This window comes from Euphorbia lathyris, chromosome 2, assembly GCF_963576675.1.
Source record: "Euphorbia lathyris chromosome 2, ddEupLath1.1, whole genome shotgun sequence".
NCBI classification, from domain to species: domain Eukaryota; kingdom Viridiplantae; phylum Streptophyta; class Magnoliopsida; order Malpighiales; family Euphorbiaceae; genus Euphorbia; species Euphorbia lathyris.
Window position 1 is genome coordinate 106,484,698 of NC_088911.1, and position 72,089 is coordinate 106,556,786.

A 72,089-nucleotide genomic window follows, 5' to 3' on the forward strand; every position below is an offset into this window, starting at 1 on the left:
TTTTTCTTTTCTTTTATTCTCTTAGTCACCTTTGCGGACACATCCATTTCTCTTAAGAACGACACGAGGCATAACGTAAAAAAGCTCGTCTTTTATTCGGAAGGGACGGGCTACTTGTGCGAAACTTTTCACGTTACGACAGGGTCATTCAAGACAGAAATGTTCTTCGTTTTCGTTTCGTCATGATCTCGTTTTATCCCAACTTATTTAAAGAATGTGAATAACGGCTACTGTTAATATAGTCTTTTGTATCGAGATGTAACTATCCTTAACACCGAACCGATTCATACTAATACGTGCTTACATCATAACACATTCCCTGAACAGGTGCCTTTGTCGGGACACCGAAAGGGACAAGGCGGGTCGCACATGTTCATTCATATGAGATGACTAAGTCGTCTTTAGTTCAAATTGTTCGATGTTTTAGGGTAATTAGTATGTCGATTCACGAGTATATATTAACACATCGTCTCATTTTCTTTACCTACTTTAGGATTAGACACGTATCGTGGCGGTTTGAAAACACGAATTGATTCATTTATCACATCAAAAATAGTAACGGGTGATCCTATGGAAACTTCTAAGGCTACTATATGCTGACACGGCTGACCGCGGGACCTCACAGGACCGCACAAATTCGCCCCTAACGAATGGATGGGGACCCTTTGGCGCCTTACTGTAAGGGGGAACTTACACTAGCCTCTTTCGAGCGACGAATGGACTCTCGCTAGAGGTTTCGCGGAAATTACCCAAAGGGTTTGCAATAATGCACATGAATGCATACGAAAAGAAGTAAAACGATCCGTCCCCGTTAAGGGCTTAATACACGCCTTCCGGAATCAAATTTCTCGCTTCCCCAGCAGAGTCGCCACTTGTTAGATGAGGTGCCGCGGCCTAATCTCCCGGGCGGACCGGGGGGTGGACAACCTCATGGCGATGTAAGCGGTGATTGGCGCCGAAAGCAACCAATCGTGGAATCAAGCTGCTCGGTAGGATCGGAGCTCGGAGATATGGAAGAGTCGCCACCCACGAATGGGAAAATGAACACCGATCCCTTGCGGGAGACCGGTGTGGGTTCGGAAAACTTAGGTACGAGCCGAGAAGGCTAGCTCCTTTCCGGAGAAAGGCTACTAGGCACCCCGACATCGCCCGGTTATGAACCACCGGCCTCCTACTCAGCATGTTAGGCGATAACGGACTAATCGTATACTTTTTTAAGTTTAAAATTCATTTGAAACCTTTTCTTTCTCTTTTTAGAAACCGTTTTGAGCATATATTATTGAAAAGCCACATTAGTAAAGAATCACCCATTTATATTATACATACACAGAGAAGGGGGAAGAAAGAAGTGGTTTACGACTTTATTTAAATGTCAGGTTGTGTGTTTACTCTATACCAACTTATTTCCCCAAAACGAGTTTATTTACATGGTTCGCACCTTAATCGCCGTTGGAACGATTTAGGTGCATTTTAAAACCCCGTTTGATGAAGTTCACCCGAATCGCCGTTGGAACGACTCGAGTGTTTGAAAACGTTAGGATAAAAACCTTTTAATAGGAAAACATGATTAAACATACAAGTCAATTTAATTTTGTACAAACCCTTTAAGAAAATGATTCAAAAACTCTATTATTCACAAAGAAAACGATTTTAATTACAATGTTCGCTTGATCCGCCTTTGGAACGGATTAAGGTTTTAAAACGTGATGTTTTGGAAAAGATTTGAAATATTAACTAAAATAACTCCATTTATTTACATTAGGAACCTCTAAAAATTCATTAGTTTAAATGATTAAGTTGAAAAACTCTCTTTTTGTGATTTATTTTCCCCTTTTATTTAATGGACTTTTCACCTATTATAATTACAATAATAAACCCACTTAAACCAAGATTCACACTTAAATAAAGCCCATTTGAAACATGAACCCATAAATGGTCCAAAAGAATAAAGAAAGTATTTTAAGCATATATATATACATCCAAATCAAAAGAGAATATGAAAATAAGAGTTAATAAAAAAGAAACTATACATATATGAAAATACTAGGTACAATATATTTATACTTTAAAAGAGGTGAAAATAGTAAATAAACTTCATAAATAAGAAAATAACATTTATCCAAAATAATTTCATTTAATAAAATAACCCGAATGTCACAAAACTACATATATACATAACTATTATAGTTTTAAATATCAAAAATAACATATACTAATACCTATTAATTCTCCCAAAATACCCAAGTAAATAACCTTCAAAATAAAATCTAATATAACTCAAATGAATAAAAAGAATATATATATATACATATACTTATATTTAAAATTGAATACAAAATGATACGCAAACATCCTAAATGATTATATAGACTAAATATCTAAAATAGTTGGAAAAACATATATTACATAACTATACATATATATATATTAAGGATTAGAAGCTTAAAAATTGAGAAAAAGGGACTGAAATGGCATTTTTTACGTTTTGGCAGATTTACCGACGGAAAATCCATCGGTAAACAGCAATTAGTGACAGAAATGGAAAATTACAGCAGCACTCTAATTGTTTCCAGATTTATTCAAAAGCTTTAAATTAAATCTAATTCAATCGCTTTGGATTTCCGAACTACCAAAAATGGATCATAGTCAATAACGGAAGTTCCTAAAACGATGTTTTTTATTTTAAAACATTATTTGGAAATTTCTTCTAAATTAGAAACTTATAATCTCAACGTTTTTCGATACCCGAACTACCTTTTTATCGGATCAGGGTTATATTGGGATATCAAAACGAGGTTTTCTATTTTAAAAAAAAACCGAATTTTATTCAACACGAAACGAAAATTAAATAAATACGCTAATTAAATAAAACGTGATAAAATAAATAACTAATCAAATAAAGAAACATTAACATAAAAAATAAATAGAAGAAGAGAATAAATAAAATAAAATAAAAGAGTCTAGTCCTCGGATAATACCTTAAATTCGGTACCTGACAGTCGAAGCCAATCGATTCCACGAGTCGCGATCTTCCGTTTTTTATATTTTTTAGTAAAAATTTAACTTTAGGAACTTTGGAATTTTTGAGAAAAAAAAATATTTTTCTCAAAAAAATTTCACTTTCTCTCTCTAAAAATGTTTAGAGTGAGAAAGGCTCCCAAGAAAGTCCTCTTTTTCATTAGGATTCGTGCCCCTTTTATAGGAAAACGGGTCTCGGAAGCTTTGGGCGACGCCCGAGCAAAATCGGGCGTCGCCCAAAGCTGTTGGGCGGCCGCCCAAGGCTTGTTGGGCGGCCGCCCAACACTACGTTGGGCTACCGCCCAACATTGTTGGGCGGCCGCCCCACGATTGTTGGGCGATCGCCTAACAATTGTTGGGCGGTCGCCCAACAGCGTTGGGCGAGCGCCCAACCGCCGTTGGGCGTCCGCCCGGCGCGGTTGGGCACTCGCGCCCGCCTACCGTTGGGCTTCCGCCCGACGCGGTCGGGCACTCGCTCAACGGCCGCCGGGGCGCATCCCACGTCGTCGGGCGTGCACGCCCCGCGGCCGCCGAGCTCGCGCTCCGCGTCGTCGGGCTTTCACGCGTCGTGACCGCCAAACGTGTGTTCCGCGCTGCCGGGCGCACCCGCCTCGTGGCTGACGAGCGCACGTCCCGTGCCGCCAAGCTCGTGTCTTGCTCGGACACCGAGCGCATACCATTCATGGTTGGATGCGTGCGTCCGACTGTCGTCGAACGCGCGCCGGTTGCCGCTAAGCACTCGCACCGTGCCGTTAAGCATTCGCGGGCCATCCGATCGACAACAGCGACCGACCGTAACTTATTTATTTTATTTATTTATTATTTTTTCTTTTTTTTTGAAACTTTCAGAATCAATCGCTTCAACCGTCTTGTTTCCAGGTTTTCGTCACAGGTCCTCCGACTCGGTGTCTACACTTGGTCATCCGGGTAAATATATATTTGAAAGAATCCGGAATAACCGTCTAGAAAATAGTAGAAAGCATGACCAGCTATCCTTTAGATCATTTGATTAATGAAAGGTAGAGGAAAATGGTCCTTCCGAGTTGCTTTATTAAGATTCCTATAATCTATACAAACCCTCCAACCGGTGGTGGTTCGTGTAGGTATTAATTCACCTGCGTCATTCCTTACAACTGTTATGCCTCCCTTTTTAGGTACACAATGGATTGGACTAACCCATTCACTATCCGAAATAGGATAAATGATTCCATTGTCTAGAAGTTTAGTAATCTCATTTTTTACTACTTCTTTCATATTCGGATTGAGGCATCTTTGTCTATCCGCTTTAGGCGGCTTATCTTCTTCTAAGTGAATTATGTGCATTATAATGCTCGGATTAATACCTTTTAAGTCTGAAATTTGCCAACCCATACTTCCTATCCTATTTCTAACAACTTCTTTCAATTTCTCTTCTTGAACCTGTGTTAATTTGTTAGAGATAATTATAGGTAGAGAATCGCCTTCGCCTAAGAAAGCGTACCTCAAATGACTTGGTAATTCTTTAAGTTCTAATTTAGGTGGAACTATAATTGAAGGCGAAACTGGTCCATCTTCTCGAATCAAAGGCTCTGGGTCCTTATCTTCTAATTCCTCACTCATTATAGGTTCTATTATTTCTTCTTTTTGAACAATGTCATTTACACATTCTTCAACTAAATCAAGTTTCATACAAGCGAAATCCTCCATAGGATATTTCATTGCTTGGTTCATATCAAACTCGATCTTGTCGTCTCCTATTCTTAAAACTACTTTCCCTTCCGACACATCAACTAGAGCACGTCCCGTGTTCATAAACGGTCTACCAAAAATTAGCGGACAATTAACGTCATATGCAAAATCTAATATCACGAAATTGGTAGGAAAAATAAATTTGTCAACTTTAACTAAAACATCCTCAATTATACCATATGGTCTTTTAGTGGTTTGATCCGCTAATTGCAAAACCATATTGGTACGTTTGATATCTTCTTCTAAGCCTAACTTATTAAAAATTGATAATGGCATCAAGTTTATGCTTGCTCCTAAATCACAAAGACAACTTGGGAATTCAATATCTCCCAATTTACACGGAATGGTAAAACATCCGGGATCTTTGAGTTTAGTGGGCAAATTACTCGACACAATTGAACTGCAATCTTCGGTTAGTGAAATGGATGAAATTCCTTCCCAACTGATTTTCTTTGAAATTAAATCTTTTAGGAATTTACCATAATTGGGAATTTGCGTAATTGCATCCATAAACGTCAAATTAATATGCAAATTTTTAAGTTTGTCTAAAAATGTTAAAAGTTGTTTGTCATAGTCCTTATTTCGTACTTTGTGTGGAAAAGGTGGTTTGGGTACAAAAGTTTTTGTACTCTGGTCAATTGGTGTATCTTTTTGATTTAATGTATCTTCTTTGGATTTTGGTAAATCAGTTCCTGGTAAAGTTGAATTTTTGGGCATTTCCGGACCTAAGTAATTTTTCCCTGAACGAAGAGTGATAGCCTTAACATGCTCTTTCGGATTTTCTTCCGTATGGCTGGGAAGACTTCCCTCTTTGCGGGATGGAATTGATTTAGCGAGTTGTCCAATTTGAACCTCCAAATTATGGATGCTAGATGATTGGTTTTTAATAAGCTGATCGAATTTATTCTCGATCCGTTTAAAACCATCGTCGTGATTACTTATTTTTCCGCTCATAGCATCAATAAATTTGTCGATTTTAGAAGATAAAGTGCTAATCGTATCTCTAGATTGATTTTGATAATTAGTGGTACGATTTTGATTAGCATTAGCATTATTATTATTATCTCTCCAATTAAAGTTAGGATGATTTCTCCATCCAGGATTATATGTATTGGAATAAGGGTTATTAGTTTGGTTTTGTCCTTGGACAAAATTTACCTGTTCAATTTCGCTCATCCCTTCATAATCTACATCCGTTTGGATTTGCTGACCATTAGGATCACACGGTGCCATAAACCTATCAATTTTGTGCGATAAGGCAGAAAATTGGGCTTGAAACATCGCAACTGGATCAAGATTCACTATACCTTTAACCGATGACGTAGTTGAGGATGATGGTTTCGCCATTGGTACGTGTCCATGCTCCGCGGGCCACATACTGCTGTTGATTGCCATTTCCTCCAAAAGTTCTCTTGCTTGGGCCGATGTTTTCTTCATGAATAACCCTCCAGACATAGCATCCAATGAACCTCTAGTTGTAGGATTTAATCCATTATAAAATGTTTGCATTAAAATTTCAGCGGGTAATTTGTTGGTGTGTGCATAAACGTTGAAGTTCTTTAAAACGTTCCCAAGCCTCATAAAGAGTTTCATTATCATTTTGAGAAAAAGTTGTTAACTCTTTAATGACTCTTGCGGTTTTTGCTAAAGGAAATTTTTTTGATAAAAATGCTTGGGCTAATTGCTCCCAAGTCTCAAATGTTGCGGCTGGAATAGAAGTCAACCACTCTTTGGCTCGATCCTTTAAAGTAAAAGGAAAAAGGCGAAGATTGATTGCTTCCGCAGTCACATTCGGTATTTTAAAAGTGTCACAAATTTCTAAGAAATTTGTCAAATGGGTGTTAGGATTTTCGTTAGGTAACCCGTAAAATGTTACGTTATTTTGTAACATATTAAGCAATGCTGGCTTAATCTCAAATTGATTTGCATTTATTTGGGGTCTAACTATGCTGTTTGTTACACCGACTACTCCTGGCCTAGCGTAATCCATAAGCGTAGCCATAATTTCTGGCTCAGTAATTCTAGTTTTTATTGGAGTTTTGTTTTTGTTTTTCTTGTCTTTCTTGTTCTTTTTAAGAGTCTTTTCAATTTCTGGGTCAATAGGGTCTGGTGGCGTGCCCGAACTTCGAGAACTGCGCATGAACTTGAAATTTTGCACGAACCGAAACTACCTTCAAAACAGAATTTGAAAAATAAATATGTTAGTAACTTAAAATAAATAAAATATAAAATTTTGAATACGTATAAATAAACCTAGATTCGAAATAAAATATGAAAAATCTAAATTTTTGTCAAAAATTTTGGCGTTCCCTGGCAACGGCGCCAAAAACTTGTTGAGCGATTTCCGCAAGTGCACGGTATATGCTTGTAGTAATAAAAGATATCGATCCCACAAGGAACGTTTTTTTTAACAAAAACTTATTTTGAATTGGTTAAATATACTTTTAAAATTTATAATATGGAAAATCGTTAAATCGGATTTGGTTTTGAAATTGCTCGAATGAGAATTAGAATAGAAAATAACAAATGTTAGAAAATACTTCTGATTTAGGAATGAATTTACAAAACAAGATTGTTTAGTTCTTTAGAAAAGTAAATAAATGTATTCGTTTGCATTAAGCAAAGAAAACAACTTTAAACTTTGTATAAATTATAACGATGAAATAAATGACGGAACCTCTAATTTTTAGGCTTTGAACTGTAGTCAATCCTCCTACGGTCGGGTTAGATCGCTACCTTAACCAAATTAAAACTCTTTCGAGATAATAATTTGTCTAAGTGTTCAACAAAGTTTCCTTGTAAAGATTTTGAATTAAACTACGTTTTAATGAAAACACCGACAATCCACTTCGGATCCTTTACCAAAGTGCTGCATGAAAATCTATCGAATAGAACAGACTTTATTAGATGAAATATAAATTGATACAAGTTTACAGAGAACAAGGAGCATGAAAACATTCGACGGCGTGCAAGTGAACGGGTTGTCAATCCTTTCCTTGGGTTTCGTTAGAGTTTGTCAGACTCAGGGGCGGATTCTCTACTCAATCTTCTCGCTGAATCTTCGGAATAGAGACTGGTCTATCTACTACCAAAATGTAAACTAATATGAACAAATCTAAACGCTACTGTGTTTGTTATTATTGAATAAACAATGTGTGTACATCATATTGCTTTTTACAGAAATGAAATCTAAATTCTGAATCACTTGACTCAGAATTTATGCATAAATTCTATACTAATCTCTTTCTTCTATATCTTTTCAACCCTCCATCAACTCTTTATTTATAGATGTTGAAGAGTCGTGGTTGAAGTGTCATGTCCGTTGTGAAGGATCGTATCCGTTGTGAAGGGACGTCTTTATCCACCCGAACGAACGCGTTTCTTTGGATTAAACATGTGTTCATTTTACTTGGACGAATTTCTGCACTTACCGAGAATATTTAATTCTCGACCGTGAATGGGGGAGCATTTATTTGGTCTTCGAACGAAGGGAAGGAGCTGCTGAAAAACGCGTGTCGCGACCAAGAATTTGAGATTCTCGGTCGCGGCTTTTGTAAATTCTCTACCGAGAATCTTGTCTCCTCAACCGAGAATGTGACATTTTCTTCTGTTTCTGACTTCGTCTTTGTCCTCGTTTATGTGTAATTGATCTTCGTTGTTTTTACCTCCTTTTGTAGGGTTTTTATTCTGTTTTTAAGCTCTTTTTGTTCCTATTTGGATTTTACCAAATATTTACGTACCTTATAAGAAAGAAACATATTCGAGAGTAAAAGCATTCTAAACAGGTATAAATAGCACAAATTCGTAGCAATACTGATGTAATTATTGATGATATATTAGGTATATTTTGGACTTAACAAAGGTATTATCAAGTTTGGCAATGGAAATTGCATCGGTAATTTATGCTAGAGACTAGGTTTTTAGAGCTTTTTTGGGGGCATTTGAACTTGTTATTATTTGTCATAGATCTTATATTTTAGATGATTGTCGCCACCTCTATTTTCAATTTTCACCCAAATTCTCCCTATGTTAGGATTCCTAAAATAAAAAGATATTAGAAAAAAGTAAATGTGTTTTATTCTGACAATTCTCCATAACTAATATCAACATTACAAAGAAGAAACCAAGGTTGAGACAAAATATAGGAAATTTAGAGAAGAAATACTGCAGAAAATAAAGAGGAAAATTCTGTGTGTGCATTTGCAGTGATTTTTAGATTTTATAACTAATTAGCAAGTATAAAAGAGTAGAAATTTAATCATAACACTTAGATATGGATTTTGTCTCTGTTGTTCTTCTGATTAGTACGTATTGAATTGAAAAAAAAATTTGAAAACTAACCTGTTGAAAATTGCCGTGAGGGAAGAAAAAACGCAGAGAAGAAAACCAGTCCAACGAGCTATTTCTTCAACGTTCTCAGATTTGATTGTATCGTACAATGTTTAGATGGAGGGTATTTAAGAGAGAAAAAATTGAAACGTAGAAGGAGACTAGAAAAGGCAGCGTCGTGCTCCTGATGGAAAAGGCAGCGTTTTCCTAATGAAACAGCAATAGGCAGTTGTATTTGATTCCTAACCAAACACTGAAATATCTCATGTTTAGGAGTGAAACGTAAAAGTTGGTTGAAAATGACTTTTCCAAACACCCACTAAGTCTCTTTTAATATAAATAAACGTTACTAAAATATATAAATAATATAAAACCTCGTATGCAAATAAACAAATTAATAAAATCTACATAGTTTTTAAGGATAAAGACTTAAATATAACCCTAACATTTCAAGTGAAATGAAGATTTAGTCATAACGTATGAAATTGTGCAAAGTTAACTCTAACGTTTTCAAGCAAGATCAATTTTAACATTGCGCTATTGAAAATTTGAAAAGATTAGTTTAAATGTTATTTAATTTTCACGTCATACCCTCCAAACAAGATTGTCAACATTTTTTGTTGGTTCAACAAAAAAAATCTATGATTTTTTTTTCTTTTTTGGTAGAAAAGGAAAAGAAAAACGAATAACAACAAACTACCCAGGAATTAGCCTAGGGAAGCTAACCCCAATCCTATCTTCTAAGAGAAGATGAGAGATGAAACTAGGGGAAACAGGAAGGGTAGTAACGCCTAACGTCCCTTCATGGCCCGCCGCCGCCAAGCGATCAGCAACACGATTCTGCTCTCTAAAAATGTGTCTGAACTCTAAGAACTCAAAGGAGGAGCAAAGCCTTATAATAGCTTTGATGAGGTTGCGATTGTTAAGACCCATAGAATGATTCTCAGAAATCATTTTGATTGCTTCCAAATTATCAGACTCCACAGAGAGCCTCTTAACACCCAGCCTTTTAGCAAGATTGATTCCAGTAAGAATAGCCCAGAGCTCCGCAGAAAAGGAAGAACCCAACCCTAAATTCTGGGAGAACCCAGAAAGCCAGACGCCCCCTACATCTCTAAGCACACCTCCAGCCGCAATCTTACCGTTACTGAGGCAGGAACCATCAGTATTCAGCTTCACAACCCCCTCTCTTGACCTGCTCCATCCCACGAGATGGACATCACAACACTGAGAGGCTCTGGCAAGGGACTCTCCTTTGAAACTATCGATAATAGAGAAAAGTTTTTTCGAGAAGAAATCAGCTAAGTTTGTCATAAAAACAGTTTTATCTCCAAAAATCTCCTCGTTTCTCCATTTCCAAACTTGGTGACAGATAATAGCAAAGAAAATGTCACCATGCTCCATGTATGGAAGCAACTTTCCTCTAACACCATCAGAGAACCAGTCGACCTCAGAATGTGCCATGAAGGAAGAGAAAATATGGTGTGGGAGAATTTTCCTCCAAACCTCTTTACTATTAGAGCAATCTCTAAGAGCATGGCACAAAGTCTCAATATGGCCTCTGCATCTACTGCAAGCTCCAGAATCAGCCAAGTGCCTTCTGTGCCTATCCGAATTAGTAAGAAGCCTGTCCTTAACGCCCAGCCACAGGAAACTCCTAATACGGAAAGGAACTTTAAGGGTCCAAATCGACTTCCACACATCCGAGGGAGGATCAGATCTAAAGAGAGAGAAAGCTTCAAAGGCCGATTTGCAAGAATAAACTCCATTGTTAGTCAGCGCCCAACAGTGCCTATCCAAGTCTTCCTCTTGATTACTCACCTTCACTCCCCGCATTCTAAGGAGAGTCTCAAGGCTAAAGAAAGTATCAAACTTTGACCAGATCCAGTCCCCTTCCGAGTCAACCACATCGGCAATCCTCCAGTTGCGTATATCACTAGGCGGGGGGGAAGAACACACCTCAATTAACGGTTTATCCCCAATCCAGTTATCAAACCAGAAACTAATGGACTTACCATTCCCCACCTCCAGGCCAACTCCCAAGCAGAACTCATCAAACACAGCACTAAGTCCTTTCCAGAGGAAGGAACAATTAGCAACTCTCTCTTTTGGGCCCCCAAAGATTTTGTCTTTCCGATACTTACCACAAAGGAGGCGAACCCAAAGAGAGGAGGGGTTTTGCCACATACGCCAAAGGAGTTTCATTAATAAAACTTTATTATTGTCCTTTACTTTCCTAATACCCAGACCCCCAGAATCTTTAGGCTGGCAAACCTCACTCCAAGGCACAAGATGGATCTTCCTGCCCTCCGCAGCTTCCCCCCATAGGAACCTACGGTTAATCTTGTCAAGATCATTAAGCACAGGATCCGGAAGCTTACAAGCCTGCATGATGTGATTGGGAGCAGCACAATTAACAGATTGAATTAACGTGAGGCGGCCAGCGAGAGACAGAGTCTTGGCTTTCCAAGTGGCACACTTCGAATTAGCTTTATCCAAAGTCTCTTTGAAGGAGCCTTTAGACACACGCTCACTATGGAGGGGAACGCCCAGATACTTCCCAAGAGAATCAGTAAGAGGAATACCTGAGAGATCACTTAATCTCTTACAGACTCTCTGATTCATATTCTTAGAGCACATCATCCTAGATTTCTGGATATTAAGCTTCTGCCCAGAGGCCGAACAAAAACAATCCAGAATATCCATAATGACTCTCAACTGCTCCTCATTACCCTCAAGAAAGATAAGGACATCATCTGCAAAGAATAAGTGAGTCACCTGGGGACAGAAGCTGTTGATCGCCACAGGGTGGAAACTCCCATTATCAATCGCATCCTGAATCAGGTGAGAGAGCCTCTCCATAGCAATAACAAAAAGGAAAGGGCTCATAGGATCCCCCTGACGGATTCCTCTGCCCGGGGAAAATTCCTCCGACATATCCCCATTGACCATAACTTGAAACACAGGAGAAGAAATACATACCTTAATTAAACTTCTCCAGCTGTCCGGGATTCTAGCTCTCTCAAGGCTCTCCATCAAGAAATCCCAATTAATTCGATCATAGGCCTTCTCTAAATCCAGCTTCAGAGCCACAATGTCTTTCCTCCCTTTCCTAATCTTCATCGTGTGGACCATCTCTTGGGCGATCACCACATTATCCATCATTTGTCTACCAGGCACAAAGCTACCCTGATTCTGACAAATGATCGCAGGAAGAATGCCACGGATTCTATTAGCCACAATCTTTGTAACAGTTTTGTAAAGAACATTACAAAGACTGATAGGTCTCATATGCAAAAAGGAAGAAGGCTTATCAATCTTAGGAATCAGAACCAGGACGGTTCTATTAACCAGCTCAATATCCTTCGAACCACTGAACACCCCCAAGACAAAATTATAGATGCCTTCCTTCACTACATCCCAATGCTTATGGTAAAAGCCCGCCGGAAGACCATCAATCCCAGGAGCTTTAGAAGCCCCAATGTTGAAGATAGCTTGGTCAATCTCTTTTCGGGAAATAGGTTGAAAGGCCTCCTGACTACAATCCTCACTGATTAAAGGAAATGTAGCAATAGAGTGAGCCCTCTCCAAAAGAACAGGTTCCTCTTTGAACAGCTCTCTGTAGAAATCCAGGGCTAAGTTCCGAATAACCTCATCTTCATAAACCCAGTCACCATTAGAATCCTTAATGGCCTCAATTCTATTTCTCTGCCTTCTGATCAGGGTAGAGAGATGGAAGTATTTGGTATTACGATCCCCATCTCTAATCCAGGACTTCCGAGACTTCAGGAACCAAAGGAACTCCTCCTGCCTAAGCACAGCCTCCAGCTCCTTCTGAAGGGTTCTGAGGAGGCCCTCAAGGCTATGATCAAACCTCCCCTCCAACCTACGTTGAATGCCCTCCATCCTCTTTAATAACTTGTTCTTCCTTCTGATAATATGCCCAAACACATTCCTATTCCACCCCTGCACCTTATTCCTGAACCCTTCAGCAGCTTGCAGTACATACGAATGAGGTCTCCAACTCTCATGAACGAACTCTTTAAACTTAGGATGGGACTCCCAAGCCAACTGATACCGGAACGGTCTCTTACCCCTAGGATGCTTACCTCTCAAAAGTCTAAACAAAATAGGACAATGATCCGAATGACGGAACGGGAGGTTCAACACAGAGCACTCGGGGAAGGAAGTTAGAGCTAAAACATTAGCGTAAACTTTGTCCAATCGAACAAAAGTATTATTACGCTTCCAAGTGAATTTATGACCAGAAGCCCCCAGATCGGAAAGCCCACATAAATCCATACTATTCTTGTGATGCAGACAGCGATTAACATAATGATTGGATCCCCCTCTCTGATCACTCATAAAGGCGATATCATTGAAGTCACCCGCCACAAACCAGGGCTCCGAAATGCTGACACTCATAGAATAGAGAACCTCCCAGAGCCGTTTTCGATTAGACAAGATAGGGTCAGCATACACAAGGGTAATAAAAAAGGGAGTATTGCCGGAAATACTCACTTTACAATGAATGAACTGCTTATCCATGCTAAGAATATCAAAATGAATCCGATCTGGCCTCCAAAAAAGCCAAATCACCCCAGCCCGGCCAGTTGCCTCCGATCTAACACAGTTCCAGTTCTTAAACTTCTTAACCACCTCATCTGCTTTCTCACCACTAATCTTAGTTTCCAAAAGAGCAAAACAAGATGGATTAAACTGCTTAATAAGATCATTAATATGGATACGGGTAGCCTTGCTAGCCGCACCCCTAACATTCCAAAATAACAAATCCATAGAAAGGAGGACAACTGACCACACCCCTACCCTAAGCTAGGTATTTACTAGGGGCTCCTGAGAGCCTTACCGAGGTACCCCCGGGCCCCCTCTTATCTGGAAACGCCAAAGTGTTAAGGCCACTTTTTTGTTTTCCTTTAAGCTTTTTCATATTAGTTTTGTTAACTCCCATAGATTTCCCAATCCCAGGATCAATACCAGGAACAGGAATACTAACCTCATTTGAATTCTTCATCCTTCTAGCTGCAAGGGTCAGGGTCCCCCCCTGGGCTTCATCCTTAGAGACAAAAAGTGGGTTCACAGATTCAACCACCTTCTCGACTGGATCTACAGACTCTAATCCTGGAATACTCTCATCCATATGATTCTCATCTTGGTCTGACTCTTGAACTTCCTCAATCATCAGGGCCCCAAATCTGGACCCAGGCAAGGCTACTGAAGAAACCCCAGCCTCCTTTCTAGCTTTGAGGACAGGCTTCTCCTTGACATTTGGAATAACAGTAGCTTTAGGAGAAAGGGACTTAGAATTTGTGTTGATATCAGGAGGACGATTGTGAACCACTGCAGGTTGATTCCTACGTCTAGCGGGCCTCTTTGCCACCATCCAGGGACCAAAGTTCCCTTCATACCCCTGGTTCCCTCCAGTAATCTGCACACTACTCTCAACCCTCTCTATAACAACCCTCTCCCTTTTAGGGCAACCCTCCTGAGAATGACCATACATGCCACAATCATAACAGATGTTATGTAAACCTTCATACTCAATAAAGAACACTTTATCCTGAACACAGAACTTAGAAAGTAAAGGTTTAGCCAGATCAACATCTATACATACCCTAGCAAACTTACCCCTAATGGCCCCAATTGTAGTCTTGTCCACATGGTGGACCTTACCAACCAAACCTCCTATTTTACTCAGAAAGTTTTCACTGTAGTACTCAATGGGAAGGCCCGGGAATCTTACCCAAGTCAAGATCCTGTTAACCGAACAGTCGTGAGGATTAAAATTAGGAACCCAAGGCCTTAAGGCCAAAACATGATTGGAAATGATATATGGGCCTCCCTTGATAACCGAATTATAATCCTCAACCCTAGTAAATTTAATGACATAGTAGTCATTTTCCAGGTCAGTAATACTGACTTTACCTTTCCTTGCCCACTGCGCTTGTATTCTTTGGGCAAAATAGTTAAAACTAATTCGCTTACCCAGGACAGTAACAATCAAAGACACCTTCCACTTCTCTCTAAGCTCACGCTTCTCTGCAGCGGAAAGTCTAATGACCGGACAGAGAGGATCCTCCTGGCCATTATCTTCCTCATCAGAATCCGAGAACATATCATCAGAATCTCCCACCATTAAAACTTCCTCTAAAACCGGCTCTTCCTCAGCCACCCCCATGACCGTGTCCTTCCAAGAGTTTTTACCAATCTCGCTCATCTGAACCCTAGGTCTGGGGGAGACCGTCTTCCTATGAGCTACTCCTACAACACCCACCCTTCCCGAATTATTAGAAACATCCAGACCCGAGGCAGCCTGCCTCCCCGTCGTAGCCCCTGCCTGCCCCTCACAGCCCGGAGGAGAGGATCCCGCGCAAGGCACTGCGCCGACAGCCCCAGCCCACTGCCCGACCGAGGAGCCGGCAGCGCCTGGGCAGTGCCCGGCACTATCGGCGCATAGCCCTGCGCCAGGCACCCCCGGCCCCACTTCTCCCCTCGAGATTGGGGGAGCCTTACCCCCGGCATCAGAAAACCCAACCGCCCGTATCTTCCATTGATCCGCACCCAGCCGCGACAACCTTGTCGAATCTGCCGCCTGTGGATCGCAAAGATCCGTCCCCAGCCGCACGGGCGGCGCCCGCGAGAACCCTGCCGACGCACCATCCATGCCCACGAGATCCCTACCGACGCCCCTGGATTCCCCTGCCTCCACCCCGCCAAGCGCCCCGCCCCGATCTACACCAGGTGCACGCTCGCCGCCAACAAAACTTGCCTCACCCTTCTCGCCCCAAACCACCAGGCCACCGCCCCCTTCCTTGCCGCAAATCCCCTCCAGATCCGACCCCCCCTCGCCGGCCACAGCCCCCCTCTCCCTAGATCTATCCCTAACACGCTTTACCATGAACCCTAGCCGAGAGAGAGAGAGAGAGAGAAGATAGATCTAAAAGAGAGAAAAAGATCTAAAAGAGAGAAAAAGATATAAAAGAGAGAAATAGATCTGAGAGAGAGAGGATAGATCTAAAAGAGAGAAAAAAGATCTAAAAGAGATAAATAGATCTGAGAGAGAGAAGATAGATCTCAAAATTCTCCATCTTCATAAAAATTCTTCACCATGACAACAGATCTAAAAAAAAATCTATGATTAATTATATGTAGAAGATTTAGTTTCTAGCATTTTAATAAATTTTTGTAATTTTATTAATAATACATTAAATATTTTAGACACAATTATTCCACCTTTTTGCAACCTAAATTAGTTCAGGGACACTCTAACTAATTTACCCTAATTAAGTCTCTTTTAATATAAATAAACGTTGCTAAAATATATAAATAATATAAAGCCTCGTCTGCAAATAAACAAATTAATAAATCTACATAGTCTTTATTAAATTTAACCCTAACGTTTCAAGTGAAATGTAGATTTAGCCATAACGTATAATTGTCCAAAGTTAACTCTAACGTTTTCGAGCAAGATCAATTTTAACATTGCACTATTGAAAATTTGAAAAGATTAGTTTGACTGTTATTTAATTGTCACATCGGACCTTCCAAATAAGATTGTCAATGTTTTTTGTTGGTTTGACAAAAAAATCTATGATTAAATTATATGTAGAAGATTTAGTTTTTAGCATTTTAATAAAATTTTATAATTTTATTAGTAATACATTAAATATTTTAGACACAATTGATAGTTGAAAGGAACAAAGTGACAGTTAAATGTCAGCCAACCTAGTTTTTTCTAATTTTCTATAACATAGGACTAGAATTGAGAATTGATTTACTTGGAAACATTAGGATTAAATTTACATAATTTCATACATTAATGCTAAATTTTCACTTCCCTTAAATCGTTAGGGTTATTATTAATTTTATTTTATTTTAAAGAACGAAATCATTGTTCCTTTAAATTAAAAAAAATAAGGGTTGTAGTGAGTATATTTTGCCCTTTACCCTTAATAGTTAGGAAGTACATTTATGGGCATTGCATAAATTTGATACAATTTGCTGTTTGGTATAAAACTTTTAAATGAAGACAAGACCCCGGGACCCGACGGGCTGAATCCGGGGTTTTACCAGACTTATTGGGAGATTGTTATGGGAGATTGTTAAGGGGGATGTCATTATCGCCTGCAATACCTTCCTTCATGACCGTCGGGTCCTAGAGTGGCTCGGCAAAACAAACATTGTGCTTATCCCGAAAGTGAATAACCCCACTTCTCCTTCGCACTTCAAGCCCATTTCCTTATGCAACGTCTTCTACAAGATTTTCTCCAAAGCTATTGTGTTAAGGTTGAAATCTATGCTCCATGACATGATCTCCCATTCTCAAAGTGCGTTCATTCCGGGTCGTATGATTGTTGACAACATCATGATCGCCAATGAGATTAATCATTTTCTCCACTGTAAAAGACAGGGTAAAGCTGGGTTTGCGGCTCTAAAAATTGACATTTCTAAAGCTTTCGACAGTTTGTACTGGAGATTTCTCAGGAACACTCTCATTTGGTTAGGATTTGCTGCTGATTGGGTTGAGCTTATTCTCAGTTGTGTTTCGACTGTTAAATTCTCTGTGTGCCAAAATGAGGCGGCAATTGGGCCGATTATTCCTAAGTGAGGCATTCGTAAGGGCGACCCCTTTTCGCCATATCTCTTCGTCTTGTGCGCTGAAGGGAAATCCACTTGTCTTCAAGATTATGAGTAAAGGGGCACAATTAGTGGAATCTCTATTGCCAAAAATGCTCCTCCGATTTCCCACCTTTCCTTCACCGACGACAACCTCCTATTTTTCAAGGCGTCACTAGATCAGGCTTTTTGGATTAGGGATTGTTTGACCCGCTATGAAATGGCCTCCGACCAAGCCATTAATTACGTCAAATCGGCAATGACGTTTAGTAAGAATGTCAACTCCCCTTTGAAAGCTTCCATTTGCTCGATCTTTGGGATGCCCACTTCTAGTGCCAGGGGCAAATATCTCGGGCTTCCCTCATTTGTGGGTCGAAATCGATGTCAAACTTTTAATTTCATTAAGGATACCTTTTGGAAAAAGATCTCGGGTTGGAATAACAAATTTCTTTCCAAAGCTGGTAAGCACATTCTTCTAAAAACGGTTTCCCAGGCTCTCCCCGCGTATGCGATGCAGGTTTTCCTCTTCCCAAAATCTCTTTGCAACGAAATTCAAGTTCAGCTGAATACTTTCTGGTGGGGCAGAGCTGGTTCTAGTTTGCGTGGCATCCATTGGCATTCCTGGGACCGCCTTAGTACTCCAAAAAGCTTTGGGGGGCTGGGATTTAGGCAACTCAGAGATTTTAATCTGAGTCTTCTTGCTAAACAGGCTTGGCTCCTCATGTCCCGCCCCACTTCGCTCGCTGCATTGGTTTTTAAGGCGAGATATTTCCCGAGGTGTGATCTCCTTGAAGTGTCGCTTGGTTCCTCGCAGAGTTTCATTTGGCACAGTCTTTCAGCGGCGTTCTCTATCCTTAAATTGGGTTGTAGGCGTGTTGTCTCTAGGAACTGCTCCCTTAACATTTGGTCTCAACCTTGGATCCTGGATGTCAGCAATCCGTATTTAGTCACTCCAGTTATTGCGGAGATGGAGGCCTTCTCGGTGAGTGATTTGATCCTCGAGTCTGGTTCTAGTTGGAATTTGAGTCCCGGGACCGCTCGCTTATTCTTAAGATTCCACTACCCAGACGCCCCACTAAGGATGGTTGGTTTTGGTTCCTGGATAAAACCAGTCAATACACCGTCAAAAGTGGCTTCCGTATCATCTCCAGCCTCTCACACAATTTTGGTTCGGCTCAGCCTTGGTGGGATTAGACTATGGTCCACTCACGCTCCGAGGAAAATGAAAGATCTTTGATGGCGTGCTATGTCCGACTACTTGCCTTTTAGATCGGCCCTTGTGAATCGTGGTATTGAAATCGACCCTGTTTGCCCCTGCTGTAATTATCACTCTCAAGATTCTCTTGATGCATTGGTGAATTGCCAAGCGGCGGCTCAGGTTTGGTCCATATCCGCAATCGGTTATTCTCCTTCAAATTCGCATGATTTCTTCCACTGGGTGAAAAATTTCCTCATGCGTTCTTCTCGGGCAAACTTGGCTATCATTTTGGTGGTTATCTGGGGTATTTGGTCCAACCATAACTGATGCGCGTTTTACGTATACGTGCATGTGAAGACAAGTGTACCTTAGTCATGTATCAAGTAATAAAGTGAAAGTAGAGTATCGTTCCCACGAGGATGGTGATTATAAGTACTAATCTTTTTGCTTACTATCTATTATCTAAACAATCAAAAGGTAGAGTTTGTTGGACAACCAAGCTAAGACTTAATTAAAAAGTGAGATGAAAATTGTACAAAATTAGATGAGAGAATACTTATAATGAAAGAAACTAAGGCTTCTAGTTTCACTTAACCTCTTTGCTTGGTAATAATACTTAACCCCTTTTAAGTTGTTTTATCCTTTTTAAGATTGCGATTCTTTCTTATTAACTAATAGTTCTCGAGATTGGTTCTAAACTCTCGACTAATTACTTTCCCTTGGTCCGGCTCAAGTAATTAATCAAGAGAAGCATTAAGTTTTATTAATCTAAACCTTTTTAACCTACTTTACCTTGGTTCGGCTAAAGTGATTACTTAAGATTTAAGAAAAACCGCTCGAGTAATTAGTTCTAAACTTTCGATTAATTACTTTCCATTGGTCCGGCTCAAGTAATTAATCCAAAGAAGCATTAAGTTTTCTTAGTTCCAAACCTTCGATTTATTACTTTCTCTTGGTCCGGCTCAAGTAATAAATCTAAGATTTGCAATAAGATTAATGAAAAAAACTTGGAAAACCAATAAGCCACACTAAATGGTCATTAGGTCCAACTTATGAATTTCGATTCATCAATTTAATCACGGTCAATACAAACGATTAATTATATTCAAGTAGAGAGTTGGCCCATCTCCTACAAGCATTAAGAATCATAAGTTAGTTCTCAAAAATGATAAACACAACTTAAATAGGTTAAACATAATTACCACATAATTAAGGTTAAGATCCGTTTTTAGCCTTAGTTAAGGAGGTTTTAGCCCATGGTTAGATTAAAACACACCTTAAAAAGATAGATAATGGAGTTCATAGTAATAAAAGAGATTAAAGTTTAGAAGAAACCGTAATGACGATTGTCAAATGAACTTCTTCGATAACTTAAAACTTGCTTTTATTGAATGAACTCTTGCACAAACAACAACTTGAGCATAATAACAACAATTATAACAACACAAACAACTGATTTTTGAAGAGAAAAATCAGCAAGATAACATTATAGAGGGAGAAATTAAACCTAAGCTTGTGTCTTCAAATGGCACCCAAGGCCTCCTTTTATAGTAAAATGGCACACATAATTCCAAAGACCAAGTCACCCTTATGGCCTCCCACTCCCTTATCTTCTGAATTTAGCATTTAAAAGATCATGGTGGAAGATTTTAATAATTTAGGATTTGAAATGTGTAAAGGTGTGAAAGGAATCTTAGGCTTCAACATATTCATCAACTTTGGATAATTTTCTGGGCTTGATTCACTTTGAATTTGGAGATGATTATTAGTCATTTGTTCATCTTTCTCTTAGCTTTCCAACGCATTTTGAATCGCCTCAATCCGAGTCCGTATGAGGGAGATAAGTTGAAAATACGAAAATGTGTCAAATCTGTCCTAGTGTGAACAATTAGACTTTTATCTTACAGCACCTATCCGCGACGAAGTGCACGCTGGGTGTCACTAAAACTCCCTTTTTCTAGTCCATTTTACTCCTGAGTTGCCGCCTTAAGCCCCGACTTGGTTATTTGTGTCGAAAACCTTGCGAAAGTGCCTAAAAACACACAAAGTGGTCTTTTTAATCGTGCTCTTATTGGTAAAATATGTTGGGATTTGATCCAAGGTTCTGGCTTTGCTGTGGACTTGCTGAAATCTCGTTTTTTTTCTATCTCCGGCCTCCCCAAGAATTGTATTTCGCCCTCCTCCATTTGGAATTCTTACAAATCCGTCTATGGAGTCATCCGGCAGCAGTCTCTATGGTGGATTGGGGAATCTTCGCAGCTCAATTTTTGGACGGGATAATTGGATTTCTCCTACCATCGCGGACATGCTGCTTATCCCCGCCCTGGAGCAGCGTCGTCTATACAGCCGTGTCAATGATTTTAGAAATGGGGACCTTTGGTGTAACATCGATCATTTGCCGGTCGACCTAAGAAACTCTATTTTGGCTGTTCAGAGAGGTTTGGATGTGGTGTTGGAAATAGGGCTAAGGTATAGCAGCGGAAATATAAAAAAAATTTAGCCTACTTCTTTTTAACCATAGGATCCGTTAATCGTTATTTCATATAAATAGGGATAAGAAGAAATACCTTTCGATGATCAATCTACCGTTGCAAACGAAGTGCCCACAACTTCAAAAGAGATGTAATCTGTTTACCAATCTGCCCCTATCCGAAACCGACCTTCCAGACCTCCGAACGATAATCCCTTCGGTGGAAACGTGGAAGAATATGTCTAGAAGCTACTGTCCAAAAATCGCGACGATCCGACGGTTCAATCTCCGGAAATCCTCGAAATAGTGAACTGACCTGATGTAGGCGAAGAAAAACGAATTTCTCCCTTTTGATTGTTTTTCCGATGGAAAGCCGTATGAATTCTTGTCCACAAACTTGGGGATGGAATTCTTTCTTTCTCTCTCTAGAAGCAATTTCGAAAATCACATGTAGGGGGAGGGTTTGTGTGTGTCGAAATTCCAAAGGGAAGGGGTATATATATTAGCTTGTCTCTAAACCCTAGTTAGATAGGAATAGGTTACTTAATAGGAATCCAATTCGGAATAGGATTTCTAATTATTATCTTACTATATATCTAATATAATTAGGATAATAATAAATAACCTATTTAGATAATAATAGGAGTATATTAATCTAATTAAAACTCCTAACTTGATTATCTCTTAATTAATTTAATCTCACAATCCTAATCAAATTAGGATGAATGGAATAAATTAATTCCTTGCTTAATACATATAAATTTCGGCCCCCATCCCTCCATATGGGCCTTATTGGGCTCAATTGGGCTTCCATCTATTAATCATATCCATCTCTCTTTTGTTTCCAAGTCTTATGTGTGATCCATTAGGTTCTTACTACTTCTGGCCGTATGCAACTATTAAATTAATTTCTTCAAGAATTATATTTAATCCTTGCATAACGGAATGATGAACAGAGCTTGTTATCGGCATGTCCGTAATCATTCCCCCAGAGTCCGTTAAGAAGACAGGTTGATTCTGCCGTTAACCCTTCCGTATTAGTTACAGTATAATTCGATCCTTTATCAACTACATCCTTGAACTGAATCTTATGACTATGGATGATGTCAAGTCACATATAGCGAGACGTTCGTTTTACTTGTACAGGCCGAGTCAACTCAAATAGATAGGTTAAGTGAAATCTGTATTTCTACTCTTAAGCTATCACCTTGCAAGGATTTAGAGTCGAGTCTTCCACAAGCGATCCTTGGACGTATCTCCCATTCGTCGGGAGTGATAAATGCTCAATCCAATGTATAACTACCCTGACATTACCTCCTGTGACACCCAACCTTTGCAGTTCACACCCCAGAGTCATCTCTGTTAAGGATCGTGGGACCACGCGATCAAAGTCTCACATTCAGTAATTCAGGATGACCAATTAACATTCCTTTGAGTCTGAGGATTATTTATACCTATTAATACCAATGAGATGAACAGGTGACAAGGACGAATCTACCCATCCTGTTATCTCAAATCGGATCCCCAATCCTGATGAACGACGTTTCATCGGATCTATGTAACTGTCCAGATATCTATATATATGAAGCTTGTGAGATCAGCTTTCTGTCGGACAGAAGACATTGTTACATACAAGTCTCAACAGTGATATATCAATCCTAAACATATCACTTGACTTGGGGTGGTTTTAAGTTTATTAGTTTATTATAAAGTTTTGTCTCACTTCATGCTTGTATGAACACTTTATAATCACTTTAAACAAACTTACGGATTTCCTTTTATTAGACTTTATTTAGTGCTTAAAAGGGATTGCCTTTATATAGTTATAAAATATATATCTCATTAAAACAAATGATATAAAGAACAATTCATTTACATTAAGTTTGTATCCTGCAACAATTGACTATAGGACACTAACCCCAACATACTCCCACTTGGACTAAAGCCAATTGTTTCTAAAACTTATCCCAGTAGAAGTTAAATGACGATCATGTACTTTCTGGGTTAAAGGCTTTGTCAACGGATCTGCAACGTTGTCCTCTGTAGGTACTCTTTCTATTCTCACATCTCCTTTAGCCACAATCTCTCTAATGATGTGGTATCGCTTTAGGTAGTGCTTGGATGCATTATGAGACCGTGGTTCCTTTGCTTGCGCAATGGCTCCATTGTTATCACAGTACAGAGTAATGGGATTGACAATGTCAGGCACCACACCTAGTTCTGTAATGAACTTTCTAATCCAAACTGCTTCCTTTGCTGCTTCCGCAGCAGCGATGTACTCTGACTCGGTCGTAGAGAAAGCTACGCTTCCCTGCTTGGAACTTTTCCAACTGACCTCGCCCCCATTCAAGATAAACAGGTATCCTGATTGGGATTTAAAATCATTCTCATCTGTGAGATGACTAGCGTCTGAAAATCCTTCAATTTTCAGATCTCCTTCTCCGTACACTAGGAACATATCTTTAGTCCTTCTCAAGTACTTAAGAATGTTCTTGACAGCAATCCAATGCTCGTCTCCTGGATTCCCTTGGTAGCGACTCGTTACAGATAACGCGAACGCTACGTCAGGTCTAGTGCATATCATAGCATACATAATCGAACCGATCGCGCTGGCGTACGGGACAACAGCCATGCATTGTTTGTCATCATCAGTTTTAGGACATTGATGATTGTTTAACTTTACTCCATGTACCATGGGTAAGTTACCTCGTTTCGATTCAAGCATGCTAAACCGATTTAGCACCTTTTCAATGTATGTAGCCTGTGAAAAACCAAGCAGTCTACGCGATCTATCTCTATAGATCTTTATACCAAGTATATAGGCTGCTTCACCAAGGTCTTTCATTGAGAAGTTACCGGATAACCATACTTTCACCGATTGTAATAGAGCAATGTCATTTCCCATTAATAGTATATCGTCCACATATAGTATGAGAAATGCTATAGAGCTCCCACTTGCTTTCTTGTAAATGCAAGCTTCTTCGCAATTTTGTTCGAAACCAAATTGTTTTATGGTTTCGTCAAAACGCTTATTCCAGCTTCTAGATGCTTGCTTGAGTCCATAAATGGATCTCTGAAGTTTGCAAACTTTATTTGCATCCTTTGATATGAAACCTTCAGGTTGCATCATGTATACATCCTCAAGCAGGTTTCCGTTTAGGAAAGCTGTTTTCACATCCATTTGCCAAATCTCATAATCAAAATGAGCGGAAATTGCAAGCATGATTCTGATTGATTTGGACATAGCAACGGGAGAGAAGGTTTCGTCATAATCAACGCCTTGTTTTTGATGATATCCTTTCGCTACCAACCTAGCCTTGTAGGTGCTAACCTTTCCATCCATGTCAGTCTTCTTTTTGAAGATCCACCTGCACCCAATGGGTTTTATCCTTCGGGTGGATCAACCAAAGTCCAAACTTGGTTAGTATACATGGAATCCATTTCAGAATCCATGGCTTCAAGCCATGCTTTAGAATCTGGACTAGTAAGAGCCTCTTCGTAGTTTTCGGGTTCGTCGTCTAACACGGGAACCTCGTCATCATCTCCCACTAGAAAACCATATCTAACTGGGAGTTCACGAACTCTTCGTGATCTACGAATAGGTGCCACTGGAGTCTCATCTAATGGGACTTCTTCGGGTACCTCGACCGCCTCCGTTGTTTCAGTCGTTGTTTCTTCCTCTTGAACTTCGTCGAGTTCAATCACGCTTCCCTTTTGTGTTTCTTCGAGAAACTCTTTCTCTAAGAAGGTTGCGTGTTTGGATACGATCACTTTCTGATCATCTAGATGATAGAAGTAATATCCCATAGTTTCCTTAGGGTATCCAATGAAGAAACATTTATCAGATTTAGAATCTAATTTGTCGGACGCAACGCGTTTGACATATGCTGAACAACCCCATACTCTCATGAAAGAGAACACGGGTTTCCTACCAACGAACAATTCATATGGCGTGGAACTAGCGGATTTAGTTGATACTCGATTCAGGGTGAAGAGGGCAGTTTCTAAGGCATAGCCCCAGAACGTCTTTGGAAGTAAGGCCATGCTCATCATGGATCGTACCATATCTAATAGGGTACGGTTTCTCCTCTCAGATACACCATTGTGTTGTGGTGTATAGGGAGGTGTCCATTGTGAGCATATCCCACATTCAGTTAGATAATTCAGAAAATCATCAGAAAGATATTCGCCACCTCGATCAGATCGAAGTGTCTTTATTTTCTTTCCTAATTGATTTTCCACTTCATTCTTGAAGCATTTAAACTTGTCAAAAGCTTCTGATTTGTGCCTCATCAAGTAGATATAACCATAGCGAGTATGGTCATCTATGAAGCTAATGAAGTATTTGAATCCTCCTCTTGCTTGGACTGACATAGGGCCACATACATCTGAATGAATGAGTCCTACAGTGTCTGATACACGCTCACCTTTATTGCTAAAGGGTGTCTTTGTCATTTTACCTTTTAAACATGATTCGCATGTTTCCAATGATTCAGAATCGATTGGATCTATAAGCCCATCTGAATGTAGCTTTAGCATGCGTCTCTCGTTTATATGACAATGCCACAAGTAAGTTGAATTATCTAGCTTATGTCTTTTGGTATCAATTGCGAAAACAGAAATCTAACACATAAATCCCATTTTGTGATATTCCTGAAAAATAGAAAATCCCATCTCTATAAAAATCGCAATGTTTGTTCTTTATCGAAATATAGAACATACCAGATGTTTGGAGTACCGGCTTTTTCCTTCTGGAGGGTAGCTCGGTACAAAGAACAATTTCTCTTCCAATGCCCCATGTCACCACAATAGTGGTACTTTCTTTTAGGCTTCTTCACTTCCTTTCCCTTAACTTTAGTGGGCATGGCTTTCTTACCTTTCTTGGGATGTTTAGGATCGGGAGAATTCCCTTTCCACTTCTTTGATCCCTATATGACAATAGCCGGTATTGCCTTGCCTTTCTGAATATTGGGCTCAACTGACTTGAGCATATTTGCAAGCTCTTCAAGAGAGGTTTGCAAGTCATTCATCTGATAGTTCATGATGAACTATGAATAACTCTTTGGGAGGGATTGAAGAATTAAGTCTACACTTAGTTCGTTATCCATCGCGAATCCAATACTAGAAAGTTTGGTAATATAGCCAATCATCTTGACATAATGTGTCATGATTGATGTGCCCTCTTTCATCCTGCAACGATATAACCATTTGGATATCTCGTAGCGTTTGCACCTGGTTTGTTTCCCAAACAATTCCTTTAGGCGCTTGATGATGGAATAGGCATAGTTGCCTTTGTAATTCCGATGTCATCGATGCAAGTATGATGCATTCGGCATGATCGTCATCAGCCTTGTGCTTCTTGTAAGCATCAATTTCCTCGATTTGGAGCATCATTATTAGGGATAGGGGGTATCGATGTATCAAATACATACCCTATTTTATCGGACTTCAAAACAATTTTGAGGTTGCGATACCAGTCGGTGAAGTTTGAACTATTCAACTTGTTATCGGTAAATGTGTTTTGCAGATTGGTGTTAGTCATGATTTTAAGAGTGTTTCATTAAACTGAGAGTGAGAAAGAGTAAACGTATGTTATTCATTTGCTTTAAAGTATAACAATCTAAAATTATAGGCCTTTTAATTTATTTCAGATTGCTCCCACTATTTTGCCAAATTAATAACCCTCCATATTAATTCGAAGAATTTCACAAATCCTTTAGTGAGCTAGGATCCTAACTCCTGAGATTTCGCCTTAACTTTAGCCAACAAACTAGTCTCATTCGTTAGGTAGATTCATTCAATCAATCACATCTCGAATGTGATTCCTAGGTTATTGGGTTACTAACCACATTAGTAACTAATATATCATTCATATTAATCCCAACCATTTTGCCCATTAGTGTATGACAACATGAGTTTGCCCATCCAATTATCATACTCTAATTTAAGTATTACCCCATATTCATGAAAGAACGATTTTCGATAATCCAGGTGTTACCATAAGACCCCGAGCTTGACTTTGGCCAACAACCCAAAGGCCCCCAGTACTGCCGGCTGAATTATAATATTAGGGAGGGGCAACCGATTTTAATAACTTATTTATTTACTTAACTTTTTAATGAGGGATTTTTATTTAAGTCTCATAATCTAACTTAGTCTTGATTTGCTTTAGCATACATCAGATACACATTCACACATGCATTGGCGTTATAGACATATCATCTAAATTATTCCGTCGAGCCAGAGACGGAATAAAAGGGCAAACCTAAGGAAATACTAACTATTACATATTTCTCTTTAGGTCATCCGTCTTCTCCATGGCGCCTTGAAATTACATATTAATTTCTATACTACTAAAAGAAAACCTCAATTGAATTGAAGGGAATCAGATGAGAGGAGAAATTACAATAGATAGTAGAAAGGCAGAACGCGCAGGCCCTATTTCAAAAATACCAAAAGACTAAAAGAGGGTCCAAATATGTCCATAACTCCAAACATGCAAAGACTCAATTAAATAAATTTAATTGGTTGATTACATAACTGTCTTATGTAATATTTAGGTTAATCACATTAACTTATCAAATTAACTTTCATCCAATTTTACTTCTAATCGTTTTATATCTTTATATTAATTCTTAGATTAATATAACCATACAAAACGTTGATTATGCATGTCCCAATTATTTTGATTTCAATTCATTTAACGCTTTGATTTACAACTTGGTAAAAACAAACTTTTAAACGAATTTTCATTCGATAATCAAAACAGAAAACTATTAATTTCCGAAACATGTATATATATTTTATATTCAAAACTAATTTTAAACACATATATATCAGATTTTCAAAACGGTTGAAAAGCGATTTTCAGAAATAGGAAAAACTACAATAGATTTCCGTTTTATCTTTAGAATCAAATAAAACTAATTTTATTAATCTAACCATAAAACTAATAGATTTTGTTATAATGATTATCAGCCGAAATAATTAGGAACATAAGCATAATCAGTTTTAATTAACAATTAATCAAAACTTTATTTATCTTTAGAATTAATCAATCAATACTATTTGTCAATTAATCCTAACCATAAATATTTATTCAATCCTATTGAAAACTTCTATATTTTCATATATGAAATAACGGATTTAACGATGGCTCTGATACCACTGTTGGAAATAGGGCTAAGGTATAGCAGCGGAAATATAAAAAAAATTTAGCCTATTTCCTTTTAACCATAGGATCCGTTAATCGTTATTTCATATAAATAGGGATAAGAATAAATACCTTTCGATGATCAATCTACCGTTGCAAACGAAGTGCCCACAACTTCAAAAGAGATGTAAACTGTTTACCAATCTTCCCCTATCCGAAACCGACCTTCCAGACCTCCGAACGACAATCCCTTCGGTGGAAACGTGGAAGAATATGTCTAGAAGCTACTGTCCAAAAATCGCGACGATCCGACGGTTCAATCTCCGGGAATCCTCGAAATAGTGAACTGACCTGATGTAGGCGAAGAAAAACGAATTTCTCCCTTTAGATTGTTTTTCCGATGGAAAGCCGTATGAATTCTTGTCCACGAACTTAGGGATGGAATTCTTTCTTTCTCTCTCTAGAAGCAATTTCGAAAATCACATGTAGGGGGAGGGTTTGTGTGTGTCGAAATTCCAAAGGGAAGGGGTATATATATTAGCTTGTCTCTAAACCCTAGTTAGATAGGAATAGGTTACTTAATAGGAATCCAATTCGGAATAGGATTTCTAATTATTATCTTACTATATATCTAATATAATTAGGATAATAATAAATAACCTATTTAGATAATAATAGGAGTATATTAATCTAATTAAAACTCCTAACTTGATTATCTCTTAATTAATTTAATCTCACAATCCTAATCAAATTAGGATGAATGGAATAAATTAATTCCTTGCTTAATACATATAAATTTCGGCCCCCATCCCTCCATATGGGCCTTATTGGGCTCAATTGGGCTTCCATCTATTAATCATATCCATCTCTCTTTTGTTTCCAAGTCTTATGTGTGATCCATTAGGTTCTTACTACTTCTGGCCGTATGCAACTATTAAATTAATTTCTTCAAGAATTATATTTAATCCTTGCATAACGGAATGATGAACAGAGCATGTTATCGGCATGTCCGTAATCATTCCCCTAGAGTCCGTTAAGAAGACAGGTTGATTCTGCCGTTAACCCTTCCGTATTAGTTACAGTATAATTCGATCCTTTATCAACTACATCATTGAACTGAATCTTATGACTAGTGATGATGTCAAGTCACATATAGCGAGACGTTCGTTTTACTTGTACAGGCCGAGTCAACTCAAATAGATAGGTTAAGTGAAATCTGTATTTCTACTCTTAAGCTATCACCTTGCAAGGATTTAGAGTCGAGTCTTCCACAAGCGATCCTTGGACGTATCTCCCATTCGTCGGGAGTGATAAATGCTCAATCCAATGTATAACTACCCTGACATTACCTCCTGTGACACCCAACCTTTGCAGTTCACACCCCAGAGTCATCTCTGTTAAGGATCGTGGGACCACGCGATCAAAGTCTCACATTCAGTAATTCAGGATGACCAATTAACATTCCTTTGAGTCTGAGGATTATTTATACCTATTAATACCAATGAGATGAACAGGTGACAAGGACGAATCTACCCATCCTGTTATCTCAAATCGGATCCCCAATCCTGATGAACGACGTTTCATCGGATCTATGTAACTGTCCAGATATCTATATATATGAAGCTTGTGAGATCAGCTTTTTGTCGGACAGAAGACATTGTTACATACAAGTCTCAACAGTGATATATCAATCCTAAACATATCACTTGACTTGGGGTGGTTTTAAGTTTATTAGTTTATTATAAAGTTTTGTCTCACTTCATGCTTGTATGAACACTTTATAATCACTTTAAACAAACTTACAGATTTCCTTTTATTAGACTTTATTTAGTGCTTAAAAGGGATTGCCTTTATATAGTTATAAAACATATATCTCATTAAAACAAATGATATGAAGAACAATTCATTTACATTAAGTTTGTATCCTGCAACAATTGACTATAGGACACTAACCCCAACATGTGGATGACTTTTGTATTTGGAAGCCGGATAAAAAAGGATCCTTTACTGTGAAACGGTTTTACTCTGAACTTGTGTCTGCCTCTGCTCCTGTTATCTGGCACCGTTTTATTTGGGGACGCCAACCTTCCGCCCTCCCGCTCGATAATATGTTGGCGGCTTATCCTTAATGGCATCCCTACTCAGGACGCTATTCAGCGTAGAGGGATGACACTTGCCTCGCGCTGTGAATTGTGTTTGGCTACTGGTGAATCTACTGCTCATGTCTTTCTCGAGTGCTCGTTCACTATGTCACTTTGGCATGAGATTGGATATATTTTCAAAGAGGAAATGCTCCCTCCTAATAATTTTGATCTTTTTTTGACAGGCTTTATCTCCTATTTCTTCGGCGGCCAGGTTACCAAGCTTTGGAGCTCGGCGATTATGAGTTGTATTTGGCTCATTTGGAATGTTAGGAATGTTGATGTTTTTGCTTCGGAGCGGCCTTCAATCCAAAATTATATATCTTCCCTCCGTTCGCTAATTCAGGAATGCAGCTTTTCAAAGCGTGGCTATTGCTCCTCTCGTCGAGATCAGAGGATTTTAAACCGCATCAGGGTTGCTGCCCGACCTCCTCCTCCTCCGAATATTAAATTAGTCTGCTGGGTTCGGCTTGCTCCGGGTTGGATTAAAGCCAATGTCGATGGCTCCGCGTTGGGAGCTCTAGGTTTGGCAAGTGTTGGTGGTATTTTTAGAACTCATCGGGGGTTCCCTAGAGGCTGTTTTGCTTTCTCGATTCCACTTACGTTTGCTTATCTCGCGGAGCTAAAGGCAATAATTTTCGTGGTTGATATGGTTTGGGAAAAAACTGGCATCTATTATGGATTGAATCGGATTCCTTATATACGGTAAACATGCTCAAATCAAAGTCCACTTTGGTGCCTTGGTCGGTTCGACAATCTTGGCTCCGTTGTCTGGACCAATGCTTTAGGATGCAAATCTGCATTACTCATATTTACAGAGAGGGAAACCGAGTTGTTGATGCCCTGGCTCGTCACGGTGTCTCTTCTACAGATATCACTTGGTGGCCTTCTGCTCCCGCCTTCCGCCAATCGTTGATCTCAGACGACTTATGTAACATTAGCCATGCTCGTTTTGTTTAATACTTTGTTTATTATTCTCCTTCTCTCCTCTTTTGTTTCTCTCTGACTCTATTTTTTCCTTTTTTTAATATATTCGGGTTTTTCAGTCCTTGTGTCGGGGTGCTAGCATAGCTGGGATGTCGATTTCGAGTGGCTGAATCCTCCCAATCTTTATTAAAAAAAAATAAAAAAATTGAACCCGATTTTCACTTATCAAAATAAATGATTTTTAAATATTTTCACTTATTAAAATAAATGATTTTTAGCTTAATTGACTAATTAAGTGGTTGGCAAATAACTGTTGTCAAACACACTTAAATTAAATAAATACTTAATATTTTAATTTAAATGATTAAGTGAGTTATCAAACAAGGTCTAAATTGTCATTCTCTATAACTTTAAAAAAAAGATAATTACTAGAAAAAAAGGAACAAAAAAACGGAAAAAAACAATAATTACTCGAAAAAAGGAAGAAAATTGTTGAGCTGATATAATTCCCAATTCATGAACTTTGAATCGCTATTGATAAAATGACAAGAGCCAATTACTTCACATGATGTCCCCTCTTAATCGTAGACTTCAATAAAATGTTGCTTTCTTAATTTCTAACAACTGAATCCTTTGAACAACAATAATCCCTTCTCATTTTCTTCTTCGACATTCCATTCCTTTCACTTTGCTTTTCGATTATATTCAACACATCTCGTCTGGTTCTATACTACTCATCTTCTAATTCTGATATCAAACTTTATATCAACAACAATAATGACAGAAGAAGTTGAGTGACTTATTGATTTTATAGCTCTAATGTATGTGCATTGAATGTAGGTAATAAATGGAGAGAGAACTAAAAAACGATAAAATGGGAAATGATAAGTCATACAGATAGTTAATAAAAATAAATAAGAGAGAGAAATAAAAACACATGAAAGAGAAAATGATAGGTCATACTGATCGTTAATATGAATAAATAAAACAAATTGAAGCTTTTATGAAAGAGATAGAACTGAAAAATAGATGTGAAGAGATTTTTTTATTTGTGATTTTTTAATGTAGTTGTCATAATTATGTTTATGTGTCAATTTGTGACAATGCTCTATGTTTCGGTTATTATATATGATTACACTTAACTTAATAATTAATACCCTACATTAACACAATTTATTGTTAATTATTATCACATTAAACTTATATGTGATTATGTGTCAAAAACTAAAAAAATATGTTTCATATAATAAAATACGATTATATGTAATTTAATTAATAATACTTTATATTAACACATTATTTATTGTCAATTACTAACTCATTAAGTAAAATAATAAAGGAAAGTAAGAGTTACGAGAAGATGAAAAAATAAAAAATAAAAAGAAATCCAAAAGTCATAAATAAACTTATATATAAATCATGATAGATAGTATTTCACCATTATATTCATTGGCCACCGAAAATCAATTATCAAAGTTTTCATCAACCTTTAATTTTGATGATGTATTAGTTTTTTATTCTTCATACTCATATAATATATTCTTATAGTTTTGTTCTTACTTACAACAAACATCGATGTTGATTGGTGGAGTGTGAGAATACTATTATTTGAAAGGTTAACAAGGAAGATACCATGCTTGGTTAATATTCTCTATAGAACTCTAGCTATAAATGTATTTTTTTTTCCTGCAATGAGATAAATGAGGAAGATTTCATTTCATTGACGTTCCTTTCTCGTTTATAAACGAGTTGCAGTGTTATTGTATGAATCAAGTGTCGACATTAATTTTTGAATTGATTTTGGTATATGCATATATATGTCGCCATCATTTACATTAACTCATAAAAATACATAATATATTATTATAATTTTGATCTTTCTCTTATATATATATATATGTGTGTGTGTGTGTGCGCGCGCGTGTGTGGCTTCATTCATTCCCTTTTCTCATCTTTCTCTGTTTCCCTAATATCTATTTCCTTTTCTCTACGATCTTTAACTTTCAAATCTATACTAAACCTTTTATCTTGTCTCTATTGGCTATATAAGCATTCTCATGAAAAGATTAGTATCATTTTCTTCAAGAATGAGGAGAATTCAGACTTTCATATCTCCAATTGAAAGAAATCCGGTGGAAATAATAGAGGCGTGGACAACTCAAATCGGAAAACGCAAAGCTGCAAAAAATTACGGGAAATCTTTATGTTTCTAAAGGTAATTATTCAAAAAAAAATTATACGTGATATTTATTTTGGTGTTGGTTTTTTATATATATAAAACAATAATTGTTATAGTTCCATCTTTGAAACATGAAATTTCATTTTTGCTATTACTCAGGTTCCACACCTTTCGCTACCTTATCCATGTTTTTGTTTTATTTGTTTTTTATTCAAAATGACTAAAATAAAGATTTTATATATTTGCATTCCTTTTTAGTATAGGTTGTTAGGTATAATGGTTTCGATTGTTAGCTCTAGCTAAAATTTAGATTTTCAGTTTTATATGAATTCAATTGTTAGGTTTAATTGAAGTTGGATTAATTTTTCTAATTCAGAACCTGATGAGGTCTACTAAATTTTTTAACTTTGGTTTATCAAACTGATATATATATGTTGTATTTTTTTATTTTTATGCATTTTGATAAGGGTAGATATAAAGTTTCACACAACAATTCTTCATTGAAATTGAAAACATATTGAAGAAAATAATTAAAAATGTACTGAAACAATAAATCTTATAATGAAGTTTATTTCAATTATAAATTATGTTTTGCATACTTACCATGCTAAGTTCCTTTCTCATTTTATAGTCATGAATTCTACATTATTGAAGAAGTTAAGTTCTTTTAGCCAATCTTTAGACATAGAGATTGTTAGCGTCCAATACACTTGATAAGATGTATATTCTTCTAGAATTTGGATTATGCTAGATACACATTCAAAATGAAAGTAAATAAAAATAAATTTTGATGCTCAAAATTATAAAATATGCATTAATTATGAGATATTAGGACAATTACTTTTGCAACACTGGCCTTTATGTTTATTAACCATTATATTGTGGTTTATACTAAAATTGTTAGTATTTCAACTTTCGAGAGTTTTTATTAGTCATCTTTATGTAAGAAATTTCTCTGAAGAATCAATGTATGAAGTTGATATTTTTTGAAGAAGAACAAAAGACATTCCTACATTAGTAAATTAATGGCTTAGTAATTAATTTTTTATAATAAATTTATGTGTACCATAAATGATAATAAGTTAAATTGTAACATCTTCATATATTCAATTATATCTTTAGTTCTTAAAATTTATTAATTGTAGTTTTTATTTATTTTAAATGAAAATAATTTAATTGGATAGTCATATCTCTTTCATGTATTGTCTCTTGATATAAGTGACAATGTTAAGAGATTATTTGAAGTTTATCTTAGGTTTAGGTCACATTTGTTTGCCTTTCCTGACTTTCCGGTGTTTGTTTATTAGGAAAATAAGTCAATGTAAATTTTTAGGTTAGTCAATAAAAAAATATATGATGAAAATGATAAAAATGTTTTACCATTTTGAAAAGAGTCCAAGCCTTTTGGAACCATACTTCATTTCTCTTACCCTTTTGAAAACAGTAACCATCCACCATTTCTTCTCGTTTTTCGGCGTTGTAGCCAAACACCGGAAAATACTTTATTTTTCAACAACGAAAAAAATCTTAACCAATATTTTTGGTAAACATCCGGGTCTTAACTTTTGAATTTGAATTTTAATCCTATTTGTTCGCTCTAAACAACTAGATACAAAAATCTGAATAGAAATGGAATTAGTAGAATTTGTGTTGTTAACATTTTATATTTTGATATTTTACTTCAAAAATTATAAATGAAACAAACGAGGTACAATAACCTTTTAAGTAGATTGATATTGATATTATGTGATATAGAGACATGTCATATACAGTTTCCTACTACTTTTAGAATCAAATATAATCATTCATTTTAATTTTTTATTCATGGATTTTATACTTCTCCCAATAAAAATTAGAATTGTTGTTCATTTGATCGATTTTACATGACAGCGACTGCAATTATTGCATTCTTGGTGAGTTGATATACCGTTAATACAAGCATATTCAATTTATGAAAGATATATACACAGTAGTATGTGTTTATATGAATAAATGTGATAAATGCACCCTATAAGTTTTTAATGTAATGGGTAAAGTCGAAAAAAAAAAACTATATGTGCTTTCACGCCTTGTCAAACAGGCACCAATGAATTTTTTTTTTTGTCTAAATGAGGACTGAGGGGTTTTTTTTTTGCGTCCACGATATGACTGAGGTTTGCTAAAAATAAGGGCCTCAAAATTAAAATGAGTGTTGATGATCTTAAAATTGAAAAATTCAAATACTTGATGATGATATTCTAAGTAACTTTAATTCTTCAATTTTTTAATTTTGAGGTCATTTAAGTACTTTTTTTGGTGAGGAAAGAGAAAGTGAATGTTTAGAGAGAGAAAGCTACGAAAATTATGGTTTTGGAAAATAAAAAAATTGATTTCATATTAAATGTGGCACTAAACAACTTTAATTCTTGAAATTTTCTATTTTGGTATTGTTAATGATCATTTTTACAATGTCAAACTAAAATATCATTATTTTAGCAAAACAAAAATCTCGGTCCCGTTTGGACAAAAAAAAAATTCACAGTTACCGGTTTGACAAAACGTGAAAGTATATAGATTTTTTTTTTACTTTACCCTAATATAAAATATGAGTATTTTATTATTGTTTTATTATTACACATATATTTATTTTATTATATATTATATTGAAAATAATGTTAAAAAATAATCACGTTTTTTAAATAATAATCCAGACATTATTATTGAAAATAATAATAATAATAATAATAATAATAATAATAATTACAGCAAATTTAATATGTTAAATAACAAATTATCAAAATAGTTAAACAGTGTTATATGATTCACGCAACGTAAGAGTCTTTAGACTAGTATATATTAAAACTTCATCTTAAATCCTAATTCTACCTATCATTCCTCTATATTTTATCGGTAACGGCCTAGGGATGACAAATTTACACATGATCGATTATAAACACGTAATTCTAATATTTGAGTTTAACTTAGTAGGTAATTAGTTTTTTTTTGCTTGACACAAAATTGACATGCAAATTTTTGGGTTGGATTATGATTAGCCTACTAACTCGAAAATAACACAAATATTTGAAATTATTATTATATTTTCTCAGGTGTTTATATGTAAGCTTAATCAATAAAGGTAATAAAATTACAATTATTAATTGCAAACACGGCTGAAACCTTCCATATTTTTGTATGTGACATGTAAACACATTACACAAACCAAACATGATATATTAACGGACTTTTAGATGGTCATGGTTAACATATTAATTCAAAAACGATATAAAATATATAGAACTACTACTGTATGCCACTAATTTTTAAATGTCATCATTAACATAGGCATATAGTAAAATTACATGAGACTGAAAGTACAACATGAAATCACTATCCCAATTAGGTTGACATAAAAAAAATTGAGTTGAATTAAGTTTGACTTATTTAACACTAACCCGAGAATTGATGTGACATTAACATAATAATTGTTACCCGTGGAGCAACTCCTCTTTCTCTCCAATCTCTAACAAGGAACTTGAAAAGTATTTTGAATGAGGGCTAACCGAGACACCGGCCCCAACTAACCTCCTAGTTTCAATCCTGAGTAGTAGCACCCATACCCTCACCTAGATTAGAAAATCTTTTTATTAACATGAAGCGACTTTCAGAAATCAAATCAATTTTTAAATGTAGATTTCTAGAAAATAATCTCAAAAACCACAAACAACATTAGGATTTAGTTCCTGTTTTCATAGATGCAACGTGAATATTGTGTAAAACCATGGTATATATATATATATATATATATATATATAACTTGCTGTATGTTGTGATCAATGTTCTACCGTGGTAAGATTTTAGGAATGTGGCATCAACAACTACAACCCATCCATGTATTAAAGAATGAAATAGCACAAATAGGTAACTTGCTGCATGTTGTGATCAATGTTCTACCGTAGTAAGATTTTAAGAATGTGGCATCGACAACTACAACATGATTGCAGTGTTCCTATCCATGTATTAAAGCATGAAGTAGCACAAATAGGTAGATGAATATTTTATGTTGAGTATGTAGATTATGAATGTTTCAGGATTTGTTAATTTTAGCATGTGGAAGTAGCTAGGTAGCAAGCAATAGGATTCATAAGGTAAGCCTCATATGATATTGAGTGTTTCTTCTTTGGATTTCCAAACCTTTTGTTTGTTGAGATCTATTCCTAGTGTTGGTCTCATATCATAGATTATGTCTTTTGTATGTATACAGTTTTAAGCCTGAGAAATTTTTCCTTGATTATTATTGCTATTACTTTTTTTTATTGCTTGTCTTTTTATGCATCATGTCAAGGTTGCATGTGTGACGATTATTTGTATTCCCTAATGATGAATGTTATGGTTTGAAATTTGCTTGAAACTTTGAATGTCTAAGAACATTTATCATCAATGCATTGATGAAATAAACTTTGGGTGTAAGATATTTTTGTCTTGGCCAGATTGTCTTTTAATTGTGTTATGTGTGATTACTTCTTTGAAGACTTATTTATTTGTAAAAGTATGTCCAATATGAAAGTCGTTTGGGTCTTGAATTCATGTTTCTTCTCTTGAGTATCTGTTGCACGTGCTGATCTTGAAGATTTTCTTTATGGTTTCTCAGTGATGATATTTATATAAGTTGCATGGCTTTCATCTATTTTGTCAATGTACTCTATCTGGTATTGATAGTTTTCTATGTTTTGAATTGACTGCTTGTTTCTTCAACCATATCCACACATATAATTATGTGAGTCATTTTATTTGTGTAAATGTTTGTTTTAATGTATTTATTGTTTGTGGAATCAGTTTGATATAAGTTTAATTGGATTTGATGTGTTTTCACTTTCAAATAATTTTTGAAGATATGATATTGTTTTAAATTGCATCTTGACGTTTTACGAAACTTCTTCGAAAATTATATGTAACGTTTTGTTATTGTTTGAATCTGTTTGATATGAGTTTCAATCTATTTTGTATAATTTCGGTCAATTTCATCCCCTTTCAGTTGATTTTTGAAGATATGATATTGTTTTGAATTGCATCTTGGCATTTTGAAACTCATATGCAACTTTTTTGAAAATTATACGTAAAGTTTTGTTATTGTTTGGATTTGTTTGATATGAGTTTCAATCCATTTTGTATAATTTCAGTCAATTCCATTCCATTTTAGTGATGTAAAATTGATTGAAATTGACATGACATTGTATTAAACATATGAGTTATAGCTCCATTTATTGGCTTTGACTTGATTTTCATCCATTTTCATTGATTTTTTTGCATATGAAATTGATATTTTATCTTATTCAACTCATTTGAAAAACGTAGTACTCTTGTTATTAATTGTTCTAAAATATGTATTCAAGATTATCTTAGGATGTTTGTTCATTTTTTATATGAAATCTTATGAAATAAAGATGTTTGTTGTATTTATTTATATGTATCAACATTGTAGTACTATTGAATCATTTTTTTCTTAACATGTGTAATGCAGAGGGAATACCCCATTAATATATTGATAAAATCTAACAATTTCATTTTTTACGACATTGATTATTACTATTACTTTGATTATTACTATTACTTTTCCCGTAGTTGGAATTTGATCTCAATTTTTTCTTTTGTTGGGTTATCTGCAGGTTATTTTTTATTAGTTCTGGGAAATTTGTGAATTTGTAGTAGTTTTTATTGGAATCATGCTTTCGATGATATTGTAGTTGTTGTTAGATCGTATTATGCAGCAAGTATATAATAGATCATTCTTAGAAGGTTATCAGGCCATTAACCTTTCTTGTACAAGTTCAATGATCAATTTATATAAAAATTAAACAAATAAGAAACGATGGCAAGGAAATTGAATTTATATTGGTAAAAAGATGAAACAATTATATTTTGAATCAACTTTGGATCATAAAACAAAGACCATACAAAAGAATGCCAGTTCCCTCTTCTAAAGGTGGAACCTTTATACCCCCCAAAACTTGTTATAACCCAAAGAAGAAAGAGATGAAGATGGAGAATTACCCTTGGCCAACAAAAGAATCAACATCTAAACAAGATGAGAACAAAACTACCCTCCATTCTCCTCCTCTTCCGCGCTCCGTCTAACTACTAACAATGAATAAATCTATCAAGAGCCTGTGGTTAACTAACAGGAACTTTTACCTGTTATCTAAACTAACTGTTACCTATTCATTAAAGGTACTATGATCTAGCAGCTAGCCAGCCAAAATCATTTAGAGCATTTCATTAGGTTTCCTTCAAATTGTGGTCGGAAGGTAAACCCTAAAGATGCCTCTCTTTCCAACCTTTTGCCTGCAGGTTGGGCATTTGTTATGCAATGATTTTAGAGCTCTCAGGAGACACTCCTTACAGAAGATGTGCCCACACTTTGTTGATGTTGGTTCCATCAAAGCGCCCATGCATACTGGGCAACTAAATAGAAGTTCCTCGGGCACAGAGGCAGGGTGGGGCGGTTCTTGAATCACAGAAACATTCTCCGCCTGCCAATAATAGTTACATAAATCATGAGACTTAATAGTGAAACGAAATAATAGAGTAAAAGTTCATTGGTAATTTTGAGTAGTATGAGCATCCATCTGAAAGGAGGTACTTATACTACTAATATTGAGGAAAAAAGGATGATAAAAAGAAGAAATGGAGAAAAACATCAAAGTTTTGTAACGAAGTTTCTCTCATGCGTTTTACCGAAAGCATTGCATTACGAGTAAATGAAACAAGTGACCAAGTAAACTACTTAAAAACATAACAGCTCATCTTAACTTGCAAATATAGAAATCAACCCCTCATAATCAAAAGATTTATAGAAAATCAAAAACCTAAAGAAATGGAAAAAAAAAAAAAAAAAATTACCAAGGAGAATATGGTAAATGGAATGCATAAAAGCAACTTAAAAACACAATTTAATTAACTTCAGATAATTTAGTATGGGATGCCAAAGACTTGAGAGATAATATTCCATCTAAAATTAAAAGAACGGCACAGGCGGATTATAGAAAGATGTAGATGGAGAAAGTAAAAACTATGTAGTTCCAATCAACTACTCATAGTTATTAAAGGCGCATGGCACACTAAGGCACTAGGGGTCCTGTAGCCTTGGTGCATGGCGCGCGCCATAGCGAGACAAGACGCACTTACAAAAACAAAAATTATAAAACTATAAAACTAACATAAAAATGCAATGAATACTAAATCATGACAATAGTTTTAAGCATAAATATATTTTAAAATGCAAAATAAACCCCATGTTAGAAAGCTAAAGTTGAATACTAAATCCTAAGTTCTACTCCTGATCAAAACTCTCCAAATTAATCATTCCTGTTGAATTTGAATTCCTTTGGCTGATTTGTATCTGTTTGAATTCGTTTTCTGTGTTTTGTTCTACTAAACTTCTTCCTCTTATAATAAAACTTTGTCGGTGCCTCTTCTAATTAATTCAAATGTATAACCTCTTTCTTCCTTTTTGATATTTGTTCTTTTTTTTCTCATTTGGGACCCTTCAAGACACTTGTTCCATATAGTAACAGCAAAAAACCCCATAAAACTGCCCCTAACTCACCAAGGCGCGCCTTTGGCAACTGCTCCTTGGTGCAAAATGGCGCACACCATGGCGGTTGCACCACGCCAGGGGGGTGTCATGGCGCTAAGGCCTGCGCCTGGTGCGCCAAAGGTGCGCCTTTAATAACTATGCAACTACTAATATAAGCTGCACTTTTACTGCATCGCGAAGGAGCCTCTACTATAAAACAGATGCCATGCCATTATCACCAACAAATAACAATGGGGGGAACATAACAATAATGAAAAAAATTCTTCTGGAAATACCTTATTTTTGCTACTTGTTCCTGGTTTGCAAACCTGGCAGCCATCTGGGATTTGTCTTTTGCAGTTGGGGCATACAGTACCTACAGATGTTGATTACAATGCAACTAAAAGCATAAGTTACAAGTAAACTACGTAAGAGGTGAGAAACAGACATAGATGATGCATAAGTTATTCAAAGCTTTAAAATGCAATTCACATTCAAGTTATGCTGAAGAAATAATTATTAAGCAGTCGGGCGGACAAGACCTCCGAAGACTAATTGGGGACTAATCGGATTTGTATTTTTCTATTTTTTAGATTTATATTAAATAAATATTATATAAACACATTTAAAATATAAATTATACCATCTAAAAATAATAATAATAAATATTATATAATAGAAAAACATAAATATTTGTTTTAAAAAAATAATAAAATAGTTATTAGTTAATACTAATTACTTGTATTATTTTTTACTAATTGTATTTTATAAATTGAGCCGATTTTAACATGTTTCAGCCGATTTTTTCCGCCTAACCTGACTTATCTGACCCACATCAAAGACAAATACATAGGATGTTGGTTTGTTAATAGCACTTCTATGCAGACTAGAAAGCTAGTTTAATAATAATAATATTCACTAAAAAGAAAAACAAATCCAGCTAAGACAGACAAACTAAATTAGGAAAACAAAGGAAAAAAAAAGGTAACACACTAAATGAACTTCATGCGTATTCATGCTTCACCATAATCAAAAACCAAATCATACAAATTGTTTTACCCTAAAAAGGCAGTGCAAAGGTGTCCATAGTACGGAACCATGGATTAGGAAAAAAAGACAACTAGACAAGAGCATACTATTCAACATATTTTAGAACGTATCATCAGTTCTGCAGTCGTGCTGCCCTCGCATAACAATGGCCTCTTTTGCCTTATGAGTGGTGAAAAGAAGGTGGATAGATACTCATACTAGGACTTTATGAAATAAACTTATCAAAATCTAATGTTAATGAATTAACTTGGTTTGAACTATTATTTCCATAAAGGAGAGAAGGGCTTCATTTTAGTATGCCGCAAACGTAAGATTAATTTATTTAAGCTTTTCCTTATTTAGTTGTTTGAGGATGGAAATGAAGATGCTGATCATCAAACGAAAGAGATATTAGAACCAAAGATGCACATCAATGTCATCTCACTCAAGACTCCATACCTCTAGTTGACTAAAGGTACAAGAAATCATTCAAATTTTCAACACAAGATATATCTGATCAGGGCCACATTCAGTTGACTAATAATTCAATTTTTAATAGTTGTAAGAGCACCTTTAGTGCTAGTTAACAAACTTTATAATTTTTTTGGTGCCACCTAGGATTAGTAACAAACCAAAGATAACACCCCACTAGAAGCAATTGATTCTATAAAATTTTGTGGGGTAAAAAAAATTAATTAAAAAGAAATGACTGAAAGCGAAATTGTACAAACTAAAAAAGCATTTCTGCTATAAGTTTGGACAGCACCAAACGCGCCTCATCTGGTGCGTGGCTTACACGCACCAGATGCAGCGCATCTGTGGCTCTCAAATTACCTATTATGTTTGCTTTTTAAATTTTTGTAACATACCAAAAAAAAGAACAACCACTCTAATGGTTGATTACAACCAAATCCCCCAAAGTAACAAGGAAGTTACTACACGTACCAGATGAAGCGTGTCTGGCACCGTCCGTGGCCCTCAAATTCCCTATAATGCTTGCTTTTTAAATTTTTTGTAACATACCAAAAAAAAAAAAAAAGAACAACCACTCTAATGGTTGATTACAACCAAACCCCCAAAGTAACAAGGAAGTTACTACACGCACCAGATGAGGCGCGTCTGGCGCCGTCCGTGGCTCTCAAATTCCCTATTATGTTTGCTTTTTAAATTTTCTGTAACATACCAAAAAAAAAAAAAGAACAACCACTCTAATGGTTGATTACAACCAAATTCCCCAAAGTAACAAGGAAGTTACTACACGCACCAGATGAGGCACGTCTGGCGCCATCCATGGCTCTCAAATTCCCTATTACGTTTGCTTTTTAAATTTTTTGTAACATACCAAAAAAAAAAAGAACAACCACTCTAATGGTTGATAGAACCAAATCCCCCAAAGTAACAAGGAAGTTACTACACACACTAGATGAGGCGCATCTGGTGCCGTCCGTGGCTCTCAAATTCCCTATTATGTTTGCTTTTTAAATTTTTTGTAACATACCAAAAAAAAAAAAAAGAACAACCACTCTAATGGTTGATTACAACCAAATCCCCCAAAGTAATAAGGAAGTTACTACACGCACCAGATGAGGCGTGTCTGGCGCCGTCCGTGGCTCTCAAATTCCCTACTATGTTTGCTTTTTAAATTTTTTGTAACATACCAAAAAAAAAAAAAAAAAAGAACAACCACTCTAATGGTTGATTACAACCAAATCCCCCAAAGTAACAAGCAAGTTACTACACGCACCAGATGAGGCGCGTCTGGCGCCGTCAGTGGCTCTCAAATTCCTTATTATGTTTGCTTTTTAAATTTTTTGTAACATACCAAAAAAAAAAAAAAAAGAACAACCACTCTAATGGTTGATTACAACCAAATCCCCCAAAGTAACAAGGAAGTTACTACCATTAGACATGCTCTAATAGTACTACTTATCAGTTGTGGAAAGGAATAAATTTGATTGCAGATCTAGATCACTTGAAAATACAATCTCAATAAAGCAGCTTAATTCCATATCATGAATGGCAGAAAATGAGCATAAAGCTAGAATGAGTATATAGATCTCAATAAGAACCATCATTTAAACCAGAAGCCTGAAATCAAAAGGTCATTTCATATTGATGACTCCATAACAACAACAACAACAACAAAGCCTTAGTCCCGAAATGATTCAGGTTGGCTAACATGAACCGTCATACGAAACCGTGAAATCAAGTCGTGTCAGCAGCATAAATTCTCTCTCTCCACTCCGTCCTATCCACTTAAATATATGAAAACAGAATAAGAGCATGTAGATAGTAGAATGCCAGTTTACCATCACATCCTGTAGCTTCACCAACCGATTCACGTCTACCACGAGTATGGTTTCTTTCCCTAGCCTAACAACAGGTGAAACCACAAGTGAGAAAAGATTTTGAAGAATTTTAAAGCAATATAGGTTTGAATGGAAACAACCATATAAACGTACTTGAGCAAAAGCTTGGGGCGAGATTATAGAAACCTCTTCTTCATCGAGGGCCGCAAGAGCATTTGAGATTTGCACCTGAGGCCATCTGTTCACTTGAGGTTGAACTTCTTGGGTACTAGAATAAAAAGTTAGCCCAAGAGACAAGTCAAGAGAGCTCGGGATAGGATAATTGAGATCCAGCTCGAGGTTTAACCCTCTTTGTCGTAGGTTTGCGATATCCCCCTCTAGATAGTTCCATCCCCATGAATCCATGTTAAAGTCAAAAATCAGAACCTAAACATCAAGAAAAGAGCATATTATCGTCCTGATGTTTCACAAACCCAATAAAATGGATTAAAACATTCCATAAGCTAATAGTGAAAGTTGCAATACACATAGAAAAGGCAGTAAAAATAATCAAATATACATTTCAGAGACATTACAATTCCGCATTGGTATTAGATTTAACAAAGAGAAAACATACACAAAAGAATCTTCTTTACTCAGAAGTCAGAATATCTAATCCCGTACACAGCAAATAGTCATACCACAACACAAATCGACGACCGTATATATCGATTAAGGGCAATAACCGGCAAATCAATAAAAACGGCATGCAAAATTTATCAGAAAGAAACGCAAAATAACAGTATGTGCATAGATGACAAAATTAAAATGCAAATATAACAGAAAAAAGGCGAAGATAACGCACCTAATAAGAAAAGCTATAAGAGATTCTGGTATACAAAGGAGGAGAAGCGAATCGGCGACGGCGATTTATAGAAAAGAGAATAAGAAAAAGGCGAACAAACAAGGCAAGAAAAAAAATTTATTGTTGAAGATTGAATTGACAGGGCAAGGCCGCATTGGATTTCCATTTTAATTCGGAGTTTTTTTATTTTTTTTTAAATTGGAAAGAAGATCTCTTTAAAAATTGAGCTCTTCCTACTTTTTAGTTTCCCAGTTATTTTCTATTTTATTTTTTCTTTCTTTTAGTTTTTATTTTATTTTATTTTATTTTTTCATCCTTTCTGGTTCTGCCGCCAATTTTGATTACCTTTTATGGGTCTGTCCCTTGCCTTATAAAGTCCAATGCCCTTTGAATCTTTTCGGTTTCTGTATTTTCAAGTTTCAACTCTGTAAACGGCGTCGTTTCTGTATTTACTCATTGCTTTTTTTAATTGTTTTTTTATATTGTTTTGAGTTTTGTTTCGGGTGAAACAAGAACGGTTTTCTCGTCTCTATTTCAAATTTTTCAGAAATTTTTTTCTTTCCCTTCTAAAAATAGAAAAAAAAATCTCGTCCCGTCTCCACTGCTACGGAGTTAGGGATCGTATCTTTATAGCGCGTGAAGGTATTTCTATCATCGTATCTCCATGAGGTATGTACGGTATTTTATTTTTGTCTTCATCTTAATTTTGGTTAAAAAATTCTCTATCATATTATATTGGGGATCATGCGTGAAGAATATTTCTCATCCTCTCCTTGTATCAACTTCGGTGATAGAAAATTCAGCAACCTTATCTCATAAGAAACTTTTCAAAAATTCACTATCTCGCTAGGATGGATCCTCGGTAGGGGCGAGGTATCCTCGCCCTTATTAAAAATCTTATATTTAGTTGTAAATGAGACATGATGAAATGAAGAATAGTTTTCTCGTCTCTATTTTAAATTTTACGGATTTTTTTTTTGTTTTTATCACCCTAATAAAAAAAATATATATATATATATATTCTCGTCTCCATCTCATATAAATTATATGTTTATTTTAAATATTAATTATAAATTAAATTTGTAATAAAATAATTTTATTAATAATTTCGAGGATCTCTATGGAGTTGGGACGTATCTCTATAGGGCGTGGAGGGGTATTTCCATCACCATATCTCCATGGGGCATGAAGAATATTTCCATCTCCGTCTTCATCTCAATTTGGGTTAAAAATTTATGTATCCCACCATGTTGGGGATGATGCATGAAGGATATTTCTCATTCTCTCCTTGTCTCAACTTCGGGGATAAAAATTCATCATCCTCATCTCATCATAATTCACTATCCCATTATGATGGATCTCAATAGGGATGAGGAATCATCGCCCTTATTAATAACCTTATATTTAGTTGTAAATGAGACAGGGTGAAACGAAGAATAGTTTTCTCGTCTCTATCTCAAATTTTACGGATTTTTTTGGTTTTTATCACCCTAATAATATATATATATATATATATATATATATTCTCGTCTCCATCTCATATAAATTATATTTTTATTTTAAATATTAATTATAAATTAAATTTGTAATAAAATAATTTTATTAATAATCTTCGAGGATCTTTACAGAGTTGGGGACATATCTCTATAGGACATGGATGGGGTATTTTCATCACCACCGTATCTCCATGGGCATGCAGGATATTTCCATCTTCGTCTTAATCTCAATTAGGGTTAAAAAATTATTTATCCCACCATATTGAGGATCATGCATAAAGGATATTTCTCATTCTCTCATTGTCTCAATTTCGGGGATAAAAATTCACCATCCTTACCTCATCAGAATTCACTATCCCGTTACGATGGATCTCGATATAGGGACGAGTAATCCTCGCCCTTATTAATAACCTTATGGTAAGTGAATTTAAAATTTAAAGTAAAATAGGAAGTCTCAAAGTATATATGGGAAATTAAATTTCTTGTTTATTACTTCCTTAAGATTTTAATATAATGTCGTTTTAGGATTTTATCAAATTGTTTTTTTATATGACATTTTGTAGTGTCAATATACTTTTAAAATTCTCAAATTTTTCCTTATTTATTTTATGAGAGAGGTCTATTATTATGCAAACAATTCTAATTAAACCAAAATGTTTTAAAGAAATTAAATAAAAAATTATGTTTTAACTTTAATAGAGATTGTTTAAGAAAAACTTTAATAGAGAAATAGTAAAAATAAATTAGTCATTATATTTGTAAGCTGCTATATACCGCAACTTTTTTTTCAACCACCGCACCCATTTGACATTTATGCCCTTCTCATTTTATTTTTTTCAAAAACTCAATTTTTTTTTCTCTCATTCTCTCCCAAGCCTAAAAACCCGAATTTGACGAAAATAGACCCGAGTATTCCCGAAGACCATGATTTCGAACACGAAGTAATCTTACGATATAAATTTAAATTAAAAATTCGTTTTTTAAATTTTAAATTTTTTTTTAAGGAATAAGCCTAAACGGATGCGCCACCCGTTCCACCATCAGGTGGAACGAGCGCGAAACCCAGTTCCACCTTACGGTGGAACGGGGTGCGCGGTGGAAAGTATGGCCGACGCCGTTGCCACCACGGACGGAACGAACAGTTCGTCCGTTCCACCCGTGGTGGCAACGGCGTCGGAGTTCCGTTTAAGCAAAAAAAAAAGGGTTCCGCCTCCGATTTCGGAGGCGGAACCCGTGATTTCGGACATATTTTTTTAAAAAAAACTTATCGGAAGATTCATTAAGCCTTTTCCCCTTCCTTCCTTTGGCGGCATGTCGTTTTAGGTCGGGTTTTATGAAAAGCTTCAAAAGCTAGAGAGGATTTGAGAGTTTTTGGTTATTGGTTTGAAATTGTGAGGAGGGCATAAATGTTAAAAGGGTACGGTGGAAAGTATAACCTTTGCGGTATATAGCAATACCCTTATATTTTGTTGGTTTTGGTGAAAAAATTTAAACGACATGTATTAAAAGGACACTGATTAAGATTCTTTTGAACTGTTAATGGTTTTAGAGTCCATTTAATACGTTGCAATGCAATGTAATATAATCAAGATTGTAATGTAATCAAATGTGTAATGTAATGGAATGAAATAATGATTCAGGGCCTGTTTGTTTTACCTACTGTTTGCTGTTACGGTTTGATGTTTGTTGTTGCCGTTTACTGTTGTTTTTTGCTGTTTGCTGTTACGGTTTGCTGTTTGCTGTTGGAAAAGGCTGCTTTTCCAAAAAGCAGAGATTCTCTGCTTTTGTAAAATGCTGCTTTTTAGGTGTGAAAGGCAAACAGGAGATCACTAACCAAACACCTAATACTGCTTTTCAGATTTAAAAGGCAAACAGGAGGTCGCTAACCAAACACCTAAAACTCTCCCTTTTGAAATTAAAAGGCAAACAGGAGCATGAAAAGGAGCAACCAAACGGGCCCTCAATTACCATGTTTGGTTGATAAAATACAATTATCATTACAATATGTGTGTTTATTTAGTTAAAGTAATTTTCATGTTTTTCGTTTTTTCTTCCATTTTTCACATTTTCCATTTTTTCGTGTTTTCATGTTTTTCCGTTGTTTTCCTCATTTTTGCTTCCATTTTTTCTCATTTTTTGTGTTTTTTCTCGTTTTTCGTTTTTCGATTTTCACATTTTTTCATTTTGTATTTTTTTCTCGTTTTCGGGTTTTCACGTTTTTCTCTTTTTCGCATTTTTTCGGGTTTTATATTTTCATGTTTTTTTCATATTTTGCCATTAGTAATAAAAATACAGGGTTAATCGTAATGGGGACTCCTGCTTATTTTGTTCGTAATGCCCATTAATTAAATTTATAAAGAAAAATTAAGTGATGTATTCGTAATTCCATTATGACAAAAAATGATATGACTAAACAAACATGGTAATGAGCCTCCATTGTAATGGACATTCCATTACAACATTCATTACAACGTACCAAACATGGCCTTAAGTCATTAAGATGTCGAATTCGAATCTCATTGTACGTGATAAACTTTAGTCGGGAGATAATTCAGCTAAAAAAATATTTTACCAACGTCAGACTCAATAATCAAATGATCAATTTAAAAAAAATGTATATTCACTGATTAAGAAATATGTTGAATTTTGTCCTTATAAATAAATAACAAATTAATATTTGGAAATAAAAGCTGGCGTGATGAGTTAAATATAGGGCTTAAGTTTGGAAATAAAAGCTGGCGTGATGAGTTAAATATAGGGTTAAGGTGTTATTGACCTCCTAACCTATTCAAAATTTTATTATTTGGTTCCTGATCTATTATTCGGTCACATTTGGCTCCTGAACTATCAAAATTGGTGAAATTTCACCCAATTTAGATGGAGAATTGACAAAACTGCTATCCACTCTCATATATAATGATATTTTGATATATTAGCTTGATAAGTCATACGTCTTGAAGCTTATTTGCCACATAAACTCTCTTATGTGAAAATAATTAACTAGATTAAAAAAGAAAAACAAATAAAAACAAATCTCTAAACTCAAGTTTATCAAATTTAAGTGTGTCAAAATATCGTCACGTGCTAATAGAATAACAATTATGTTAAGTCTCTATTTAATTTGGTTGAAATTACACCAATTGAGATAGATTATAGGCCAAATGTGACCAAATAATAGGCCAAGGGCCAAATAACAAAATTTTGGATAGATCGAGAGTCAAACAGTGGTTTAAGCCTTAAATATAGTGTTAATAATGAATACTTTGAAATAAATTATGTCCTTTATTATAACTAAGTGAATTTTTTTTAAAGTCTCCACTGCATAGTAAATGGGTTAAATGCATAACTGGTCACTGGATTTATGTGGTTGTTTTAAAATGGTCATTCAATTTCAATTTGTCTCAATAAAATTACTCAATTTTAGTTTTATCTCAATTAGACCACTTTGTCGATTTCATTGATTAAAAAACATCAGAATGATAACATATGTGATATGTCAGCGTGAATCAACTCAGATCTCTAACTAAAACGACACAAGACATCCACGTATGTGCCACCTGACTATCACGTATCGGTTATTTTTATAGAAAAAAACAAGATTTAGTTTTTTCATATAAAAATAAGCGACACGTGGCTGTCACGTTTCGTTTCGGTCATAGAGATATGAGTTGACGTGTCACTCATGTCATTATTTCGATATTTTTTAACCACTCAAATCGATGGAGAGGCCTAATTGAGACAAAACTCAAAGTTGAGTGATTTTATTGAAACAAATTGAATTTTTTTTGGTAATAAAGGAACGCTAACAAGCCTAGAAGAACATAAAGGAAAAGAAATTAAATACGGATAACTCTACTTAACACAGATCCCTACTGTGCATTTAATCTCGTAATAAATATTACCTCCATCCCATAATATGAATCATTCTAGAGATTTTTACGCAAATTAAGAAATACAATTAATGTTGAGTCAAGTTAATAAATTTGCATTGGTTAACTTTAAAAAAAAAATTATCTCTCATGTAACTATTGGGCAATAAACATTGGAATGTTCAAAAACACATATATCAAGACAAAAATATTTAATGTTTTGACCAAAAAAACTAAACTAAAAGTTCTTGGAAAACCAAAACGACTTATATTTCGGAAAAAAAATCACTTTCTAAAACAACTTATATAATGGGACGGATGGAGTAGTAGTTTGTTTCCTAAAAAAATAAAGATTTTCAATTAAAAAAAAAGTTATCGAAGAAATAAAAACGAGGACTAAAAGTTGGAACTGTTTAGTAAATTTAATATAAGGTAATTTTTATTTAATTAGTCTCTGAGAATTGAATTTGGTCATTCACGATTAAATTTAGACTTATTTAAATTTAAACTTAAGATAGTTTTAATCTCTATTTTAGAACAGTGGCCAATTAAATTTATTTTAAAACAGTGGCCAATTAAATTTAAAGAAAATATTTTGTATGAAAATTAAAATCTATTTAGAGTTCTACCATTCAATTTTTAAAATGAAATACATAAATTAATAAAGGAGATGAGTTAAAAAATAATAATAACCCTATTTAATAAAACTATCTTTTTTTATTATTTTCAAAATTACTTCATCTGTTTCACACTACATGTCTTTTGAGGTTAATACATACTAATTAAAAATGCAATTAATTTTAGAGAAAATTACAAAACTAGATCAAATGAGAGGCTCATTTACATATTTAACCAATTTACTCAATCTACTACATATCTAGACTGATTTTGTATGACTTTCCCATAATACCCCTAACCTTCCCACTTCCCCAAATGCGAACGGTCTCTCCCCTCTTCTCCTTGGTTGCACGAAACGGTTGACAACTCCTCCATTAATGATTCCAAGACTTTTGATCTTCCTATCTTCCTTTAAATTACACGAAATCTGCACCATTTCTTCAAATTACAATGTATTTCTCTTCTTCCTCTCTTCATCTCTTGATTCTGCAACTTCCTAATCCTAGAAAACGAAGCCATGGTTCTTCATCTTCCATTGCCTGCTCGTTTCTTGGTTTCTTTCTTCTTGTGACCATCGAAGAAATGGTGATTTTTCGTTATTTTCATCGTTTTTCCTAGTTATCATATTGGTTTCGTCGAAAAATGTAAGTATATACTGTTTTTTTCTGCGTTTTTTCCATAAATCCACTTAGCATATGTTGTTTTCGCGAGGTCTGTGGGGAGAAATTTATCGATTTCACTTCGCGAAACGATGATTACACGAAGTTTGCGAGGGAATTCGATAAATTTCTCTCGCAGACTCCGCGAAATCATCGTTTCGCGAAGTCAGAGCGTCACATTCCTCCTCGCAGACGTCGCGAAATCATTGTTTCGCTAAGTAAAATCACCCTCTTCCTTGCACATTTATGTTCGCATACTTAGCGAATCATCGTTTCGCGAAGCCAAATCTTCCTTTTTTCTGACTAACACGATTAAATTTTTCTGTGATTATATATATATATATATATATATATATATATATATATATATATATATAAAACTCAAAATATAGTTGATAATTACTTACCTTGGTCGCTAATTGAAGAAAACACACCCGTTCAATTATCCTCTAAATTCTGGCTAAGACGTTTCCCCTCCAAACACTTCCGAGACTCAAAAAATCTTCAGTTAGGACTTAGAACTATGCATAAGGATGCTATGATTTAAATTTCGAGTGATTCAGACGGTCGAATCTCCGTAAATCAAAGAAACGGCGGAGAAACAGTCGAAGAACGATGAAGAAGCAGAAAAGAAAAAAAGAAAAAAAAGAAAGAAGATGATGATTGCCCTCACCTCTTCGTAGGTTTGGGACATATATCCCAAATATGGTAAATATCCGGTTTGATCCTCCATCTTTATATAATCTTTTAAAAATTACCCTAAACTTTTAATTTACACATAAAACCATCAAATTAACTCCAAACTTTTCCTATAGCACCAAATTATTTTCACACACCCAATAATTATAACATATACTAATATCAAGGTATAAATTCTAGAAATTTAGACACGGACGTGACAAAAAAAATTCTCTCTAGAAAGACATGTATTGTGGAACGGAGGAAATAACTTTTATCAAATACTTAATCCTCACTTCTTAATCTTCATCATTTGTTCCATCTATATTCTCTCGATCTACTATTTCGATGTTATCACCATCGTCTACCGCATTCCTCACCGCCAATGTTTGCCGACCACCCACTAGCCAATGCACAATGCTCTCCACCTAGTTTCCATCGTCTTTCTCTTACAACGACATAGCAAATATCTTTTCCATTCATCCTAACTTTCGACTCCCTCCTTCTCTTTATAGCTAACTTCTAGTGAGTATTCTTGCAACTCATTTATTTAGAATTTTTTGTCTTCCTCTGCAATTTCAATAATCCTTAAATAATTTATTTGTTTTACAGTAAATGTTTTTGCTGAATATGATTTTAGTATTTAGGATTTGGCAATTTTTGAGTTTTGATAAATTTAGTCTATATTTTTCCACCTATATAAGAATTATTTAATGGGTGAAATAAATTTGTAAATTTTTATTTCATTAGAGAATAAGGGGATTTTTTAGGAAGCTCTTTTGTGGATTTGTTGCCCCTAATTTACATCATCTACCTTTTTATTCTTACCCAATAACATCATTTTATTTTTTACTATATACCCATACAGACTATTTAATTGTGATTTAAAAATTTAATTTACCCAATAACATATTGTCTTAGTTTTTAGGCTTAATAGGCACCCAGACCCCTAAACTTGCACATTTTTTCCATTTAACCTCATTAACTTAGGGGACAACCTCTCAACTTTGCAAAACCACCACTTATCACCCCATATACGCCTACGTGGCAGTGACATGGACCATGTTGGGGAAACAAACAAGTAGAGGCGCGTGATGAGTGAATTCTATAGAAACAAAATTCCCTAATTTCTCTACTTTAAAAACAAAATCCCTAATTTCACCAACACAGATCTGAATCTTCCCTTCCCCTTCTTCGATTGAACGAGCTTCTCAAAGAAATCTTTCCCTTCTTCGATTGAATGGTAAGAAATCTCCTCTCCCTTTTGCTTCTTCTTCTTCTTCTTCTTTCTTCTTTCTTCTTTCTTCTTCTTCTCACAACAGTTTCTTGATTTGAAATAAGTCATGAATTCGTGTTAATGGAGACCGAATTAATGGAGGCTCATGAATTATGTTATTATGGTGAACTTGCGTTGCTTAAAATTACGTGGAAACCTGGAAATCCAGGAAGAAGGTTCTATGGATGCTCAAATTATGGGGTAATTTATTTTCTTCTTGTTTAACTTGTAAATTAGCTTGATTAAAATGGGTAATTGACAGTTGGAATTTTGAATTGCAGAACTCAAAATATTGTGGGTAGTTTCAATGGTTTGGTAAATCAGTTAGTTGTCAAAATAGAAGGGTCATTTTGGGGCTATTGAAGAAGGTCAAAGAGAAGGGCGAGGGAAGGGACACAATGGCAATGAAGAGGGATATTGGTGGCAGTAGAAGAGAATGGAAGAAATACATAGCTGTATTCGTGTTGGGATTTATATTAGGAATTTGGACAATGAGTAGTTGAATTGTGTTGGTATTCATGTTCCAATTGCAATTGATTTACGTAACTCTTTTTGGTATCTCTAATTGACATTGTTGTACTCATTCTTGAATGATTAAATGTTAAGCATTTTGGTAAAATTTTCATCATGTTCAATTTACATTCTTTTTGTTATTGCAAAGTTTGCATAACTAGAAATTGGCAATGACAAGTATAATTCCATAGCATGAATGTTGATATTGGTAAAAAAACATAATTGACAATCACTGAAATGCATAATTGATTGGTTCCAAAAAAATGTCATTACATAACCAAAACAATGTCATTACATAACCAAAACATTGTCATTTTACATAACCAAAACACTACCTTTTACATCAATAGATGAACATGATGCAAGTTAAATTGGTCCAAAAATATGTGTCCAAAACAGAAGCATTCTAATACATAATAGACCCTAAACCCTACATGTTCTTCCAATCAGGGCATCCATCTGACAATAGTTGGCTGGGAAGCTGATTTCGGTGCCTTAGATTTAGGCGTAGGACATTGACTAAAGCATTTTGTGGCTATGAAGCATAATTGCCAGCAGGTGCTCTTCTTACAGCGCATTTTGTGGCTTGTGATGCCTGAGTTGAAGCTACTGTTGTTTTCGTCCTTATTTGGCTTCTTTTATCGAACTTTGCTTGCTTTAATTGAGTTGACGACGTTGCAGCCTTCCCTTTCCATTTCAGCTTTTCAGGATGAAATCCAATATCCCCCTGTAACTTCAGTGGAGTTCTTTAAATTGCTTGATCCATTTGAAATAACAGTTCTTTCACCACCCAAATTCTCCAGAAACCATAAAAAGCATACAATCAATACAAACTTCTTCCAAATTAATCATTACAAAGATCACAAAAAAGCATATAATAGTATTTCCAAAGTACCTGAGTGCATGTCCAACCAGTTCTCTTAGAGATGAAAACTCCAACTCCTGACAGTCTAGGCCTCTTGCTGGCATTCTGATCCACATCAGCAATTGGTTTTACGTTTGGAGTCACAAAATCAATGGGTTTTCCCTTTTCTTTTGGATTCATACTCCTCCTATTGTAAATTTCAGGCTGCTGCTGATTTGTTGAAGTTGAACCTTGCATTACATTGCTAGAAACACAATGCATAACATTATCAGTTGAAACTTGGCCCTCGTTGTTAATTGCACCCTGCATAACATTGAATATAAAAATTGTGCAAAGTTATAAATTGGATTAATTAACAAATTGGACAGTTGTAATTACCTTATTAGCAACAGCCTTGCATACTGGACATCCCTTCTTGTTGTGACCCTGATTCTTGCAAACTGAATATGTCATTCTTGTTCCCTTCTTCGAATATTTACCAGTTTTCTTCACCTAATCTCTATCTTTTCTTCTATTTTTTTTGGCCTTCCAGGCATGGTTTTGATTTTTGGAGGCTCAATTGGAGGATGTGTGCTTTCAGGCCACATTTTCATATTCAATAAGGGTTGAACAAAATAGCCATATGTCTTCTAGTATCTTTCCTTTCAATACCATTCACTCACATACTTAATTGGGTTCTCATTTTTCTTTTGTAAGGTAGCAATTGTTGAAACACCTTTCCACATGATTTTGATTTGACAAAATTATTTAAGTTAATCTCATGATTAAGACAATTAAATTTAAGTGTTTTGATTTAATTGTACTAATGTGTTTGTTTAATGTTGAGTATATGAATAAATGAGAACAGAAATAAAAAATGAGACAGAACGAAGTCAGCATAAGACACAACACAAGCTGAGTAGAATGTAACTCAGCATCATAAAAGAAAAGTCTTCTTCAGAACAAACGCTTGAAGACAAAGCTGACCGAAGACGCTGAGTAGAATGTTACTCAGTCTCCGATAAAGATAAAGAACAAAGGCAACGTCAATAAAGTCAAGCTAAATGTTTGTCTGGTCAGCACGAATAATCCGTTTACTAAAAGACAAGATCCGACAAAGGTCTGTACTAATTCAGAAGCCTCGGAAATGTGATCAAAGACCTTTTCAAGACGCATGGATCAACTGGCATTTGGCAAGAAGACAAACCTGGCGCTAGAAGACGAAACCTGGCGCAAGAAGACGAAACTGGCAAGCCTGGCGCCTGCTAAATTCAGACGACAGGATTGGCCTGCGATTCTGAATGCTGACCAAATGAATGACGCAAGAAGACCGTTTGAATTCAATGGATATGTCCAAATTCAAATCATTGGAGCTTCAGAAATTGCTATAAAAGGACAAGTTCATCACTTGGATCCTTTGCCGAAACACAAGAAAGCACAGACAGAAAAGCAAATCTTCACAAGAGTGAAAATCTAAAAGAGAAGCTGTCTAAATAGAAAAAGCAAGTTCTTACACCCAAATCCAATCTCTGTGTAAAAGTCTAGAGTGAATTTGTATTCATCTAAAGTGTTCTTCATCTAGAAAGAACAAATTTGTATCAATCTGAGTACTCAGTTTTAGTACTCAGCGGTAGAGAAAATCTGAGTATTCGGTTATAGCGCTCAGTAGGATTGAGTAGACGAATAGAGGATGGTACTCTTGCATACTCAATTGCTTTGTAAACGGTTTGTGCTCTACCTTTAAAGAGCTCAGTAGTGGATTGAAAAAGCCCGGAAGGATTCTGGGGACTGGACGTAGGCGGTGAGGCCGAACCAGGATAAGACTGCTGAGTAATCTCTAACCCTTTCTCTTAATATATATATATGTATGTGTTGCTTGCTTAAATTACTCAGGATATAAATTGTATAAGCCGACACTGAGTAATCAGAGTGCTGAGTTGAAAGCTGACCTTAAGTGTTAATTCCCAACTCACAAGTGAAACAGTTCTAGTCAGTCTCTGACTAAAGCTGTCTTACATCTCGTTCAGCCTTGCTGACCAAAACTGAGTGAAGTTATTTAAAGAATTAAATTAAGTCAGCACAATTAAGCGAAAAAGTTACATTAGTTCCTAACCCCCCCTTGGAACTAATCCTATTACATTTCACGGGACCAACAAGTGGTATTAGAGCTCAGTAGCTCACTACTCAAAGATAAAACTATCTTGAGCCGATCCCTGTAAATGGTTGAGAACAGCACTCGTTTCCTTCCAGGAAATCAAACAACACAGATACTCCCTAAGGGATTATCTATTAGTCGGCCTCCCTTATTCTTCGGGTCAAATTATACATTTTGGAAGAACAGGATGAAAAACTTTATTCAGGCAACAAACATGAGTGCATGGCTTGCAATAGTCCAAGGCCCGTTTGTTCCTTACAAAATTGTAAACAATGAGAAAGTTGTTAAAAGTGAGACTGAGTGGTCAGAAGATGACCTTAAAAAATTACAGAATAATGCTTCGGCTATCAATATGCTTCACTGTGCTTTAGATGCTGCAGAGTACAATAAAATTTCAGGTTGTGAGTCAGCACAGGAAATATGGAAAAAGCTAGAAGTGACCTATGAAGGTACTAGCAAGGTCAAGGAGTCCAAAGTGAAGCAACACATGAGACTATACGAGCTGTTTGAGATGAATGAAAATGAAGACATCTCTGAAATGAACTCAAGGTTCACCAACATCATCAATGAGCTTAAGAGACTTGGCAAGAACTTCACGGAAGAAGAACAGGTGAAGAAAATCTTAAGAAGTCTCCCCAAGAGCTGGCAAGCTAAGAAGACAGTTGTGGAAGAAGCTCAGGACCTGACCACATACAAATATGATGAGCTTATAGGATCTCTGCTAACCCACGAGATCTCCATGAAAAATTTTGAAGCTAAAGAAAATTCAGAAGACAAGAAGCAAAAATCACTTGTCATGAAAGCTGACTCAACAGTAGCTGACTCATCAGATGATGAGGAGATGGCCATGTTCACTAGAAAGATGAAGAAGCTGTTTAGAAAGAATGACAAGAACAGCAAAAGGCCATTCAAAAGAAGCGATAAATACAAAGCTGAGTCCAGCGACAGCAGATACAAGAAGGACAGTTCGAAGCCTGTCACTTGCTTTGAATGCCATCAAACTGGGCACATTAAATCAAGCTGTCCAACTCTGAAGAAAGAAAAGAAAGGTAGCAGAAAAGCAATGGTGGCGACATGGAGCGATAGTGATGAGTCAACCTCATCAGAAGCTGATGCCACTGAGTCAGCAAACATATGTTTCATGGCTGACGAATTTGCTGACCACTGCCGATCTGAGCAAGCTGACCTCTCAGATGGATCTGACCAAGAGGAACACTCCAATGAGGTAACATCTCTTCTTTTACTCAGAAATGAAATGGTTAATGCCCTGAGTGGTCTCTATACACTGACCAAAAAGTGTAATAAGAAAATACGAGCACTCAGCAGGCGGTGTGATGATATTGAGGAGGTCAAACTGAGTGATCTCCGACACTTCTTCAAGACAATACCAGGCAAGATGAAAATCTAGAAATCATGCACGGGTTTGTCTCTGAAGTCCAATCAGACTCTAAGAAGTTGAGAAAGGACATCACTTCTATACAGAACCAGCTGAGTACATCGGCTAAGAAAAGGTTCTATCCAAATGCTGAGTATCAAGGTGCTGGTCAGCATAGACGGTACACTCAGCGGAACAGTCAGTGTGATTATTGTGGAAAGAGAGGACAGACTATAAATGTGTGTTGGTATGCTCAGCACCATCGTGCTGACCAAAAGAGGAAATACCCTCAAATGGTAGTTTTTTGTGACTATTGTGGTAAAGATGGCCACACCATAAATGTATGCCGTCACAAAATAAAATATGATGCTTCACCTATTCATGCTAACCAACGAGGACCCAAAAAGAATTGGGTACCTAAAGACGACTAGTTTAAATTGCAGGTGAGCCTGAGGTGCGCGGAGAAGTCAAAGCTATGGTATATTGACAGCGCATGCTCGAGGCATATGACCGGTGATGAAACTTAGTTCATCACACTTGTGCATAAACGAGGAGGAAACGTAAGTTTTGGAGACAACAAAAAGGGTAAGATAGTAGGATCAGGTACTATTGGAGGTAATCCTAATATTGAGTCAGTCTCCCTAGTCAGGGGTCTTAAATATAATCTATTGAGCATTGCTCAGCTGTGTGACAGTGGTAGAAAGGTTGTATTTGATGCTACTAAGTGTCGGATACTCGAGGGAAAAACAAATGATTTGATTTTAACTGCCCCTCGTATAGACAATGTCTTCATGCTGAGTTTAGAAATGAAGTTTTCAAAAAATATATGCTTAGTGTCAAAGGAAGATAATTCCTGGCTATGGCATAGGAGACTTGGTAATGTAAGCATGGACCTCCTTGCCAAATTAGCAAGAAAGCAATTAGTTGAGGGTTTGCCCAAACTTAGATTTGAGAAAGATCAATTATGCAATGCTTGTCAGCAAGATAAACAAACCAAAAAGTCTTTTCAAAATAAAAATATAGTCTCAACCAAGCGTCCATTGGAATTACTACACTTGGATTTTTTCGGACCAGTCCAACCACTGAGCTTGGGTTGTAAGAGATTTTCCTTGGTCATTGTAGATGATTTCTCTCGGTATACTTGGGTCATCTTGCTGAGTAGCAAAGATGAAAGCTTTCGAGATGTTCTCAACACTGATTAGAAAACTTGAAAATAACAAAGACCTAAAATTAGCTCACATCCGAAGTGATAATGGCAAAGAATTCAAAAACCAACAGTTTGATGAATTCTGTGAAGTCAGCGGCATTGACCATAATTTTTTTGCTCCTAGAACTCCTCAACAAAATGGGGTAGTTGAGAGGAAGAACAGAACCTTAGTCGAAATAGCTAGGACAATGCTGAGTGAGAATAGGCTTCCAAAGTATTTCTGGGGAGAAGCTGTCAACACAGCGTGCTATATACTTAATAGGGCCTTAGTTAGACCTATACTTAAGAAAACCCCTTATGAACTTTGGAAGGTCGAAAGCCCAACATTGGCTACTTTCGTGCCTTTGATTGTAAATGTTTTATACTCAATACAAAAGACAACCTTGCTAAGTTTGACTCTAAAGCTGACGAAGCGATCTTTCTAGGGTACTCAACTAACAGTAAAGCATATAGAGTGTTCAACAAACGAACTCAAGTTCTAGAAGAGTCTGTACATGTTGAGTTCGATGAAACTAACCCTGTATGAAAGTCAAGTCAGTCTGCCGAAGATGACCCATGCTCAGCTTCTGCTGACCAAAATGGAGCCGCTGAGTTATTACCACAAGGACTGACCAAAGGTAAAAACGAACCTGATATTACCTTTGCTGACCAATATAAAACTGCAGAGATTGTTGAAACACCTATTCCTGAAAACTCAACACTGCCCAAAGAGATCAAAATTCCAAGTGGACACTCAGAGAAGTCCATTCTTAATGCTGCTGAGAATAACCTGATGACCAGAAATCAACTCAGGAGATATCTCAGTAATGTTGCGTTCGTCTCAGTCCATGAACCAAAGAATTTCACCGAAGCTGAGCACGACGAATTTTGGATCAATGCTATGCAAGAGGAGCTTGATCAATTCAAGAGAAATGAGGTATGGGATTTAGTGCCAAAACCTAGGAATCAAAAGACCATAGGAACAAAGTGGGTGTTCCGAAATAAACTAGATGAACAAGGTAACGTAGTCAGAAATAAAGCCAGACTTGTAGCTCAAGGTTACAGTCAGCAGGAAGGCATGGACTATGGTGAGACCTTTGCACCCGTAGCTAGGTTAGAGGCTATAAGAATATTGTGTGCATATACTAGCTTCATGAACTTTTAAACTATTCCAAATGGATGTTAAGAGTGCATTTCTTAATGGAGTTATAAACGAAGAGGTTTATGTTAGTCAGCCTCCAGGGTTTGAAGATCCAAAATTTCCAAACCATGTTTATAAACTCAAAAAGGCCCTGTACGGCCTGATACAAGCACCACGTGCTTGGTACGAAAGGTTAACCAGTTTCCTACTGACCAGGAACTATATCAGAGGTAAAGCTGACACAACCTTATTCATTAAGAGAAAGGGTAAAGATACCCTGCTGGCACAAATATACGTAGATGCTATTATCTTTAGTGCTACTAATGAATCTATGTGCAAGGAATTTAGCAAACAGATGCAGACTGAGTTTGAAATGTCAATGATGGGAGAACTCAACTTCTTCCTTGGACTTCAAATCAAACAAGGAAAGAATGGCATCTTCATTAGTCAGTCTAAGAAATATTGAAGAAATTCGATATGGAAGATTGCAAGCCCATATCTACCCCAATGGGTACTGACACTGTGCTTTGCGCCGACGAGAAAGGTAAGTCAGTAGACATCAAGCTATATCGAGGTATGATTGGCTCTCTACTTTACTTAACTGCTAGTAGGCCAAACATTCAGTACTCAATATGTTACTGTGCTAGATATCAAGCTGACCATAGGGAATCTCACTATATAGCCGTGAAGAGAATTTTTAGATATTTGTAGAGCTCAGTTAATGCAGGTTTATGGTATCCAAACACAAATGACTTCACACTCATTAGATACACTGACGCTGACTATGGACGAGATAAGCTAGAGCGTAAGAGTACTTCAGGAGGATGTCACTTCCTTGGAAGCTGTCTAGTATCTTGGTTCAGTAAGAAGCAGTTGTCAGTTGCCCTGTCAATAACTGAAGCTGAGTACATTGCCGCTGGAAGCTGTGTGGCACAAGTCCTATGGATTAAGCAACATCTGGAGGATTATGGAGTATAAACAGAAACAATCGAAGTCAAATGTGACAACAAGAGTGCCATTGACTTATCCAAAAATCCAATCCAACACAGCAGGATGAAGCATGTCAGCATAAGGCATCACTTCATCAGAGATCATGTACTCAAGGGTGAGATCAAGCTGACCTATGTTCCAACAGATGAACAACTTGCAGATATCTTCATGAAGCCACTGGCTCGTGAGCAGTTTAACATACTAAGGGAAGCTATCGGTATGTCTAATCCTCTTCAATAGATTTCTGCGCTTAAATGAATACTGAGTGATTATTACATGCTGAGTGATTATTGCTTGATATGTAACTAACACATGCTGAGCTAACATGTATGATATAAAATCACTTCATGCTGAGTAGACATATATGTTGAGTGATTACTATGTGCTGAGTTACTAAGCATGCTAAAAATTCCCTCTACGCAAAACTGAGTACTCAGAACTTCAAACGTTTAGTATTCTAGATACTGAGTAAAGCCACTTGCACAATAAATGCTAGCACGTGCATTAAGTAGCCACCTAGGATGACGTAAGCGTAATAAATAGAAAACACATGCGCCGAATGTGTCATAAATGCCAGAGATAACGGTCGATTGATCAACTCGAGGTGAAACCGCCATTCCGACCTATCAGATCAACTCAAAACGACTATAAATAGTGGATGATTTCCCACTAAATTCTCTTTACACTTGAAATCTTTGGCATTCGATTTATCTCTCTCTCAAATCCCAAATTCTCTAAACTCTCTCAAGAATCCTCAAGAACACCATGTATAACGATTCTCAGAACATCTCCGGCGCCGATTACGACGACAATCGCTCCGACCTAAACCCTCCGTCTCCTGCTGAGCAGGACTATCAAGAGACTTCCACTGAGTCTCAAGAACAAGGTCAGTATGACCAATCCAAGGTCAGCACTCCTAGAAAAAACCCCCAAGCTGACCAAGCAACTCCGTCAAGAAAGAAGAAGAAAGGGAAAAGGACCGAGCAACCTAAGGAAAGGGTATTCTTCCCAGTATACAAAAACGTCAAAAACCTTAAGGTAGTCCATTGCCGTTGGTTCTCCTCAGGCTTTGTAAAGGCTGAGAAACACTTTTGCGAGTGGATTTCCAAGAATGGCTGGACCGAGCTATTCTCTCTCCCTGGAACCACTTATCCGCAGCTGGTGAGGGAATTCTACACTAACCTCAGAGTTGCCGAAGATGATGATGACCACTTAGTCACCAAGGTCAAAAATAAGGACATCACGATCACTCCGTCCTATCTCGCTAAGCTGTTAAAGCTGAAGGTTCAGAACTCAGGTGCACAAATGACTACACGCGCATCACATACCCTATTGAGTTCTGTAAACTGACGCGGCCTCGCGCGATTATGGAGCGAGGCCGATTTTAGGGATAAGTGTACCCCGTCGTTATCAAGTAATAAATTTCTGGTTTAGTCCAGGTTATCGTCCACAGGATTTATTTCTGCAAGTATCGAGTTACTTGGTTTCAGGTGTTATCTAGGCTTAGGGGGTTTTGAGTTGGTTTTTCTAAGTTAATCTACTCCTAGGTTGAATTATATTATTCCTAGCTAAGTTATCCGATTCTAACTAAGTTACTCTACGCCTAATTAAGTTACTCTACCCCTAATTAAGTTAAACTACTCCTAAGTGATCTTTTACTAATGCAATTATCCGAAGGAACATGAAGGGATACGATGATAATGAAAATAGATTGTTTAAGCAATTGAATTAAAACCTAAGTCACTTGTGTCCGAGGCGATTAACCCGACCTATCCTCCTAAAGTCCCTAGTTCGTGATTCCCTTGTAAGGCCGAAACTAGCTCTAAGGCTCAGCAATTTGAGCTTAATCTTCTATAGGGTCGTCAATCCTATAGGCACTGACTAGGTCAGATTCAGCTCACAATATGTGCCAACTTGATTTTGGGATTATCGAATGAGTTAAACCAATCAGACAAAGCGTAAGATAAAGATTAAAGCATTAAAACAATTGAATGAACAAGAACTATAATATATATCAAAGATGAAAGTATTGTCACGAAGTTACAATGAGCCTAGGATTCATAACATGTATCAGAGGCTAGACAGAATATAAAAGAAGAAAAATCCTTTTTAGGGAACCTGTCTACCAATGCAGGCGTCTTCCTAGGACTTAAGGATGGAGCTTGAGCAATCCTCGGTGAACGGAGTTTCGGAGGTGTCTTCAATGGAGGTTCGAAGGATATGGAGGAGGTGGAGAGGATTTCTCAAGATGAAAAGCTAAGAAAATTATAAAGATAAAAGATACTAATTTACATTGGAAAAACTCTATTTATAGGCGTGGCTCGACCCTTTTTTTGACCTATTTTCGTGTCTTTATGCAGGTAGGAAGTCGTGGGGTCCGTCGTGGCATCATGGGGGCGGAATTGGTCTTTTTGACCAATTCCCGCAGGTCTGCTCGCCGAGCAGGGCGAGCTGCTCGGCGAGCACGCGCTACTCGCGGCGAGCAGCGCCCTGCTCGGCGAGCAGGCCTCTGGCGGCCTGCTCGGTAAGTAGGCCTCCAGGGGCCTGCTCGGCGAGCAGGCATGGCCTACGGAGGCTTTTTCGTGCCGACTGCCGTCGATGCCTTTTTCGTCCGAACTTATACCTGCGCATGTACAGAAACTCCAGATAACATTAGTCCAAAGGCTAAATTGACCCGCCAATCGCTTATTTTGAGCAAACGCTTCGTTTGGTGCGACTTTTGACGGACCAATTAGCTTCAAAAGATAACGGAATTATACTATACATGCTATTTTGGACGTAATTGCCCAAATTGGTCATAAAACGAGCCTAAACAACGAAAAATAAATAAAACGTTTCCAATTCCTAACTAACTCACACAAAAGCATTTAAATGCGAGAAATGCTCGCTTATTAACTAAATAATGCTAAAACCCGTCCTAAACCCGTACCCAAAGATAGGAGTTTTTGACCCCTATCAAACCTCCTCGCACTTAAAACTTTACTTGTCCCCAAGTAAACTAAAAAACTAAACCCGCAATCACAAGCAAGCTAGAAAACCTCCCGGTTTGACTAGGTGCTTGACACAATTTCGAGCATCTGTAATTACATGCATTCAGAAATACAAAGTAGAGGCACAATATCCAAAAGCCGCATTTCAATTATCATAGGTCATAGTTTTAAGCAAAAGGACACATGTTCAATTAAACGAGCTTGAGGGGATCGCTAAGTAAAACACCTCACCATAGGTAGTTCACTCAATTCACACAATTTTGGTGGCTAAAGTGTTTACTCTCGGCTTATGTTCTTGCTTAGGATTACGTTGATTTTGCACATTCATCCGAGTTCCTCTACTATGCTATATGACTCCGATGATATCAAAAACAGCCTCGAATTGGGGTTGTAATGTGGTTAGAGGGTTAAAGGTACAACAAGGGTTAATAGTTCTAGCGCTAGAAAAACAAAGTTCAAATGGCTTTAGCAAATATGAAGTGATTGAGCTTTTTATTCATCCATTATTCTCTTTTTGGGATGTTTTCTTGAGACGTTTTGATTTAAAGAACTTGGGGATGAAGTTCTCCCCTTTTAGTTCGTCTTTTTTTTTTTTTTTCTCTTCTTCCCCTTTTTTTTTGGATAGTGATGCTCATTCACTTCTTAGCCTTTTGGCTTGCTACTATAATGCCATAAACAAAGAAAAAGCGCTAGAAGAAAACAAAGGCTCAATTTGAGCTTTGCAAAAATTTTGGGTTAAGTAGCAAACCAAGTTGTGGTTTGCAAAAATAGGTTAGAACGAAAGAAAAATCTATAAACTACAAAAATATAGGCTCAAAGGGGCTTCCTAGAGTGGATGAAAAAGAGAAAATAAGGTAAAGAAAATGGTTAATTCTAATGAGGCTGATTCATCGTTTATCATCTCAAATCATTGCATGTAGGTTCAACACAGTATTAGGTGCAAAATCTGTAATCTTTCCACAAGTCAAAGCATTCACACAAAAATGTCAAGAAAAAGAGCTTTTTGATGTTCGCTCTTAGGCTCAAATTCAACTCACAATTCTTTGGGTTTCAATTTTGTGTTTACTAGTTTTCCCCAAACTCAAGTTCAACATCACATGCCTTCAATTCTTAAGTTATCTACCTAAGTAATGATTTTGACATTTCTTCAAAAGTATGGTCTAAATGCAAACTTTAGCTCATGCTTTTACAGATACAAGGATTGTGTCCTACACCTAAACTAGTTGTCATGCAATTTTAGATTCGGTTCTCAGTCCTCAATGACAAATAACGAAGTTTAGATTCGAAGGAGGTTCACGGTTTTAGGTCCTAAACATGCAAAACATAAATAAAACCCGAAAAATGCAAAACTAAACTAGACACGACGCAACAAATTTTTTAAAAAATATACAATTTTTGTAAGTTTGTCTACCCCTCCTCCTCACACTAAAAATATGCAATAAGTTCCAACATTGCATCACAAATCATAAAGAACAAGTGTAAAGAGTTAGGGTGGAGAAGACAACTTACTGATCATCTTGAAGACGGAGGATTTGGACACCCGAAGTGTCTTTACCGAGATAAAGTTTGAGTCGATGTCCATTTACTTTCTGGGTGGTTCCATCATTCAACATAATCTCAACCATACCGGAGGGATGTGCGTCAAGAACTGAGAATGGTCCATACCATCTACTCTTGAGCTTGCTAGGGAAGAATCTCAATCGGGAGTTATAAAGCAGCACTTGGTCGCCTTTTTGGAAGGTTTTCCGCTGTACTTTTTTATCGTGCACCCTCTTGGTTCGTTCTTTGTACAGTTTGGCATTCTCGTAAGAGTTGTATCGGAGCTCATCCAGTTCATGTAGTTGTGTTAACCGTAGGTCACCTGAAAGTTTAGGGTCAAAGTTTAGAAATTTCAGCGCCCAATAAGCTTTGTGCTCTAATTCAACAGGCAAATGACAAGATTTCCCGAAAACTAAACGGTAGGGGGACATTCCTATGGGAGTCTTGAATGTTGTCCGGTATGCCCACAGAGCATCGTCCAGTTTAAGACTCCAATCTTTTCTAGCATTCCCCACCGTTTTCTCAAGAATACGTTTTAGCTCTCTGTTTGACACTTCTACCTGACCACTGGTCTGAGGATGGTAAGGTGTTGCGACCCTATGGGCTACGCCATACTTTTGGAGCAACGTGTCAAACTGCTTATTGCAGAAATGGGATCCCCCATCACTAATGATAGTCCGGGGGGTTCCAAATCTGGCAAAGATATTCTTTCTTAGGAATTTTATCACTACTCGAGCATCGTTTGTGGGTAAGGCTTCGGCCTCTACCCATTTAGAGACATAATCAACCGCGACAAGAATGTATTGGTTGGTGTGTGACATAGGGAAAGGTCCCATAAAGTCTATGCCCCAAACATCAAATAGCTCACAGATGAGTATGCCTTGTTGAAGCATCTCATTCCTCCTAGAGATATTCCCTACTCTCTGACATGCATCACAATATTTAATATAACTATTGACATCACTATGCATTTGTGGCCACCAAAGCCCACTTTGGAGGATTTTTGCCACTGTCCTATCTGGCCCAAAGTGGCCGCCTGGTTCCCTAGAGTGGCACATATTAATCACTGACTCTACCTCCTCCTCAGGTATACATCTCCTAATCATGCCATCGGTGCAGAATCGAAATAAATAAGGTTCTTCCCAAAAATATTGTTTGCTTTCAAACAAAAACTTACGTCTTTTGTTTGCATCTAAATCAAGAGGAAGAATGTTACCGACTTTGTAGTTCGCGATGTCTGCAAACCAGGGGAGAGTTTTTACCGAATATAACGTTTCATCCGGGAATACCTCCTTGATTGCCTCATGCTCTAAGGATTGCTGATCTGACTCTAACCTGGATAGGTGGTCCGCTATCACGTTTTCCACCCCTTTCTTGTCTCTGATCTCGATGTCAAATTCTTGGAGTAGTAAGATCCAACGGATCAGCCTAGGTTTTGCATCCTGCTTGCTCATCAGATATCTCAAGGCTGCATGGTCAGTAAAAACAATTACCTTAGACAGCACCAAATAAGATCTAAATTTGTCAAAGGCAAAAACTACGGCTAGTAATTCCTTTTCAGTTATTGAGTAATTCTGCTGTGCATCATTTAAGGTTTTGCTAGCATAGAAGATTGGGCGAAAAAGTTTATCTACCCTCTGCCCAAGACAGGCTCCTACAGCCAGATCATTGGCATCGCACATTAACTCAAAGGGAAGGGACCAATCCGGGCTTACCATAATATGTGCTTCGATTAATTTCTTTTTCAGTAATTTAAATGCAAGCATACATTCTTCATTGAAATTAAAATCAGCATCTTTCAGTAATAATTGAGTGAGGGGTTTAGTGATTTTTGAAAAGTCTTTTATGAACCGTCTATAAAACCCCGCATGTCCTAAAAAGCTCCTGACCAATTTTACATTGGTAGGGGGTGGCAGTTTTTCAATTACCTCAATTTTTGCCGGATCGACCTCGATCCCCTTTCCCGACACCTTGTGTCCTAACACTATACAATTTTGGACCATAAACTGGCACTTTTCCCAATTGAGTGCCAAGTTTTTATCTTCACAACGTTCTAAGACTCGGTCCAAGTTTTCAAGACATTGGTCGAAAGTAGGTCCTACAACATTAAAGTCATCCATGAAAATTTCTAGGAACTCCTCGACCATGTCAGAAAACATAGCCATCATACAACGTTGGAATGTGGCAGGGGCATTACATAATCCGAAAGGCATCCGTCTATATGCGAAAGTCCCATAGGGACAAGTGAATGTGGTTTTCTCTTGGTCCAAAGGGTCCACAGGAATTTGCATATAGCCAGATAGCCCATCTAAAGTACAGAAAAATTTGTGCCCTGCCAACCGTTCCAACATTTGATCAATAAATGGTAAAGGGAAGTGGTCTTTATGGGTGGCCTCGTTTAATTTCCTATAATCTATGCATACACGCCAACCCGTAACCTTTCTAGTTGGGATTATCCCCCTTTTCGTTCTCCATTACCGTCGTCCCCCCCTTTTTGGGCACGCATTGAACCGGGCTTACCCATTGGCTATCAGAAATCGGAAAGATGATACCTGCGTCGAGGAGTTTTATAACCTCGGCTTTTACCACCTCTTTCATGTTAGGGTTGAGCCGTCATTGAGGTTGGGCAGATGGCTTGATCTCTTCCTCAAGAAAAATCCTATGCGTGCAGATTTTGGGGTCGATGCCTTTGATGTCGTGGATTGACCATCCAAAGGCCCTTTTATGTCGCATCAGCACCTCCACCAATTTTTCTTCCTGTTCAACTGTCAACAAAGAAGAAATAATAACGGGTAAATCTGTGGGAGGTTGAAGAAAAACATATTTCAGATTGTTGGGCAAGGGCTTAAGCTCCAATTCTAGAGGTTCCTCTAACGAGGTTTTGGGTTTAGGTTTGATCTCGCGATCAAGATCCTCTTTTCTACCCTTGACCCAATAACATTTTTCAGGTGGGAGATCTTCAAATGGTTCATTCGAGTTTTCACATCCCTCACCACCTAGACCGAGTTCTAAAGAGGTATTTCTCATGTTAAGGTCAACTTCCTCAATACATTCATCTATTAGCGCATCTACAAAGTTACAACTTTTGGAGCATTCTTGAGGAAATTTCATAGACTCATAAACGTTAAATGTTACCTCTTCGTCCTGCACCCTTAGGACCAATTTACCTCCATGGACGTCTATTAGTGTCCTACCGGTTGCAAGGAACGGTCTCCCAAGAAGAATGGGGACGGAGTCATCTTCTTCCATGTCGAGGACCACAAAATCGACCGGGAAGATCAGTTTGTCCACCTTCACCAATACATCTTCAACTATGCCTCTAGGCCGTGCGATCGACCTATCCGCTAGCTGCAGTGTCATGTTTGTTTGTTTAGGCTCTCCGAGTCCCAATTTCCTGAAAATTGATAAAGGCATAAGATTAATACTTGCTCCTAAATCGCATAATGCCCTATCTATGCATGTTGCCTATCCTACACGGGATGGTAAAGCTCCCTTGATCTTTAAGCTTGGGGGGTAATTTATGGGTGATTATGGCTGAACATTGTTCTGTTAAAGCCACTATCTCATTTTCCCCAAACTTTTTCTTTTTCGACAACATGTCTTTAAGAAATTTTGCATAGTTCGGCATTTCCTCTAATGCTTCCATTAATGGAATATTGATTTCTAGTCTACTAAGGATTTTCGAAAATCGAGCAAATTTCTTATCTAGGTTGGCCTTTTTCTGTTTCTGAGGAAATGACAGTTTTGGTGCATAAGGCCTAACTACTTTTTCTACAGCTACTTCAGGAGCTGGAGTTTCAGATGCGGGACCGGGGTTGCTTACCACTCCCGGTTCCCTACTTACCTGAGGTGACAGATGTGTTTGCGATGGAGGTGCCACGAGTGTGTCCACTTCTTTGCCGCTCCTCAGGGCGATGGCTTGAATTGCCTCCTCTTGTAAGAGGAACGCCTCTTGGCACTCCCTTTCTTCTTGTCTGATTGCGGCAAGCTGGTTGCTTAGGGTCCTGCATACCTCCTCGTTGGCTGCCAGTCGGACGGATATCTCTCTTAAGAGGGTCATTATTCCTTCTGAGCACTCTGTTTGCCTGCCATAAAAATCAGAGTTAGAATGGGAACATGGAAGGGTATCCACGGGTGCCATGTAGGGCGCCGGTGGATATCGTGTATGCTCCTGATCGTAATAGTTGTAAGTTGGGGGTTCAGAATTATACCTTTGATGATTACCCAAGTAACTTACATTCTCACCTCTAGGTACGTAATAGTTGATGTGGCATACCCTACCGGGGTGATTCTGGCCGCATCTCTTGCAAAATTGTGTCCTTGGTTGGTTATTACGGCTGTATGAAGCCACAAGGAAATCCATTTTTGTGTTGAGATCGTTCATGGACGGATTTGACGCTCTGTTGTCCATAGTTGCTAGAAGAACGATTTTATAAGTACAAGTAATGTTACAGATTTTAAGTAATAGTATATCAACAAGTATTTGTATATACAAGTATAAATTATAGTCGAATATAAGCAAGTATGATATAAACAAGTATATATATAGACAAGTATAAGCTATAGGCAAGTATGAATGATATAAACAAAGATATACACAATGAATGCCTAAACTAACAAATCGACCTTTGGTTCGATATTGCAGAAGAAATAAATCCCCGGCAATGGCGCCAAAAACTTGACGCGGCCTCGCGCGCACTACACCATAGATGGTCTGTTGCAACGTAAAATACATGTGTTGCTAGGAATGTGTCGCACTAATTATGGTTTTTTTGGATCTTTTGCAACACGGTTTATAAAATGTTGCAAAAGACATGTCAAACTCACATAACTATGATATTTTAGAACACTAATTATGAAGTGTTGCAAGAGATGTGAAAAATTGAAACACTTTTTTATCTAAATCATTTTTTTTCCTTCCAATAGATGCAAAACAATAGGATTAAAAAAAGGCTCAATACTCAAAAAGCTCATTGAACTTGTCCAAAAAGGTTGATTGACCCCATTAACTTACATAATGTCACGTTAGCCCCTTCAAGTAACATATTAGCCACCTGAATTTGTTTAAAATGACCTATTGCCCCTCTAAACTTTCTTACAGTGATTTATTTACCCCTGAATTTCTTTAAAGTGACATACATTGCAATTTGTCTAAATCTGTAAAAAAAATCAAAACTTAAAAAGTAACGACTTAATTAGTAATTTTAAGTCTTTAAAACAAATTAACTTTTTATTTTTTTACATTTTTA

General features: G+C 36.7%; 1 protein-coding gene, 1 long non-coding RNA gene and 1 other non-coding gene across 3 annotated transcripts; 2 read left to right on the forward strand and 1 right to left on the reverse strand.

The window, feature by feature from the left end:
* The first annotated feature begins 6,272 nt into the window (after nucleotides 1-6,272).
* LOC136221292 (small nucleolar RNA R71) lies at nucleotides 6,273-6,377 on the forward strand. Its single transcript, XR_010685066.1, has one exon. It is a non-coding gene; the product is annotated as a small nucleolar RNA R71 (small nucleolar RNA).
* Nucleotides 6,378-39,629: 33,252 nt separating this feature from the next.
* On the reverse strand, nucleotides 39,630-45,748 carry LOC136219326 (uncharacterized). The gene is made up of 5 exons (XM_066006697.1): nucleotides 45,512-45,748; nucleotides 44,821-45,093; nucleotides 44,668-44,731; nucleotides 41,626-41,705; nucleotides 39,630-40,283 (listed from the first exon to the last, which is right to left on the reverse strand). Exons 2-5 carry the CDS (start codon nucleotides 45,070-45,072, stop codon nucleotides 40,041-40,043), a joined length of 639 nt encoding a protein of 212 aa, XP_065862769.1. The 5' UTR covers nucleotides 45,073-45,093; nucleotides 45,512-45,748; the 3' UTR covers nucleotides 39,630-40,040.
* Nucleotides 45,749-53,996: 8,248 nt separating this feature from the next.
* Nucleotides 53,997-54,708, forward strand: LOC136220908 (uncharacterized). Its single transcript, XR_010684760.1, has 3 exons — nucleotides 53,997-54,074; nucleotides 54,173-54,308; nucleotides 54,389-54,708. It is a non-coding gene; the product is annotated as an uncharacterized lncRNA (long non-coding RNA).
* Nucleotides 54,709-72,089: the final 17,381 nt, after the last annotated feature.

Excerpts from the sequence above, each read along its gene's own strand:
- LOC136219326 (XM_066006697.1), bottom strand. The coding sequence starts at position 45,072 with ATGGATTCATGGGGATGGAACTATCTAGAGGGGGATATCGCAAACCTA. Across the intron at positions 44,732-44,820 it reads CGCCCCAAGCTTTTGCTCAA|GCTAGGGAAAGAAACCATAC; the intron begins GTACGTTTATAT and ends ACCTGTTGTTAG. Across the intron at positions 40,284-41,625 it reads GAACAAGTAGCAAAAATAAG|GCGGAGAATGTTTCTGTGAT; the intron begins GTATTTCCAGAA and ends TATTATTGGCAG.